Below are 70,342 nucleotides of genomic sequence, written 5' to 3' on the forward strand. Positions count from 1 at the left end.
CTGGGTGCTCTGAAAGCGGCTTTTCAAAGGCCTGTTTACAACAACCTCCTATGCAGTCAGCCTTTGTGACCCTCCCTTTGTGACTCTTGCAGTCACAAAGTCCCACTTGCACTGCATTGCTCTCCGTGAGTAATAACGTAAACCTCTATAATACTGCTAAGCTCTGTCTGCATCCCAGCTCACCTGGATTGACGATATTTGGAACTCATGTACCTTTCCCAAGCAGGACTTGGTGTTTAAAAATTAAACGAGAGAGCACCTGTAATTCGAGAAATTAGTAACCCAAATACAAGGCAACCTTACGTTCAGACATGTATAGGTCAGGGCAGGGTGGGGTATAGAGGAGGCTTCCCAGAGGTGGAGTCCCTGAGCTGACCTTGAAGGAGAACCCTCTAGGATGAGTCAGGCATCCCAGGCAGAAGACACCAGAAACACCAAGCAAGGGGGGCTCTCTCCTGGATCCCCCCCTTTCATTCACAAAGCTCCAGTCCAGCTTTGCCCCTTACCAGCTGGGAGATCTTGGGCACCTCCTTTCCACTCTCTGAGCCTCAATTTCCCTGTCTGTGAAGTGGGGTTGATAACACATATTTCATAAGGTCTTAAAGGATACAACAGCATGGAAAGTAGAGTTGGAAAAAAACTGGTTTAGAATTGGGTCTTCTTGGGGAAGTTATTGTACTTCTGAGCCTCAGTGTTCTGATCTGCAGAATGGAGCCCAGTGAGGGCAGGGACTAGCGGCTTTGCTCCCCCGAGTGTGGTCTGGGTTCCTGCACAAGAGGGGTGCTCCAAAAATACCTGTGGGGGTAATGAATGAATGAGGAATGCCTGTTACTCCCTCTGCCAGGGACACCTCCCCCCTTCCCACAGCTGATTCCTTGCGGTCCATCAGAAGGAGCTGCCGTGCCCCCCCAGGTTCTTCCTGAGCCCCTCAAAGTTACCCCATCACTCTTATCTTCTTTTCTTCTCGGCTTTGATCATTATGTGATCTTAATCACTTGTTATTTCTGTCCTCACCACTAGCAGCCTTGTCTATATCTACAGAGCCCAGCACAGCCACTGGCACATAGGATGTGCTTAATATTTTAATGGGTTCCCGCCTCCCAACCTTTGGACGCTGCCTAGATTTCTCCTACTTGTAGGTACGTGATCGCACTCCCACCACGGTCACCCCGGCTGGATTGTCCTCAGACTCTTTACACTGTCCAAGGTGACCTTCTGCCTGTGCGTACGTCCCCACCCCCACCCCCACCCCCACCCCAGCACCCCGCATACGTGCTCTGCGGGGGCAAGGGCTGTGGCCCAGCGCCTGGAAGCGAGCCTGGCACACAGTAGGCCTTCTCAAAGTGTGGGAATAAATGAAATGCCAGCAGGTTGACGAGTTTGGCACCCAACGGCACCCAGCTGCCCGGCGCGCCTTCCTGCCCCGGGCGCGGGAGCAGCGAGGGCGGGCGACTCGGCCGTTCCACTCCCGCCGCCCGGTGCAAACTTTCAAAAGATGCGGCGGCCGCGGCCCCGCCCCTCCCTGCGCGGTTGGAGGCGGCGGGAGCGGGGGCGGAGCCGGCGGCCGGCCGGTGGCTCCGCCTCCTCCTCCTCCTGCCGCCTCCTCGCTCCCGGCTCCCGCCCCAGCTGCCGCCCGCCGGCTCGCCTGTGCAGCCGCGATGCCCCGGAGCCCGACCCGGGCCCGGGTCCCCAGCCCACCGCGTAATTAGCTTCCGTGCGCCCCGAGCGCGCCGCCGCCAGCGTCGCGCCCCGACGCAGCGATGGGCAACACCGTGCACAGGACCCTGCCAGGTACGCCGCGGAGCCCTGTCCGGGAGGCGGGCGCTGGGGTTCTCCTCTCCTCGGGGGGCCCGCTGGGTGACTTCCGGAGAGCCACCCCACCCCCCTTGGAGCCCTCGGCTCGCAGCGGGCTGGAGTCTCCGATGCCTCCCGGAGCCCGGACCCCGGCTCCGCGCGCGCCCCGCGGCTGGGCTTTGCGCTCCGGGAGGGCGGGTACCGCGTCCTGGTTACCTTGGGGACCCCCGTCCTCGTTCTCCTGGCTGTGGCCAGATGCGCGAAGGGCCCGCTGGGGCGATGCCGCGCGCCCCTCGCCTTTGTTGCAGCCCGAGGGCGCTGAAGAGGGAGCCCGGGACGCCCCGGGGGGGTGACTGGAGCCGGGCTCCCCAGGGCTTCCGACGGCCAGAAGCCGCCCATTGTACGGAGACTGCAGCTGCTGAGAATGGGAGGGTCCTTGCAGGGGTACCCCAGCTCCCAGCCGCCCAGCGCCCCCGCGGCACATGCTGCCTTGGTTTGGCTATGTTCCCACAGGCACCCTGGCTGCGCCCCCCTCTGGTGTCCCCTCAACTGGGGGCTCTCTAGCCCCTCGGAGTCGCTGCTGCGCAGCGCATCGCCCCATAGTTAGCACCACCCCAGAATTTCTGGTGCCGGAGTAGGGATGAGGCGGGGAGGGCGGGAGTGGGGACACAGATGAGGCCTTACTAGAAAACACCTGGTAATTGTGGGAGCAGATCAGTGCGCCGCGGCTCTGTGCCTGGCACTTTGCATACCCCGGGGCCGTATGCAAAGGCTTTGTGGTCAAGAGGTGTGTACCAATTTTATAAATGAAGAAATTGAGGCTCGGAGGAGGGGAAATGACTCACCCAAGGTCACACTGCTGGTGGGGGGAGAGTCTGGATTGGCACCTATGTCTGCCTGCCCACCCTTCCCCACCCCCAAGTCTTTAGAATAAGTCTCTGTTTTGGCTTAAGGCTAGGCGTGGATAGCATCCTTTAGCCAGAAGGTGAGAGAGGTGCGTGTTTTTCAAGTTCAAAGGCTCAGCTCAGCAGGGAAGCAGGTCCACTGTGGGGCAAATTTCTGTGAGGTTTTAGGAGGAGAGGGACCTATCACGCGGTCTCTGCTCTAACACTCCCATAGAGCTCTCCCTTCTAGGCGTTATATCAAAAAAATAGTTGTTTCTTCCCCTGGAGGGGATTGAAATGGATGGTGCTGAGCCGGAGATTCCCAAGGCGGGCTTATGGAAGAGGAGCCAACGCCTTCCACTTTATAAGCCTCTGGGCAGCGTTAGGGCTGCAGCATTCAACCTCCAAATTCCCAGAGAGGTGAAGTCACCAGCAGAGGGTCACCAGCTAGTCAGTGGCAGAGGTGGGATTCGAACCCAAGACCACTTACCAGAGGGTGAGCTCCACCTGCTATAAATAGGGCTGTTTGCCAGGATGAAAGAGAACCCACCCACCCAGTCAGGAGGTGTCCAGGGATGTTGGCAAATATGGCACATGTTCTCTCAGCCACAAAGACACTGGGCTGAGGCACAGGCCCCTCTGTACGTTTTCTTAATTAAGAAATGTTTATGCTCTTTTAGTAAAAGCCATTGGCCTTGGGGTGGGTGAAGGGACAGACACACGCCAGGCAGGCTAAATATAGCTGGAGATTTATGTCGTCTCCATCCCACTGGGGTCTGGCTCTGAGGGCTGGGCCGCCCTGGGCTGGGAGCGGAGGGGGCTAAGGTCAGTTACCTGCTGCAGGAGCAGAGTGGAGAATTCACACTGTCTGCTGAGGCTGAGCTGGCATCGAGTTTGAGGAAGGGGACAGAGCTGGAATTCCTGAGCCACAGCAGGTTACAGGTGCCAAGAACATGAAGGGCCGTTTATTGTTTTCCGACCTGTTTGTAATTAGTTTTTCACATACACTGTGCCATTTTTTTCACCTCTGTGCTCAGTACGTGATGCTCCCCACTCTGGAATACCCTTTCTTGTCTAGTCCATCTTTCAAAACCCGGCTTAGTTGTCCCCTCCTTCAGGAAGCCTTCCCTGACCACCCACACCCAATCCCATCCTTTGCTATGTTACCTAAATGCCTCCTTAAGTCTCTGCTTGTTCTGACCACATTGCATTGTGGTCGTCCGTCTTCACGACTCGCCTTGGGGCTGCCTGAGGACAGAGCCCGTGTCTTGATCGTCTTGTATTCCTGGTTGCCCAGCCCAGAGCCTGGTGCCTGGCAGGGGCTCAGAAACTGGTGGTGGAGCTCACGTGTTGCCTGAATCTTAGGCTGAAAGAACTCTTGGCTGAGTCTTGCCCTGTAGAAATCCTTGTGCTTTCGTTCTCAGGAAAAGGACCCGTGCGTGGGGTTCCTTCTACGGGACTGGAAATAGAGAGCTGGCATTTGCTGAGCACCTGGATTCCGTGCCAGGCTTCCTGCATATGTGGCTTCATTTACTGCCAAGCACAGCTTCTCCTTAAGGCGCCTGCACTTGCTGATCCCTCTGCCTGGCGCGTTCTTCCCCGGACCCCCACGTGGCTTCCCCTTCACTTCCTTCAGGTCTCTGCTCCAATGCGGGTCGGCCGTCACCCCTGTCCTCCGCACTCTCCGCTCCCTTTACCCTGCTGTGTGGTCCTCCTTAGCATGGACCACCACGGGCCACGCTGGATGTGTAGTTAGCTGTTTATCATCTGTCTCCCTGGGGAGGATTTGTCTCTTTTCTTCACGGCTATATATTCAGCACCTGGGGCCATAGCTAGTACATAGTAGGGGTTCAGTAAATATTTATTGAATGAATGAATGAATGAATTTCATTCTTGCAACAGCCCTGCAAGGTAGGGATTATCATCTCCATGTTACAGATGAGGAAACTGAGGCTCAGAGAAGTAAAATGACTCACTCCAGCTCACACAGCTCATCCAGTTGGCAGAACCAGGGTTGAAATCCAGGCTTATTTAGCTCCAGAGTCCTGCCTTCTTTCTCCGATGTGCAGGATCCTCCCGGTCAATGTTCAGATAACACTGGGTGCCCCACAGTCCACCTGACATGCAATTGTGAACAGTAAGGAAATGCCAAAGAAGGGCATGTCCTTTTTGATCGATTGTGGGCAAGCCCCTTGGCAGCCGTCACAGAGGGCGTCAGCAAATTCAGACGAATGCCCTATGAACACAAGTGTGCAGGCATCAGCACGGGAACTCACAGTTACTAAGCTCCTACTGTGTGCGTGACCCATTCTCTTTCTAGTTGCAGTTCAATCCTGCTAAGTAAGGTGCCATTCTCCTCTATTGTACAGATGAGGAGACTGAGGCACAGAGAGGTTAGGACACTTGCCCCAACTCACGCAGTTAGGCAGTGGCCAAGCTGGACTTGGAAGACCCGGGTCTGTCTTATTCCTAACACCACATGGTCCTTTTCTCGGCACTCTATTAGGCTTAATATGGGTTTTGTGAGGGGAAAAAGTGTAAACAAGCGGGGATGGGGAGGGCAGAATTCCAGGGTGGGGAGGAGGGGGGAGAATGGGGAGGGGAAGTCTCCCACCAGCACGCTTCAGTCCCTTGCCTCAGCGCGCCTCTGGGGCTCCCCCGCAGTTCTGGTTGGAGAAGAGGCCAAATTCAAACTGAATTCAAACTGCCCGTTGGGTTTAATCATTAAGTCGGTCCATGCTTGACCAAGTCAACAGCCCTTTTCAGTGTTAGTTCAGTAAGCAGGCCTGGAGCTTCAGAGTGAGGGAGTGTGTTGACCCTGCTCTGTGCCAAACCCTGAGTCAAGGGCTTTACTCATATCATCTATTTTAAATCCTCATAACAACCCTCTTGAGGGGCTGTATTTATCCCCATTTTACAGGGAGGCAAATGGAGGCTCAGAGGTAAAGGACAAGGGCACACAGGGAGTAAGGGGAGAGCCAGTCTTCCTAGCCTAGATGGATGCTGCATCCAGAACGGGAAGCCCTGCTCTGAGCGGCCACTCAGCCGCCCTCCCTGCAGAGCCTTTCTTTCTTTGACCTGCATGAGGAGCGTGTGGGTGTGGGCCTGCCTGGGTCAGCTCTGTGCTCCCTGGCCATGGGTGGTGATGTGCCGAGGGCCGGACAGCCGCTCTCTCCCTGGATCTGGACTGTCTCAGCTCTTGGGAGGACAGCAGCCTTCGTCACTCTCCCTACAGCAATCGCAGTGGCTGCGTGCGTGACCCGACCAGTGAAGCTTCCTCTCTTCCTCCTTCACCTGGTCACAGTGTAAGTTAGGCTGGGCTTTATCTTGCCCTATCTGCCTCCCTCCCACCAAGTCATTAAGAATCACTTTCATAGCCTCCAGGTTGAGCAGGAGGCCTGAGCTGAGCCTCTCCAAGTGACACAGGTTCTCTTCTAACAGCCCTGAAACCTATGAGGCTGTCAACACGTGTTCGGGCCTGACTCATCAAGGCTCTTTGGTGATGGCCCGTGAGGATGCTGGCGGCTAGGGTGGGGGTGGAAGGGTGGAGTGGTCTTATCCATCAGTGGTTGTGAGGAAGGGGCAATGGGGTCTGTCCAGTGCATAGCGAAAGTGAAGTTGTGGAGAATCTGGAGCCAGAAGGAACGGGAGCCTTCCTCTGCTTCTAGCCTCTTTCTGCTACCCGCTCTGCTCCCTTCACTCTCTCTCTCCCCTGGCAGGGAAGGAGGGAGCTCTGGGGCTGTGGGGGTAGGGGAAGGCTTCCTGGAGGAGGCGACATCTGAAGGAAAGTCCAACCGAACGTCCGACTCCTCCCCTCGAATGTCATCTCTTTCTGCCTGCCTATAGAGTCTAATGTGACTCTGTCACCCCAAGGCCCCTGATCTCTAATTAAGTGCTGCACACCCAGGCTGGGGCGACTCTGGGGTCTGCCGTGCTCTGCATTTTCCTGAGTGTGCACTTTCATTGATCTGTCTGACATCTTTTGGGAACCTGTCCTGTGCCAGGCCCTGGGGGTTCAGCTGTGAATGTGACGGACAGCGGCTGGGGCCCGGTGGAGCTGGCCTCTAGTGGAAGAGGAGGAGAGTGCCCTGACAGACCAGGCCAGTAGTTGGTGTATCACTGGGAGCGCAAGGTGCTGCTCCCCTCTGCCTCAGAGAGGGCGGGGTCTGTGCCAACGCCCCAGACAAGGCCCTGCCACCAAGCCAAGTGGTCTCTCTACTGCGGGTCATGCTCGACCAGCTTTTAAATAAATCTTTAATAACAAAAAATAGAATAAAAAATAAAATGTCAAGGCATTCATGTAGTAAGAGTATTTTTGCTTCCTAAACTTTTGGTTGTGTGTGTGCACTCATGTGTGTTGGTGTCACAGTGTCAAGTGTCTTGGTCTGCGTGGGTCTCAGCGACTGAGCTGTGACGAGACCACTCATGGGTCTACAGCAGAGGGAGGGCTGGTGTCTGGTCTAGAACGTGGATCTTGAGTCCAGCTGCCTGGTTCCAACCTCAGCCTAGCCGTGTCTCAGTGGAGGGACTCGGGGCAGGTGCTTCCTCCCTATGAGACGGGGAGGACGGGAGGCTCTCGGGGCTGGTGGGGTGAGAAGTGGGTGGATCGGAGCAGGCAGTCCTGTGCACAATGCCCAGGGTGTTCGCTGTCATGGTTATTGTTGCAGCCTGGAAAGGAGAGGCCTGGGGCCTGCCCCTGGGGTCCCTGGATGGGGCTGGCTGACAGGTACCCTTCACTTCCTGCCTTGACACACTGCCCCAGGTGACCATGAGCCTTGAACCGAGGGCAGGAGCGGGAGGCGTCCCTTTCATGCGCACTGACAGCAGTTCCCAAGGGGTCCTGGAGCTCTTTCCGGGACACCTGATTTCTGATGAGAAGCATCTTCTTGGCAGGTTGCATTTTGTGGTTTTCACTTGTTCCCCAGACCTCCAAGCCGAGCTCTGTGCTGGGCCCCGGGGCACAGCCTGGGTTCAGGGACTCAAGGTTTAGTTGGAGAGACCAACAAAGACAACACGGCAGTTACAGTGAATGGGGTGGGGGAGCCCAGGGGGCCCTGAGAGCCCAGAGGAGGATGCAGGAAGGCTTCCTGGAGGAGGTGCTATCCAACTGAGACCGGAAAGCAGAGAAGTTAACCAAGAGAAGGGAACAAGAAAGGCTGTTCAAGGCAGAGGGGCTAGATGTGCAAAGGCCTGAGGGGAGGGAGAGCAAGGCATATGTGGGGAGCTGTGGCGTTCTGGGGGTCCCAGTGCAAGTGGGGCTGGTATGTGGGGTCAGAGTGGTGGGCAGAGGCCAGGCAGGGGAGGGGGGGTTCCTGCAGGCCAGCTGCAGTCAGCAGGCTCAGAGCCTCAGTCGCCACACTCCCCGCTGGGATGATGGCCATGTTTGCCAGCAGGGCTGTTGCATTTTTGCTGGGCTGGGCTGCAAAGACCGCTCAGAACAGGCTGTTTAATCTTCCCCATGGACAAGAAGAGTCAGCTCTGCCTTCTTTTGGACCAAAGGGCTTTCTGTACTTAGTGGTGCTCTATGAGGGCTTAAAATAGATGCCCAAAGCCAGGTGTGTGGTTAGAGCTCAGAGCAGAGAGAGAAGAGGGGAGAGCCTGGGTGCCGCCCATAGGCAGTGAGCGCTCACCTGGGTGGTGTGCTCGCCCCACGCCAGGCCCTTTGTCCATTTCATCCCATTTAAACCATGAGGAGGAGCCTTCCAGAAGTAGTCTCTTATTTCACAGATGAAGAAACGGACCTCAGAGGGGTAACTAGGCCCGCCTTGGGGCAGGCAGCTGGGAAGTCACAGGGAAGAATTTGACCCCAGCCTTGCCCAGCTCTAAAGCCCCTTCTCCTCCATCACCAAGGGGCGCTGCCTCTCGTCCTGGTCCTGAGCCCCGCCCCCTCAAGCTGTCCCTTCTGCAGGTGCACACTCTCACTTCTGTGTCCTGGGAAGGTGAGTGACTTCTGTTCACAGCAGCCAGAATGAAGCTGCCCATGGAACAGGTCCGTCCCCCCACCCCGCCCCACCTCACCCCAGGCTTGCAGACTCCATGACTCAAAAGGTGGCGGTGGCCTCTGGGAAGCCTGCCTGGGGAAGGGGTGAGCTGGAGCTCCACACCCCTTCCTCCTGCCCCTCTAGGGCTGGGGCTCGTGACGTGTCTGCCTGTAAAACTGGCCTGCGGTCGGCCACTCCCCCCCACTAGCAGATGTCCCCTTTCCCCTGAGCCCGGCTGCTTGCAGGCCCTTCCCCCCCAGAGCTCCAGGCAGCGCCCCCCCCAGTCAGCCAGCAGGGCACGGGGCCGGGCTGCGAGCCCTGTGTCGCCCTGCACCCAGGCTCTCCTGCAGGTGAGGAGCATCCTCTCCTCACTGTGCTGGCATTCTCAGCAGAGCTGGCAGAGCACAGCTGGGGTCCTTCACCCTGGGTCTGAGTCCTGGTCTGGCCCCTTATTAGCAGGACAAGCAACGTGACCTCTCTAAGCTTCCATCCCCTCTCCTGCAGAAAAAGGATAATGATGTTACCTCTCAGGCAGGCAAAGCGTCTGACAGATAGTACGTGCTCCGCGGGGCACCTGTTGTGGTTACACATGCACCGGGCACACAAGCCCCTGCCCCATGCTGAACCCTGCGCTCCCAAGGAAGACAGACACAAAAGAGTAATAATAACCACTGACTTGTGTCACGCAGCAGGTCTGTGCCAGACGCTGTTCTAGGCAGGTGCCTGCATTCAGCCTTCAGGTCGAGCTGTGAGATAGTACTATTGTTAGTCCCGAGTAACTAGGGAGAGCAGAGAGAGGCACAGAGAGGGACAGTGACTTACCCAAGGACACAGAGCTCGGGTAGTCCAACATATTGCAGATATGGTGGTGTGGGATGGACGGCTGCCGGGTCAGAGTGGGGGTCAGGTGGGAGGCATTCACATTTGCACTGGAAGGCTCCATAGTGCTAAGCAGAAATCTGTGAGCATTTAGAAATCCTGGCTGATTGGTTTTTAGTTTGCCAGCTTCTTGGGTTGTTTGTCTCACATCCGCCTCCAGGCGTGGCAGGGTGGGGAACTCTCCACACAGCCTGTGGGTTCACTGTGGGGACCCCAGATGATTTTCTCCAAGGTCTGATGTGTGGGTCTCCAACCCCCTGTAAGGCAGGTCAGGGGACAGCTGATGTCCTGAGAGCTTTCTGGACAGCAAAGCAAGAGCCATGTCACCCCCAGGGGAGCAAAGTATCCCCAGCAACGTAGGCTGGGGACCCCTGGAGCCTGAGAGCTGCCTGCAGATCCCCGAGGCCAAGGAGCAGACGAGATGGAGAAGGGCATGGTGGACCTGACGCAGATGTGACCAGGGTGTGGGCATCGCATGGAGGCAGATTTCAGCTCAGTCAAAGGGAGAACTTTCTACCCGTGGAAGCTGTTGGAGGTGGAACAGGGGTGGGGTGGGAAGCGCCCTTTGCTGGAGTGGCACAGGTGTTTAGCTGGGATTTGACATGGACATTGCAGAAGCAACGGGAGCGTCAGAGAGATCTGGGATGCATTGTGCATTAGGTGCCTCTTGACCCTGGGGTCTTAAGGGGAGTGCCGTCCAGTGCTCATTTGCTCAAGGCCTGTGGGGCCCTTCACAATCTTTCCCTTATGTAATCCCCCTGCCAGTTCTGCGTATTAGGAGATGTTAGCTCCATTTCATAGATCAGGAAACTGAGGCACGGAAAGATGAAGCCACCTGCCCCACCCCCGTCTGTTTCCTCCCGGCGACCTCCCAGCCTCAGCACTTTTCCAGACTGGGCCGAAGGGATTTCTGAGCGGAGTCTGGGACAGCCACCCTTGGGCGTCAGTCCCAGCTCACCCTCATCCCTTCTTCTCCTTCATCCTTATTACCGGGACTCAGGGCAGCACAGAGCTGGCCTCTTGCCCCACCTCTGGGCAGCGGGGGGAGGTTCTTTAATGAGTAAGCCATTGGAGAAATGGTGGGGCGGGGGGGCAGTACCCGCAGTCAGCAGAATGCCCACAGCTATTAACAGTGTGTTTTGTTTATATCCTCAACATTACACATTGTTATGTCACAGTTATATCCCTTGGGCATGTGTTTTCTTTCTTTCTCCCCCGAGGATGATGGATTTATGAGATGGGTGGGCACACGCATACCCATGTCTCCAGAGCCGACTCTGCTTGGTAACTTTCCACTGCACAGGAGCGGATCTGCACCCCTAGAAGAGCTTCCCTTCTCCTCCAGGTTCTGGGTGATTCAGGGGCAGGGGATGGGAGAGCAGAATTTCCCTGTCTCTGGGGATGGTGCAGACTGTCATCCCTGCAGACAGGTCCCTCAGGGGCTCTGTTCCCAGGACCAGAGAGTGCTCGGAGTCACCACGTCCCACCTCCCATTTGGTGGATTGGACACTGAGGACCAGAGCCTTGAGCAGGGTCACACAGAGATCACAGATGGGGTCTTTGGCTGGAATCCCAAGAGACGTGGTGGAAAGAGCACTGGTTTTGGAGGCAGTCTCAAGTTCAAATCTCAGTTCTGCTGACCCTGGGCAAGTCACCTCCCCTCTCTGAGCCTCCATTTCCTCATCTTTAGGATGGGGAGGATGGTGGTACCTCCGTCGTGGGATTGTAAGGAGGAATAAGTAGGAGACTCTGAGACATGAGAGGGGGACTTCGTAAGTGGGCGTGGCTCACCCTCTGCCGGATTGTGGCTTCAGATGCCTTGAAGGCAAGGAATCTGGGCTTCTGAAATTGATGGACAGGAGAGGAGCAATGGGGCCTGATAGTCCTGCCCTGTCGCACCTCTCATGTCCCTGTGATAGATTACTGAAGTGCCGCTGGCTGGCTAGGGAAGCACTTCCACATCATGGTCAAGAGACACATGGGCTTTGGATTCAGATTTGAGTTGAATCCTGACCCAGCTGTTTACCTGCTCCATGCCCTTGGGCCAGCCCCTCCCCCCCAGGCCTAATGTCCTCATCTGTGCAATGGGTTCACAGGGCCGCAGAGAGGCCCCAGTGAGCCAACGACTCTCGGGTCATCAGAGTTCAGGAAGGATGGGATGGAGATTCCTATCAGGGCCCCAGAGTGTGCACTTCTGACACTTATCCTTTATGTCTTGGGTGAGGGGCATCCTGGGTCCACACTCCCCTGCTCTCGTGAGCCCTCAGGCATTTGGAGGAAGGCCGGCATGATGGATGAGGGGAGAGAGAAGAGAAGCTGGATCTTCAGAGAAGGAAGCGGAGTGGGAGGCATCCTTCAGAGTCACTTCTCAGTCGGCCTCAGAGCGAAACATGGCAGGGAGGGAGTCGACATTAGTTGAGGACTACTGTGTGCCAGGCCCTGTGCTCTGTTCCTTCCCTGTAGAGGTGATTTCTACACTTTGCCCGAAGCAGCCATAGCATCTTCTTCCTAGCCTTGGGAGCCAGGCTGGTACTGGTTCAAATGCCAACTCCACCACTTCCTGGCTGTGTGGCCTTGGGCAGCTCTCTCAACCTCTCTGAGCCTCCCTTCCTCTCCGACAGTGTGTCTGGTAGCCGTCACCTCCTCCAGTGCTGTTGGGAGGATCACAGGTCTGGTGGGTGGAGGGCCAGTCGCAGGCTCTGCATGGCCTCCTGGGAGGTCTGCCTCTCCAATCATGCCCTGCCTCAGTTCCTTTTTCAGACCTTAGGGCCGTTAGGCACCGGGGCTCCATCCCCTGCTGTAATCTGTCACCCGCTTTCCTTTTTTAGATGCTTTGCTTATTGTTCATCCCAAGTTCTGCCAAACCGTGGCCTTTGAGCGGCTCAAAACACGCTGATTAATGGCATCCCCCCACCTGCCCCTCCCTCAGACCCAGGCAGGGCAGGGCTCACCCTCTTTGCCAGAAGGTGGCTGAAGCGACTTGTGCATAGTCTAGATGTTTTTCTTGCAGGTCAGGGGGAAAGCGAGAGACCTTGGGGAGGAGTGAGGCATAAAACAGGAAGGATGCAGCCTCTAGGGTCAGACGGGACCAGATCCGAAAGCAGGGACTGCCCTCACAGGCTGGGCGGCCTCTGGCAAGGACGTCTGCCTCTCTGGGCCTCGGTTTTCTCATCTGGAAGCAGGGTGTGGTGAGCACCGGGCACACACTGGGTCTCCCACAGAGGTGGGCTGCCCCCCCATGGGGGCCAGCAAACACTGCCCAGCAGCGGGGCTTGTGAAGAACATTTCCTCAGCCCCGGGAGTGAGAGCAGAGAGCTTCAAGGAGAGCTTCCTCCTTCTCCGGTGCTGCTTGTGACCCTGAAAAGCAGGACCAGTGGATCTCTTGTTCCCAAGAGTCGGGACGGGGCCCTGCAGGTGCCCACCTGGGGCTGAGGTTAGCGAGCCGCCAGCTTCTGGATACCACCCAGGCCCGGGGAATGGCTGCCCTCAAGGCAAAGAGAAGGAGAAAGTTGGCAGACTCAGCCAGCTTATCACCCAGCAGCTGCCAGGGGCTGCCTGGAGAAGAAGCGGGTGCCGAGGGTGGGACTGTGCCAGCCGTTGGAAGCGATGTTTGAAACCTGGACTGTTTTCTCACTCCTGCTGTGCTGGGTCATTTTGACAGGCAAGAGAGAGAGGAAGGGACAGTTTCTATGGGAAGACCCAGAGGCTGAGTCGCGTTCAGAGAAATGGATCCTCAGGGGTTCTTCCCTGTTCCAAACACTTCAGTGGCCCCCAGAGCCTTCTTGAGGACATTAACCTCCTCTGTGTGGCCTTTAAGACCCTTTGTGATGCAGCCCCTGACTCCTTCCCCACCTGCCCCTCTCCTCTCTGCACTATACTCCCTGCACTTCCCATCACATTCTCATCTCCAGGCCTTTGACTGTGCTGTTCCCTCTGCCTGAAACCCACTTTCCCATCCTTTATCATCCTCCCAGCCACTTTCTCCTAAGTCTGCAGAGTGGCTCCTCTGAGGAGCGTCCCCATGGCCTAGCCCTCTGTGCTGACCACCCTGTGCAGTCATGGTGTCTGTATGTGGCTGTCCCGCCTGTGGTCTCTCAGCTCGAGGGGGCAGGGACTGTGTGTTACTCGTCAGGCCCTGGCATGGAGCGGAAGCGCCATAAATGTCAGACGAAGGAGGAAGTGATATAGTGGAGAAGGAATGAGGGCATGTTCCCCTACCCCTCCACGGCAGTGGGGCCCTAACCCTGGGAGCCGGCGCCTCTGAGGGTGGAGGTTCCTGGGTCCGTTTATCAAGAAAAGACCTCAGTCGAAGGGCCCAGCAGAGGGTCGGAGCCAGCTGGGAATCCCGACTCCGCTGAGCACACTTCCAGGGGCATCGGGATGACCTCAGCCCCTGGGAACTCGGTGCATCTGAGCCCACTCGAGCAAAGAGGGCTGCCACTTCAGCCTGGAAGGAGTGGACTTTTCTCCCAACAAGCAGTGTCTCGTGACCCCCGGCCTCCCTCCCGGGCCTCCCTGCAGCTGTTGACAGGAGTGTCGGGCCTTCCCGGCTGCACCCACCAGGGTGACCGGGTTTTGTTTGCAAAGAAAAGGGGAGGGGAGGAGCAGGGTGGCTGTTTCCATTGTGGGCTGGCCCCTTTCCACCCGGGGTGCTGGCCGACCAGGCCTCTGAAACAGAACAAAGTCCCAATAAGCTGGCGTCTGTCTCCCAGGCGCATGTCACTGCCCCAATTGGCAGAGGTGAGGGAGGGTTGTTATTTTTTTTCCAGCCCACTTTCAAATCCACCAATGGCAAAGGAGACAAATCTGTGCCCTGCCTTGGGTGGTGGGAAGCCTTGCCAGATATCAGCCTTGCCTTTTCCTCTGTGAAGCACATCCCACCACACGCACGCACGCATGCACGCATACACACCATGCTGCTTCCTATCGCCGACAGTGTTGGTTTGAATTTTGGACTTGGGCAAATGTCGCTTGACCCAGATTTCTCACCTGTGGTCCACAGGAGGTTGGATGCTGTGTGGGTTGGGAAGGCCCCTGGAGTTGTCTGTCAGGTGTGCGTGGAGAGTGAGTATGCTTCGAGGGAGAGAGGCCTGTGCGGCTTTCATCACCCTTAACAAGGCACACACCCGTGCCCCCAAAGGTCACAGTCGGCTTCCTCGGAAAGAGGGTGGCAGGTGGATGAGGGCCCGAGCTTGCCCGGCTTTGCAGCCTTGGTTTCCTCCTCTGGAAAATGACGGTGATAAAACCTGCTCTGCAGGGTCGTCCCGAAGACTCAGCCCAGTGCACGGTGGCCCACGCCAACATGTAGCAGGGGCTCGTAAAAGGCTGGTCAAGTCCTCTGTGAAAGGAGGGGCAGAATGGACTTTGTCCCGGTTGGCAATTCCCTTTCCCAGCGGAGCGGAATCTGCTGAGAATTGCGGCCAGAACGCCATCTGCTGAATGCCAACTCTCTGGAAGCCGTCATCGGGCGGTCAGAGAAGCCAGGGCTGTTGCTTCCTGCCATCCTCCTGGTGGTAAATGCCATTTCCTCGGGCTCTTTTTAGATCAAAGGAAGGCTGGGTTAGGGTGGTGAGGGAAGATCATTGAGGGGGTGGCCCAGTGCACATGGGACACTGCTGGGATGGCTTAAAAATAGACCTCTGTCCTCGGACACCAAAGGAAAGTGACCCTAGGGTTTTCAAGAGGCCTTTCCTGAACAACGTCACCAGCCCTCCATGGGAGAAACGATTCAGGATGTCTTCCCCAGACCCCCAAGTAGACACTCTGACCCAGGAATAAACCTTTTCTCGTCAAAGGATCTGACTACGGTGGTTAAAGGGAGACACCAAGAGTTGAGTGAAGGCCCACCAAGTGCCACACCGCATGTGTCTGATGAGCGATCTTGCAGGGTGGAGATGACTCTTACTTGTTTCCAGATCTGGTCGGAGGGACCCAGAGAAGTTAAGCATATACCTCAAGATCACACAGCTAAGAAATGACAAAACCAGAATTTAAACCCAGGTCTGTCTGACTCCAAGCTCGTGCTCTTTTTAACTGCCTCTCAAACTGACATTTAGAAAATGAAGAACATGGGAGAGATGGAGGTGAGGGGCTCACCCAGGGCTTGGACCTGAGGTTCCCCACGGGGAAGGGAATGAATGTTTACAAACATTTCCTCTGTGCCAGGTCTTCTGCCTCATCTTTCTGTGCTCTCACCGCCCCTCCCTGCAGCCTGAGACGGGGTCTAATGTCATGCACCATTTGTAGATGAGAAACCTGCAGCGTTGGGTGGTGCCCTGACTTTCCCAAGGGCCCTCAGGCAAATTAGCAACGAAGCACAGGCTGGAACCCAGAGCCCGTGAAGGGCGTTCTAGAACACCGATGCAAGTAAACCATGGGCCGCTCCGGAGTGGCTCTTGTGTCCACCTGAGTTCCCGAAGGACTTGCCCAAGGCTGGGCAGTGGCAACATTTATTTAGTGAGAATGGAGTCCCCTCCTCCCTAATCGTTTGCAGCCACTCACCAGAATCTCTGAGTCCAGGCATTGCTTCCTTGACTAAACGCTGGAAAGACCCTCCTGTCTGGTCTTGGCGGGTCTGGAGCAGCCTTTGGTTAACCATGAGGTTTGGCCAAGACTGTCTCCTCTTCCTTCCTACGCACAGGACGGGCCACTGCAGAGGTCTCCACTGGGTGCCCCCTCACAGAAACCCCCTCCACCCTGCCTTGTTCTTAGGGCCCCGACTCCGGGCCAGAAGAGGAGGGGCTCACTGGCTGGAGGCGGCACCCTCACAAGGCTGGAGCGTCCTCAGCCTTGCGGGGAAGGAAATGGGCATGGGGTCTGGTCCCTGGTGTGGCGTGAGGGCCTCTTCCTGGCAGAAGGTTCCTCACTAGTGACAGGGTGTCTGTTTGAATCTGGTCCTGGTGCCAGCAACGGGGAACCTCAGTGCCCAGAGACTGAGCCATGTGGGGGAACAACTGAAGTGATTCCCAGGAGGGGAATGGTGGGGGACATTTGGGCCCTCGATGGAATATTCTGCAGCCGTGAAACACAAGCACAGTGACTGCTCGGGAGCCACGTGGAGAATGCTTTTCATGTAACATTGGGTTAGACAAGAAGAGGCAGGAAGCAAAATTTGCTGTGTGCTCTGATGGCAGTGAAGTTAGAAAAGGTACTTGGTACTCTTTAGTTCTTAGTACTTCTGTACTACTTCTGGGAGGAGTCAGAGGAGGTGGGAAGAGCACTGGTTTGGGGTCAGACAGAGCTGGGTGCTCCTTGCAGCTGCAGGAAGTGTCTCTGCTGCCTGGAGCCTTGTTTTTCTCCCAGAAAATGGAGACAGTAATCCTGTAGATGAAGATTCGTTTTGAGGATTAGCTACAGTCACTTGTGGAAAACATCTGACACGAGGCATGGCACACAGTGAGGACACGGCCAGCAGTCCTTCCCTGGATAAGGGCTGGCGCAGACAATGAAAAGTGTGATGCGGGTCAGGATGTGAAAGTGCGGAGATGGGGGGAGTCTGTCTCCTCCTTCCCAATCTTTCTATAATGTGGCTGTAGTTTTTATCTCAATGCTTTAAGTGATAAAGTTCAAGTTTTCCACTGGTATCTCCGAACTAGGATGTTCTGCCAGGCCGCTGGGGTCCACGTCCCCAGTTTTCCTTGTAGAAGCCACTTGCCCTGAGCCAAGCTAACAACAGACGTTGGCATACAATTTGGAGCCTGCTTCTGTGGTTCTTTTACTTGATGCATTTTCAGTTGGTGTAAATAACACATCCTCTTAGAAACTTTTTACTCTGGTTTTCTTTATCTCACATCAGGACGCTGGTCTCAGAGGCGGGGAAAAAGTGTTTATCCCTCATTCCCTGAAGGAAGTGGCATCATATAATCGAGATTAAAGAACTATGTAAACTTCGCTGGTTACTTGGCTGCATTCTGTCCTAACATATAGTGGGTTTTGCAGGCAGCTTCCCAGGATAGTAACAAAGCAAGATAGCTCCCCGCCCCAGCGCTCATTTCAATCACCAGGCTCTCCCATAGAACATCTGCTCAGGCTTCCCAAGCCGTTTGTAAAATAACTCTCTGATGGAGTGATAAGGTTGGAAAAACAACAGTGATGGGAGGGGAGATAAAAATAAAGTAAGGGTGGCTTGTGGTCTTTGGTGCTCAAAGGGCTTTTGATCTGTGGTCATATTTAATGTTTCCTGGAGAGTCTGCCAGCTATGGGGACCTTGGAGAGAATCCGGCCTGTTGGACTGGGAGGAAGCTGCAGCCCAGAAGTTGGATGGCTCGCAACAAGGCCACAGCGGCTGGAGAACGCAGGCTCTGCCGTCCCTGGGCTGCCTCTCCTGATGGTTTACACCCGGCTGCTGTCTCCCCTCCCTCGTTTGATTTTTGTCCTGCCGAAATAGCTCTCCAGTGGGCCCCTGCGCTTATCCTGTGGTTCCCGAGATGGCCTGCAGCCTGGCTCTGTGTCCACCCTCCTCGCTGCCTCGGGGGCGCCTTCTAGCTGGCCTGCTCTGCTGGAAGCATTTCGTGGCTCCCTCTCCCCTACGCTGTGTGGGCTGAGCCTCTCAAGCTGGCGGTCAGGGCCTTCCCGTCTGTTCCTGCGTCATAGATGGCACCCTCGCTGCTCGCCCCTAGGAGCAGTGGCTCTCCAACCTCATACACCTTCTGCCACACCTACCATATTACTTACCTTCCCCACCAAGTCCAGCTGCCCCCACCTCTGCCCCTGGTGTTCCCTCAGCAGGAATTCTCCCTCTCCCTCAAGACCTGGCTCTGTGGGCATCACCGCTTGCCCCCCAGCCCCTGGCTGACTCCGGGGTCTTCTTCAGGCCCTATAGTCCCCTGTGCTGACGCCTAAGGTGGTCTTTATCTTGCCCACTTGTCGTTGTCTGTGTGTGTCTTCCCCACCATGGTGAGACTCAGATGTCCATGAGGACAGGATTATGTGATCACCTGTGCACTCGCAGTGCCTGGCACCAGCAGATGCGTCTGCAGAAAAGATGGACGGGTGGATGGACGGACGGATGGATGGATGGACCGATGGACAGATGGGTAGATGGACGGATGGCTACAGAGATGGATGGATGGATGGATGGTTGAATAGTGGAGTGAACATTTCGCCTGTTGCCCTCCTCCACCAATCCAATGTCTAGCAGGCCTGCCCAGGGGTAAAAGGAGCCAACAGGTGGCCTCTTGCATCCCTCTCCGACATAAGAAGTCTACAACCCAACCCTTCTGTCTATCCTGTGTTGGTTCCTAAAAAGCAGAGAGAGTATGATAAAATGGCTAAAAAGGCGGGATGGGGATCACACAAATCTGGCTTCAGTCACAGCTGTGCCCTTAGCTAAGCCAGCTGTGTGACTTTGGGCAAGTAATTCAACTTCTCTGAAAGTCCATTTCTTCATCTACGTGATGTGGATCGGTAGTCCTTACCTCGTAGGGTTCTTATAAGGATTAAATGAGGAACCGCGTGGCAAGTGACCAGCCAGAGCTGGTGTCCCATACAGGGTCACTGGATGCATGGCGACTCTATCAATCAGGACAGTTTTGATCTCAAGAATCAGAAACCTCGTTCAACCTGGCTTATAAGCAAAGGTGGCTGGCTTCCCAAGTTGCAATGATCTAACTGGCCAGGCCTGGCTCACACCCCAATTTCTAGAGTTGGGGTGAGGTCAGTCCACTAGCTGGGGGAAGCTGGGTCTCCCAGGGAAACTGGGGCACAGTAACCAGGAGAGGAGGAGTGGATGCCCAGCAGACAGAGGCAGCGCGTGCCCATGTGACTAGCTGTTGTGGAGCGACAGAAAACTGGAGTCCTCTCGTGGGTGCCCAGGGCCTGTGGGAGGTGGGGCTTGGCTGGCCCCTCCAGGGCTCCCCCTACCCTCCTTGGGTGGGAGTGACCTCTGACATTCTCCCTGCATAAGAGGTGGCCTGGCCAGAAGAACCCAGGAAAGGGGTTCCTGCCCAGACCCCGACTGCCCTTGAGCTTGGCCGGCCCCTCTCCCTCTGTGGGCCCACTTCCCCATCTGTAAAATGGGCTCATTGGAGGAGATGATCTCTTGGGTCTGCTCTCGCTCTAACCACAAGAAAAACAGCAGCTGGCATTTATCAAGTGCCCGTGTGTGCCAGGCCTTGCTGGGCACGGAGGAATCAAGATAAAACGGACAAGCCCTGCCCCCAGGACCCACCCTGGTTCCTCCCTAGCCCTTCCCTACCACCTCTCTGCTTCTCCTTCGAGTATTCATTGTAGAACCAAAAGGTCTTTTTTACTTGTTTTATTTATTGACTATAGTTTAAACATCCAAAGCAAGTATGTTGAATGTTTTTTATTTCTCACATTAAAAACGAAAACCTCCACATCTCTCCTACCCTCACAACATATCAAGAATCTGACCCCTTCTCACCACCTGGACTGGTCCTCCTCACGAATCTGAGCCACCATCATCCCTGCCCTGGAATAATCCAGGAGCCTTGTCCTAGCCCCCAGCTTCCTTGCCCACCCCTCTCCCCAACAGTCCACTCTCCACACAGCAGCCTGAGCAGTCCTACCACCTCTCTGCTCTAAACCTCCAAGAATGTCTCATCCCACTCAGAGTAAATTGGCTAAAGAAAAAACAAACTACAACCGTAGGCTGTCCTCCCCACCCCCAGCCCCACCCCCCACTTCTGCTCTCATTTCCTGCCCCTCCGCCCCTTGCTCACACCATTCCAGCTACACTGGCTTCCTTCTTGTTTTTCAGCCACACCAGCACAGTCCCACCTCAGGGCCTTTGCACTTGCTGTTACCCCTGCTTGGACCGTTCTGCCCCACATACCCTCATGGCTCACTCCTTCACCTCCTTCAGGTCTCTGCGCAAAAGTCACCCATCAAAGAGGCCCTCCCTGAAAATCCTAAGATAAAACCTCTGCCCCCTCCCTTGGCTGCCTTTTTCTCTGTAACACATCCCATCAGGCAGAGTGTGCTTTATTTGTTGTCTGCCTTTGCCCACTGGAATCCCAGCTCCCTCAGAGTGGTAACTTGATCTGTCTGGATGACTGCTGTATTTCCAGTGCCTAGAGTGGTGCCCGGCACATGTGAGGTGCTCACTAAACATTTCTTAAATGGGTGAATGCTAAAGTCCCTTGCATTCCTTTTCTCATGTGGGTCCTTCGCTGTATTCCGTGTACTGACGGTCTGCAACTTCTAACTATTCGGCTTACGATTTTTCGACTTTATGACGGTGCAAAAGCAATATGCTTTCAGGAGAAACTGTACTTCAGATTTTGAATGTTGATCTTTTCCTGGGCTAGCGATATGTGGTGCGATCCCCTCTCGTGGTGCTGGGCAGCAGCAGCGAGCACAGCTCCCGGTCAGCCCCGTGATCTGGTAAACAACCGAAACACTTACACCCATCTGTACCCACACAACCATTCTGTCCCTGTCAGTACAGCATTTAAGAAATTACATGAGAGGTTCAACACTTTATTAAAAAATAGGCTTTATGTTAGACAACTTTGCCCAGCTGTAGGCTAATGTAAGTGTTCTGAGCATGTTTAAGGTAGGCGAGGCTAAGCTAGGGTGTTCTGTAGGTTAGGTGGACTAAATGCATTTTCGACTTATGATATTTTCATACTTTCAGCTTACAATGGGTAACATGGTAACGAGGAAGGTAACGAGGAAGATCTGTATTTTGTCTTCCGTGGGTCAATGGCTTCTGTTTGGAGAGGGGCCTCCCAGCTTCCCAACGCAGTTTCCTCCCTCCGTGACTGGGGCGTCCTTCCCCTGAAGCCTGGGGAGGGGCAGCCGTGGCCTCCCTGCCTCCTCATGGCCTCTCTTCATGTTCTGTCCTGGCTCCCATTAGCCTCAGTATTAACTGAACCCCCTGATGTGCCCAGAGCACAGTGAACCACTGGGCTGGGCGTGGGAGGAGTCGCCCCTGCAGTGGCCTCTCACTCTTCTCCCACGACTGCAGACCGCTGTGTCCCAGGGGTGGCCTGCGACTTATGACCATGAAAATTGTCTTCAGCCGCTGTTGTGAACGAGCAGCAGACACTTTTGCTAGCCTCCCAGGAACTGCCCCCAGGATGGAGCAGGGGAGGGGGGAAGATGAAACCCCCCTCAATACTGGGCCGCCTGGGTTTGTGGCCAGAGGCCAGATTCTCTAGGTCCTTCCGGGCAAAATTCCCCTAGAAATGAATCCTGAAAGGTGTATGTTCTAGAAAACCCAAGGCTGCTTAGAAAGAATGCCTTCATTTTCTGTGGGTAAAGGGGAGGGGAAGCCACAGAATCCTGGCTTGGGTTTCCTTCGGAACCTCAGTATTATGATCATGTTATTATTTGCCTATTAAGCACATACTTTGTGCCAGGCAGCATTCAGAGACCTTCATCCACATGATATTTTAGCAGCTGTGTGAGTTAAGTAATGTCCCCAATTTACAGGGAAGGAAACAGGCTAGAGAAGCGACAGGGTCTGCTGGATATCACACAGCCAGGAAGTGCCAAAGAGCTGGGATTTCAGGCCGCACTGTATATTGCCTTTTAGTCTAGTGTCAGGGAATCTCAAGACTGTATACTTTCTATTTCCTTTTATGCCTTGCTTTTGAACAAATTGCCCAGAGAAAAGGAGCCAAAGACCCTCACTACTCCCCAAGAATCCAAGGCCTCTGTTGCCTTTGCAGGGACTCTGCAGCCCACAAGTGGCCCTTGGAGGAAGCCTCTAGATGCGGAGGGATTTGATGGGGATGGGGCAGGCAATTGACCCCAGCCTGGCTGTTGTGACAAGCTCATTGGCATTGGCCGGTCTGCGAGTGAAACAGCTCTGAATAGTGCTTCACCAGACACACGCGGGCGTGCACACACTAAGCGTTGGTTTGCTCATCTGTGAAGTGGGTATAGTGACTTTGCTGTGGCAGCGCTGAGCAGATTGGGGGTGGCTGGAACTTTCTCAATGACCGGTCTGATTAGGATGGAATTTAAAATGGAAACGATGATTAAAGCCGAAACTGGGCGGCAGAGTTCCGAGGGGGCCTAACCCTCCTGCCTGTCTCTCCCGCAGACTCGGGCCCGCCCGCGCGCCTCCTGGCCACCCGGCCGTGCTGCGGTCCCGGCCCGGAGCGGCGCCCGGTGCTGGGCGAAGCGCCGCGCTTCCATGCGCAGGCCAAGGGCAAGAACGTGCGGCTGGACGGCCACTCGCGCCGGGCCACGCGGCGCAACAGCTTCTGCAACGGCGTCACCTTCACGCAGCGGCCCATCCGGCTGTACGAGCAGGTGCGGCTGCGCCTGGTGGCCGTGCGCCCCGGCTGGAGCGGCGCGCTGCGCTTCGGCTTCACGGCGCACGACCCGTCGCTCATGAGCGCCCAGGACATCCCCAAGTACGCCTGCCCCGACCTCGTCACGCGACCCGGCTACTGGGCCAAGGCGCTGCCCGAGAACCTGGCGCTGCGCGACACCGTGCTGGCCTACTGGGCGGACCGCCACGGCCGCGTCTTCTACAGCGTCAACGACGGCGAGCCCGTGCTCTTCCACTGCGGCGTGGCCGTGGGCGGCCCGCTCTGGGCGCTCATCGACGTCTACGGCATCACCGACGAGGTGCAGCTGCTCGGTAGGTGGCGCGCGCGCGCCGGCCGCAGGGGGACCCGCAGAGGCGCGCTGTGCGTGTGGATGCGTCCTTCTGTGCTAGGCACACACAGGGCCCACTGTGTCAGGCGCTGTTCCAAGCAACTTACACATTTTAACTCATTGGTTTCTCATGACAACCCGCCACCCCCGTTTGTTTTACAAGTGAGGAAACTGAGGCACGTACAGGTTAAATGACTCGCATTGCAAAGCCGGGATTGGAACCTCGCTGGGCGGGGTCCGGAGTCCGCGCTCTGGCCCAGGTTCATTCAGTCCCTCCTTCATTCAGGCGCTTGCTCATTCACGCGCCGTTCTTTCATCCATTCCTTTGCTCGTTCCTTTACTCCTTTGTTCGTTTGCTCACTCACTCACTCATTCATTCATGTATTCACTCATTCACACATGTATTTATTCATTTGCTGATTCATTCATTTACTCACACATCCACTTACTCAGCAGTCAGATTTATGCCTTAATTCTCGAGTATCTACACCACCCAGGCAGTGAGCAGTCATACCAGGTCCAGGCCCCCGTTAGGGGACTCAAGGTCCCCTGGGCAGGCAGGCGGGCAGACAAGTGTAGCCCTGGCTCTGACGGAGGAGGCAGCCACTGATGCTGAAGTCCTGGTGCTGAGAACTCATGGGGGTGGAAGTTTGCTGCCTTTATCTTGAGACCTTATTTCTTTCTCTCTCTTTCCTCTTGTTTTAATTGAGGTAAAATTCACATAAAAAAAAAGCCACCATTTTAAAGAATTTTTTAAAAATTGTACATGTAAACCGTGTACAATTCAGTGGCACTCAGTTAGCAACCGTCATGTCTATCTAGTTCCAAAATATTTTCATCACCCCAAAGGGACACCCATACCCGTTAAGCTGTCACTCCCCGTTCTCCCCTCCCCCAGCCCCTGGCAACCACTGACGTGCTTTCTGTTGGTGACCTTAGCTCTTCAAGTCACAGGCTGCATCTGAGCCAACCCAGCCTCGATTTCTGGAGTACAGGTTTCTCAGGTCTCTGGACACAGCCCTCTATGTCGTTTACCTGCAGTGAATGCACAGATCTAAAATCTGAGTTTTGACAGATTTATGCCCGTGTCCAGAACCCGAGAAGCTTCCCACCTGCCATTTCTGAGTCTGCCCTCCTCTTCCCTAGAGGTAGCCGCTGTCCTGATTTTCCACCATAGATTAGTGGCACCTGTTCTTGAACTTCATCTAAGTGGAATCATACAGTATATATGCATTTGTGTCTGCCTTCTTCCTCTCAACACAGTATATTTGAGATTCATCCACATTGTTGCTATATGTATCAGTAGTTTGTTCCTTTTTTTATTGCTGAGTAGTATTCCATGATGTGGGCGTACCACAGTTTGTATATCTGAATGTTTGGGCTGTTACCCAGCCCCGCTTCTTGAAGGAAAACCCTGGCCTGGGCTCCTTGCCCACCACCACCCCCGACTCCACCATTGGGCAAGGAGGGAAGATGCATGCATCTGGCTGTGCCCTCCCTCCCTCTGCCCTACTAGAAGGAAAGCAGCAGAACTTCTGAGTGGCTAAGACCAGAGGGTTGGGAGTCACACGGACCTCTGTTTCACAGCTGGCTCTCCACTTGCCAGCTCTGGGGCCTTGGCTAGGTGACTGAACCTCTCTGTGCCTCAGTTTCTTCCTCTGTGAAATGGGTTCATGAGCACCCACCTCATGGGACTATTGGCAGGGTGATGTGAGATGGTGTGGGAAAGTGATGCAGCACAGTGCCCACCACGTGGAAGGCACTCAAGAAATAACAGCTAAGAAATAAGAACCTCTGCCCATTTGCACGTGGGCTGGAGCACTTGCCTGAATTCCAGGCTTAGGCAGACTAGATTGTGAATAGCTACCCACCCTCTAAGCTGGGGCCTTAGTGGGGTATTTTAACCATGTCCCTCCACACTCTTTTCCGTGGAAGGTTTTGGTATTTCACCTCCAGGAAATGGGGGTTTCTAAAACCTCCTGGATCTCCGGTCACTTGTCTTCAGGGCTCTTTATTCCTCCAGAGCAGGGAAGCAATCACGCCTCATTCACCTGCCCCCTCAGACAGCCCATGTTTCGGGGTGACAGCCGAGAAATCACAGCCACTCCGTAATCAGTGCAAGTGGATTTGGATTTTTAAAAATTACAAATTGGAAGCAGTCTCTAATGACTTAATGAGACTGTGTAAACCTGTGAGGAATCGTGAGTTCTTACCCTCAGTCATTTGTACAGTTAACAAACCTTTATTGAGCCCCTCCGACGTCCCACCCCCTTGGAGGGAAGGGAGAGGGCCGGCTGGCACACCGTGTACTGTGGCAGACGTGAGCCGCAGGTTCCTTTTCTGCAGACAGTGCTGGGGCGTGCTAGCTGCCGGGCACACCTCGCACAGGTGCCACAGGGCGATGTTCACAAATACACGCAACAGGGGAAATGAGACAAGAAGGAATTCCATCTCCGGGTGATGGGATCCTAGGTGAATTTCACTTCCTTCTTTGTACCTCCGTGAGTTACCTTTTTTTTTTAATATATATGTTAAAGAGCTTATATTGCTTTTACAATCAAAAAGAGCAATAAAGTTATTTTCCTTTCTGAAGGTTATATAAGATAATAGGGAAGTTTCTGGCAGGTGATCAAGGCTCAATAAATGTTTCTTTCCTGGGGGAAGAGCAAATTGACATTGGTTACATCTGGGTAAAGACATTATGGGTGATTTTTTTTTCCTCTAAAGTTATCAACAATGATTTATAGTCAGAAAAAAAAAGTTATAATAAAAATAAGAAGAAAGCTAAGCAGTCATGTTTTCGTGTGGTTTGAGTCCAGGCAGCAGGTAATAATACAGTACAGGATGAGGCAACATGAGAACCGCAAAAGCCCACCGTAACTGGGACCCCCTCCCAGTTCCAGAGAACTGGGCTTCCTGAGGGTGGTGTCCAAGGCACCACATGATAAATAAAAGGCAGCCGGCGTTCGTGTTATCCAGAGCCCTCTGGCCGCCTTTTCCTGACAAGGAGCAAGGAGGTGACATAATTCCTTTAGAGATTGTCAGTTGTGAAACTTTGGAATAGAAAACTCCAGAATAGATAAAGAATCCAGGGCTCAGAGAAGGGAAGTGACTTGCCTAAAACTGCCAAGCTTGTGAGTGGCAGAGACAGGATGGGAACCCAGGTTCAGTGGTTCTCAGCCTCAGCTACACGTTGGGGTCACCAAGGGAGCTCTGAAGACCCCGCTTCCCAGGCTGCACCCAGGCCAATGAAATCTGAACCTCAGTGTGGCTCCCAGGCATCTGGATCTCTTAAGCCTCGTCAGGTGACCCCGGGGTGCAGGCAGGGTTGTGATCACAGCAGTCTTCTTTGCCTGGATGCCTGTCCCTCCTCCCGCTGGGTGCCAAGCTGAATGCTTCACACCTCTCAGTTCAGGGCATGGGATCATCACTGGAGCACGCAAGCCCCATCTCTTGCTCTGTTTGACTTTTCTGCTGCATCCCAAATCCCCACTCCCATTCATGCCTTCCCATGCTCAGCCGGGCACCACTCTGGTGTTTGGCATAAGCCCTTGAGTGTGTCATCTGTAAAAAATATGTAGAGTTGTTTTATATGCATATATGGATGGTATTGTGCTAAGGATCTTATTCTGGTTTTCTTTTTTCACTCGCCCCATTTTAAGTTTTGTCTGTCTGGTTCCTTGTTCACCAGCGGCCTCCTGTGTTGATGGGCACCTGCGTTGCCACTAGTACCCCCACACAGGCAAAGTGCACTGTGGGGCACGTTCTCCCACAGGGCTGCTCTGTGGCCGCTAGTTTACCGTTCTCTGAGGCACAGACCAGGATGGGCTTGCTGGGCCCCAGAGCGGTCGATCCTGAGAGCCTGTGATTACTCTGGATGTTCCTCTGGACCAAAGAGAAGAGGCTAAGCCCAGGCAAATTACTCTCTGCTGAATTTAGCAGTTTCTGGACCCAGGAGAGGAAAGTTCAGCCAGATCATGCACGCCTTTCCCCCTCCTCTCCCTGGCTTTTTCTTGTCTGAGGAAGCCGTCTCCTGGAGTCCTGGAGTTTGAGCCCCATGTTGTCCTGGGACAGCCCTGTCCCTCTTCCAGGCAGCTCAGGAGTGGTCAGTGTCATAGCCCCATTATCCTTCCGTCCAGTGGTGGACGGCTGGTCAGACCCAACAGGCAGTGCCAGCCCAAGGTCACGGCATTACAGGCTATATTGCCAGAAATCTTTGGTTGCAAGTGACAGAAACCAGTTCAATCTTGTTTAAGCAAAACTAATAATAATAAGGGGGGGGGCGGAATTAATGTCTCCTGTGACTGAAAATTCCAGGGAACGGCTGCCTGTAAGCCTGGCTTGATGCTGGGGCCTAAGGAACAGCACCTGGAGTATCGGCCTGCCTGTCTTTCTGGCTCGGCTGTCGTCTTTGTTGGTGTCATCCTCAGGCGGGCTCTCTCTTTGGGGTGGGGGTAAGGCCACCGGCAGCTCCGGTCCCATGTCCCACCAACTTAACCACTCCAGTAAGAGAGCTGCTTTCCCACAAGGTCCAGCTAGAGTCCCAGGATTTAGCCTCACTGACCTCCATGGCCAGGGGGTGGAGAGAGTGACCGGCCAGGTTAAGGCCCCCTCTTCAAGGTAATGAGTGGAAGTGGGAGGTAGGGGTGGGGAGTTCCCTCAAAGGAAAAGCTGGGAGCTGGGACCAGAAGAAGGGGGTGGACGCCAGGCAGCCAGGAACAGCAGCTCTGCATAGGCTTTGGAAGGGAGTCATTTACGCATCTCGAAAGCCTCGAGCCCCTCCATTAATTTAGTTACGGGGCATCTACTATGTGCCAGGCCCCATGCTGAGAGCTTTACCTAGGTGATGTCTTCTAGTCCACACAAGAACCCTGTGAGGCAGGAAATAGTATCATCCCCTTTTGCAGGCTCGGCATGCATGGATAACGTGGCCAAGGTCACCTGACAGTTGGCCGTTCTAGAGTCAGTGTTTGTTGGTTAGTGTCATGAACAAAGTGTGTGAAAACGACTTGAACTTTTGGATCTAAATGCAGGACCTAGAGGTCTGAGTGCACCACTCCATGCTGCAGCTAAGGATACTGAGGCCCAGAGAGGGGCAGGGACTTGCCCGAGGTCACCCAGCTGAGCATTGGACATGGTGGGGGAGGGGGGTTTGGCCCAGGGCCCAGAGAGGTGCCTCCATGTGGGGCCTGTGGGCGCCCACATCAGGCAGGGAGGAAGGGCTGCAGCTGGCTTCATCCAGAGCCCCAGTGGGGAGCTGCACCCTATAATTGGCTTTTGCAGTTAATGTTTTCTTTACAAACAGCCAGACCAGTGCCCACCTCCTCGCCCCCACAGTAAAGCATTTGCCTGGCAGGGCGGCCTGGAGGGTTGTGCTTTCCCAGTCTGGAGTGAGTCTCCACTCTGTGGCCACTGGCCTGTCCTTTAGGGGCTCCTGAGGGCCTAATATGTGCCAGGCACGGCACCAAGCACATTGTTATTCCACAGTTCTGCCATTAATCCTCCCCAGGGGCCTGTGAGACAGAGGTGACGGTCCCCACATTGCAGGAGGGAACTGAGGTCAAAGCCAGGACTGGCCAGGGTCCAACTGAGGTCTTTCTCCAGGTCCAGTCTTCTTTGGTTGACAGTAGAGAAGCATCTGGAAAAGCATGGGCTCAGTGGCCCACAGACCTGGGGTCCACTCCCAGCATGCCCAAGAAGACATCCACACCTTCTCTTCTCAAACCCCAGCATCCCTGCCTTGCTGCCTGCCCTCTGGGGCCATGGCTGAAGGAGCTCTGCTCCTGTCCCCTCTCACCTGTTCGGGGACATTGCTCCTATCATTTGTCCCTTTCTCCAGCCTCACTTTCTCCCTCTCCACAGAATCATTTGCATGAGCACACAAAAGAATTCTAGTAACTTCCATCTTTAAAAAAAAATGCCCTTGATAATTTCCTCTGCCAGCTGCTGTCCCTTCTCTGCCCTCCTTAATTTCCTCTGCCAGCTGCTGTCCCTTCTCTGCCCTCCTTCAGAGCAAAACTTTCTCAAAAATGTTGTCTCTCCCATCCTCTCCATTTCCCTCTTCAGCTCATCCCAGTGAGATTTTTTTTTTCAATTTTAAGTTTGAATTTTAAACATTTTAAACATGAAATTAAAAAGAAAATACAAACAGAAAGAAGTCCACTTTCTTTAATGTTGTACAAAAATGTATGAGTAGACCCAAAAGTAATAAACATTATCACATTTGTTTACACCACTGGTTCTTCATATTAATTTTACTGTTCAAACAATGGAAAGTAGGTGGCACTTTAAGGATTGGGGAAGAGATAAACTTTTCTACCATGTTTATTCTACACAGTGTATAGCTGTGCTCACAGAGACGGCTTCTTTTACGTCTCCACTGCACAGGAATCCAGTTGTATATAAAATTGAACCTGCGTAGAAGCTGAGGGAGATGAGAAATGGTGGGTCCACAGCCTGGTGCACGGGAACACGATTCAAACAATGGCACAGCTACCAGCTTGTCGTTCTTAGGGACTGCAGACAGGCTTTCTCTTGAAGTTGAACCAAAAGCAACTTCTTATACTCCTTAGGCTTTGTAATATGTGCAGGAATATATGCATACTGAGGAGGTTCAAAATTTGGTCTCTACTGGTCACCCGTGTGGTCATCAATGACCCAATCTGGCAGGACTCCACTTTGACAACGTAATATCTCTGTCAGTAAGTGTTGTGGTCCTTCAACTTCATCTTCTCCTGGGTTAAGTTCACCACCAGATCTTTTGAAGAAAGTTGTTCCCAGCTGCAGCAGTAACACACGGGGTACTCGGGTACCATCAGAACCCCTTCTGCAGTCCTCCTCATGCAGTGTTATCAGACTGCTCCCTCGTGTACTAAAACCTGGCTGCAGCAGAGCTGTCCTCACCGCTCCACCCGACTTGAGCCTGCACGCTCAGCCTTCAGCCCCACGCTCCAAATCCAGAGCTCACGTCTCCATCCTCTTACCTGGCCTCTGGCTTTCAGCACAGGTGACCTCTCCCACCTCTCTGACCTGCTCTCGGCTCCTGGCCTCACAGGCTCCTGGTTTTCCTCTCACCTCCCCACTGCTTCTCCTTGGCCTCCTTGCTGGCTCCTCGCCTGCCTGCTTCCACATGCTGAGAGCCCCAGGGTTCTATCCTGGGCTCTCTTCTCTCTCTCCTTCTTACTTTTAAATCATGTAATACAACATGCTTATAGAAAAGTGTATAAAACAAGTGTAGAGTTTAACAAACAGTCATAAAGCAAAGCCATTTCTCTGTCTACCCTCTTTCTTCAGATGATCCGAGCCTGTCGCTGGGCCTTGAGCCCCATCTCTAGGCTGTTGGCTCCCAAATCCATGTTCCCAGCCCTGACGCCTCCCCTGAACTCCAGACTTCCCTCTGCCCACTCACATCTCCTCCTGGCATCCGAAAGGCATCCCACACTGAACACGCTCAGACAGCTGTCCCCACTGTCAGCGACCCACTTGGTGGATAGGTCCCACACCTCAGGAGTCATCCTTGATTCCTCTTTTCCTTGCCCTGCATCCATTCTGTCAGCACATCCTGCCACTTCTGCCTCCAGTGCATGTCCCAATCAGTCCTTCAGAGACAATGAAGTGACTGATGGATGGTCCCCTCTGTCTCCAGTTCCTCCAGCCTTCATTTTCATCTTCACACAAAGATGGTTTCTCTTGGGATATAAATTCTGATTTACTTCCAGCCCCAGACATATTTGGCCTGAGAGAGCTACAGAAGGGAAGAACCCAGCTCCCTCCAAGTTCCAGAGCCAGGCCCTGGAGGTGACCCAGGGAGAGTGGGGGGTCAGGGAGCCCATCCCAGCCTCCCTGTGCCTGGCCTGGGACTGCTGCTGTGTGATAGTGCTCAGTGGATGTTCAGGGGGACCTGTCCTCTCGGGGGTCATATTAGGCCCCTGGGGACTGCAACTCCAAGAACCCCTTGGCCTGAGGCTGAGTACACATGCTGGGCAGCTCTAAGAGCTGAACAAGGACAGCTGCATTTAGGAGGCACTATTGCCACTGGTCAAGGGGCCTGGCTTTGGAGTCTCGTAGCCTGAGATGGAATCCCATTTCTGTCACCCCTGGCTGTGTGACCTTGAATAACTCACCCCACCTCTCAGAGCCTCAGTGGTCTCCCACTGTGAAATGTGCCCATTTTACAGAGCTGCATGGGATAGTGGGGAGGATTTATGGGCATAATGAATGCTTGGAGTTGCATCTGGTAGGTGCTCAAGAAGATGGCTGTGTATACTTTCATCAGGTCCAGAGGCTGGGTTTGGAGGCGAGTCACAGGTTAGAAGCTGGGAAGTCTTGATAAGCTCCCTTGGTGGCCTCTTGATGTGGGATTTCTGCCTGTAGCCAGCTGGTTCTCCACAAGAGTCTTTTGAGAGGTAGATTCTCAAATGTCAGGCCCAGGCCAAGCCCATCTTGGGCCTGTCTCACTCAGGGACAATGCCTGAGGGGCACAGAGCTCCTTGTATAGACATAAAGTGAGGACCCAGCCTTTTCTGAGGGGATGCTGTGTGCCAGGTACCAGGCTAAGTGCTGTCACACGCATTGTAACGTCAGCCTCACAAACACACCAAGCTTTCACCTGAGAAATGCTGTTCCTTCACACCATCTATTCCTTCTGCCTGGAGTGCTTACAGCCCACTTCCCAGCCGCCACTCCCTTGGCCTTCAGGTCTTAGCTCCCTGGTCACTCTCAGAGAGGCCTGGTCTGACCCATTCTCAGGCCACACTTCTGACCAAGTCCCCCTTTTACACACTCTCAGAGAGGCCCGGTTCTGTCACTCCCTGGCTGTGTGACTTGAAGTAACTCAGTTGGCCTCTCGGAATCTGAGTTCCCCCACTGAAATGTGCCCATTTCACAGACCCCTGTGGCTCTTGGTGGCACTCATCACAGTCTGTACTTACACAGTTTTCTGTCAGGTGCCTCATTAAAGTATCTCTCCCATTGGAATGGGAACTCGTAGACACAGGAGACATGCCTGCTCGTGCACCTCTCTTCACCCAGTGCCCAGCGTAGCACTTGGTACGTGGCGAGTGTCTATACATTTTGTTCAATAAATGAAGGAATGATGATAATAATTAGCACTTTGTGCCACGTTCTGTGCTACAGTCTTTATAAAGCATCTAATTTAATCTCCATAACAACATGGGGGGAGGGGGGTCCTAGCACTGTTCCATTTTAAGCTCAGGAAGCTGAGGTCTGGAGAGGTGAAATGATTTCAAGTAACACAGCCAGGAAGGGCTGACGCCAGGACTTGGACCTAAATCTACCCATCTCCATAGGCCATGCTCTTAATTAGGATGCTGCACTGAAGGATGGGCTCCTGTGTGCAGTTGTTAGGGGCAAGAAGGAGGCGCTTTGGGGGTGGGGAACAGAAGCAGTGTGTTGGCAAGACCAGAGGCCCAGGGCGAGCCACGGCCAATGCCTTTAAGCGTGGCCTAACAGGACGGTGGGGCAGAGAGGCCTGGGAAAGTGCATTACACCGAGGCTCCACCAGAAGTAGATGCTACACTGGAAACATCTCCTTGCCTAAAATGCCTTTTCAAAAAACTGTCTTGGGTCTACTTTTATACATGCTTTTTTTTTTCTGATTACAAAATCAGTACATGTTCATTAGACCAAAATGAGAAAATCCGAAAACTATAAAGAAGCAAATTTCCATTCAGAGAAACCATCCTCAAATTTTTATGTATTTCCTTGCTGTATTTTTCCTATGCATCCTATACATACATTTCCCACACAATTAGAATCTGATAAATCATGTATTCAGTTTTGTGTCCTCTTTTGTTCACTTAATGTTATATCATGGGAGTTTTCCCACAGTGTTAAAGATTAATTGAAAACTTGATTTTTTAAAATGTTGGGGTGTTTTCTGATGATAAAACTTTGTAGTAGCTATGTTTACTGTAGAAATGTTGGATAACACTGAAAAATCTGAAGAAAAGTCCCTCATAATTTCACCCACCTGAGAGATAATGACCATTAACATTTGTTACATTTCTTTCCAAAACTTGACTTTCTACGCACATAAACAAAGTACCTTAGACAGATATAGATACATGCGCACATACATACTTTTTAAAAGACCAAACTGAAATCGCACTTCTCCCCTCAGGTTATGGGGAAGCATCCTCTAAGGCAAGGCCTACACACTCAGATGCCCACAGATCCCAAGCAAGTAGCTGAGGTGGGTGCAGGGGGCCCGCCCAGGGCCATGGGGAAGGAGAGCAAACATCAACAAAGGGGCAGGCAGCCCTGTTGCCATGCCAGAATTCAGGCCTGTGTTATCAGACCTCCTGATGTTCTGAGAGGCTGTAATCTAGTTTCAGTGAAATCTCCTGATTCAGAAGTATTGGCTACTAATTCAAAAAAAAATTAAAAGACCAAGTTGTGATTTATTCAACAAACAAATGGAAAGGGAAAAAAAGAGATGAAGAGGCAAACTATAGCTTAAGAGAGACCAATGACAATGAGTGAACTTTATTTGGATCTTCATTTAAACAAACTGGGAAAAACGCATATTCTCAGACACAATATAAGTAGTCTTTAATTTTTAGACATACTCAAATTTTTCAGATGAAATACCATGTCTAGGATTTGCTTCAAAATAATATACAAGTGAGAGTTGGTGGGGGTGTCAGTCAAACAAGATTGGCCGTGAGTTGATAATTGTTGAATCTGGGTAATAAGCATTCCTTATACTATTTGTATATGTTTATATTTCAAAAAGTTAAAAAAAAAAGAAAAGAAAAGAAAAGAAAAAAGAAAAAACACCAGTAGGCCAACCAAACAGGTCTGTGAGCCAGGGCCAGAACCTGGATGGCCAGTCTACAAAATCTATATGGAGGGGGGTGGGGTGGGGGAGTACCATATCAGACTCTCACCAGGGGCTAGGGCATGCTTTTTGAAAATGCATGTTTATTATTATGACTTAATTTTATATTTGGAAAACTAAAGAGAAAAATATTTTTTTCCATGATAGAAATTACAGAATGGTAACATTTAACAAAATCTTAGCTAGAGGGCTCTGGTTTAAAAAAGTCTGAGAAACACTTTTTCTTACTTTGTTTACTTGTTATGGTTAACAAGAATATTTTTATCACTAAAAAAACTTCAAAATACTTTAATGACTGCTTCTTTCTTTCCCTGATTTGTTATTCAGAGTGGCAGTCAGCTTCTTCTAGAGACCTCATTCATTCATTTATTCATCCAATAAACTACATAATAATGAAGGCTATTTGCCAAGCACTCTGCTAAGCCCTGAGAACACGGTGGTGAATAGACTGCACAGACCCTGCCCTCCAGTGACTCATATTCTAGTTGGGGAGACGGTCAACAAGTAATCTAGCAAAAGATGAAGACCAGGATTACCTGAATGATAAACACTACTTTTATTTTGCTTTTTTACTTAACTATAATATATAGTATCAAGAACATTTTTCATATTACTAAAAATTATACCAAAATATTTTCATGACTGTGACTTTTTTAAAACTCCCTCTTAGTTTCCTGTTCTGTAAAGGGAGTCCATCGCTTATAGGAACCTCACACCTTCACTGTGAGTGCCACCCAGGCAGCGGGCTCCGTGCTGCCGACACAGCCGTGAGCGCGGGCCAGGCCGTGCCTCCTTTCAGAGTCAGCGCGTGTGGAACAGCCCGCGCTCGGGGGCCAGACAGCCGAGGTTCGAGCCGTGGCTTTGCCACTGAGCTGCTGTGTAACCCTGGTCATGTTCCCTAACCCCTTCGTGCCTCAGCTCCCTTCTTTGCTAAACGACGGGTAGAAACAGGACACACCTCCCAGGTTGTCTGAGGACTAAATGAGGTGACATGTGAAAGGAGCTTCCAACAATACCTGTCACATAATAAGGCCACATATACAGGGTCTGCGCTTTTCCTTGGCGCTTAGGTTCTAGTCGGGGAGGCAGACAATAAAGGATTTTCAAATGCCCTTTACATCTTCAAAGGATGAAAACCTCTGCGGGAGGGACGGGAGGAGGGAAGACGAAGGAAGGAGGGAGGGAGGGAGAGGAGGTGGCAGGGAAGGGTAGGGAGGGCCCTATCTGCCCACCCCGGAGATCAGAGTATGTCAGGTAGACTCAGGATGATGCTCATCCGATCCTGGGCAGCTGTGCTTCTTAACTAAGCTCCCACGTGAAGCAGGGACAGCAGGGGAAGGGGCGAGGCGGGGTACCGGGCGCGCGGCGGTCAAGGCCGGGGGGGGGGGGGGGGAAGCGGGGGGGGCCCGGGGCCGCGCTCACCGCCCCTCTGTCCCCGCGCAGAGAGCGCCTTCGCCGACACGCTGCCGCCCACGCGCCTCAGCCAGGCCCGCTTCAGCGCCTGCCTGCCGCCTAGCAGCCACGACGCGGCCAACTTCGACAACAACGAGCTCGAGAACAACCAGGTGGTGGCCAAGCTGGGCCACCTGGCGCTGGGCCGCGCGCCCGGCCCGCCGCCCGCCGACGCCGCGGCCGCCGCCGTCCCGTGCGGGCCCCGCGAGCGCCCGCGGCCCGCGTCGTCGCCGGCGCTGCTCGAGGCCGACCTGCGCTTCCACGCGACGCGCGGGCCCGACGTGAGCCTGTCGGCCGACCGCAAGGTGGCCTGCGCGCCGCGGCCCGACGGCGGCCGCACGCTCGTCTTCTCCGAGCGCCCGCTGCGGCCCGGCGAGAGCCTCTTCGTGGAGGTGGGCCGCCCGGGGCTGGCGGCGCCCGGCGCGCTGGCCTTCGGCATCACATCCTGCGACCCCGGCGGCCTCCGGCCCGCCGAGCTGCCGACCGACCCCGACGCGCTGCTCGACCGCAAGGAGTACTGGGTGGTGGCGCGCGCCGGACCCGTGCCGAGCGGCGGCGACGCGCTCAGCTTCACGCTGCAGCCCGGCGGCGACGTGCTCCTGGGCGTCAACGGGCGCCCGCGCGGCCGCCTCCTGTGCGTCGACACCACGCAGGCGCTCTGGGCCTTCTTCGCCGTGCGCGGCGGCGCCGCGGGCCAGCTGCGCCTCCTCGGTGAGTCCCCCGACCGCGCGTGCGCGGGGCGTAGCCCGGGGAACCGGGGGTGCCGCTTGGTAGCTGAGCCGTCGCTGAACCCCAGCCCCCCGCCCCTCCTGCCCCGCCCCATTCCCACACTTGAGCGCGCTTCAGAACATCAGAACCGCCCGGCCTCCACCTAGAGGTGCCGGTTCTGTAGGGGTGCCCCGGGACCACTTTGTCCGCAGCCGCCTAAGCACCCGCTGGGGTCAGGGCCCGGCAGGCTTGACGCAGTCGGTAAATGGTCGGTGCGATTTCTATTTCCGTTGTTAGGATTTTTTTTTACATATGTAATGCATATTAAGTGCAGGAGAAAAAGTAAATACAACTACCCTTAAAAGAGGACATAAGAAGAACAGCGTCCACAGAACATGGAATGGAGGCTTGAACCATTCTATTTTGAGATGATTCTTGCCTCCTTCATGCCACAAATAGACACGGAGCACCACCAGCTGTGGGCCAGGCCCTGGGCTCCAGGACGGGCATGGCAGAGGACGGGATACAGACCATGCATTTGAGGAGCTCAGAGACACCCAGACGGAGCGCTGCACGGCGTGATGTTTGCCTCTGCCGGGGGCTTCTCTCCCGCTTGGCGGGATGGGGGTGGGGGTCAGGGAAGGTTCCCAGAGAGCACAGCTCCGTTTTCTGCTTCAGGAAGTAAAGTCCAAATGATAACAGAAACAAGGAACATTTCATCTGTAACCTCATTCAATTTTATCCTCCTGATGGTCGCATGAAACCAATGTCGTTATCCCGGCTACGGATAAGGAAATTGAAGCACCGAGAGGTTGAATGACTGTCCCAGTCACTTGGGGGTCAGCCATGAAGATGTTGGGCAAATCACAGACCCTCTCTGAGCCTCAGTTTCCTTCTGTGTAGAAAGGGAGTAACTGCCTGCGTCCTGGGGTTGTCCGGAGGGTGAAATGATGAGGTGCACGTAATGCTTTCAGCAGGTGCCTGCCACCTACAGTATTTTAATGAGTAGTGATAACAGTGACTGCTGTTGTTTGATTGAGGGCAGAGGAGGGGCAAGGGGGTGGTGGTTGTCGTCTGGTGGGTTTTTGGGGGTTTTTTAAGGAGATCAGACATAGTCATTTCACTCTGAGGTGAGTTGCCCAAGTTCCCACTGGGGTTTGCAAGAACTAAGCCTAGAGTCTTTCTCACCCCCCTCCCCAGCACCTCCAGAGGAACCAGGAGGAGCCCTTGAGTGGTCAGGAAGAGAAGGCAGGAGAAGGTAGAAAGGAGACAACTGCTTCTGGAGGCCAGGGACTTGCCCTCCTGATCCCTACCTTACAGCAGTGCCTGCACTGCATTATCTGTCCATCCATCCTGAAGTAGGGTAAGGGAAGAGGCATCTCTCTTCACCTAAGAAATAACCCGTTATTATCTGAACTAGCAGTGAGTTCGGGGAAGGAGAGTCATCCATGTGGAACACTACTAGTCAGGCATCTTGTAGTTGGCAAGTGACAAAACCCCACTCCAAGTGCCCTGAACAAAAAGGGAATTTTATGGGTACACATACCTCAAAAGTCTAGGAGTATATTGGATGGATTCAGCAACAGCTGGATCTAGGTGTTAAAGGGATGTCATCAGGATCTCGTCTCTCCATCTCAGAGCTCTGCTTTCCTCTGTGTTAGTTTTACTCTCAGGCAGGCCCCACAGCACCAGGCTTACCTCCCAATGGAATGAGCCCTTCTTTCCCAGCAGTTCTAGTGGAAGTCACAGAATTAGGTCTCAATGGCATTTGTTGGGTTACATGCCTTTCCCTGAACCGCCACTGAGACCAAGGGGTGGAAGTTCTTATTGGCCTGGCCTGGATCATGTGAGTGAGGGTGAAGTAGTGCCCCCAGAAAACATCCTGGTGCTGTTTCTGAAATAAATGGGAATGGAGGCTGGGTAGGCAAAGAACAGATGTCCACCACACATGTCCAATCCCATCAGTCCTTAGCAGAACCCTGGGAGGTGGCTCTTGTCCTCCTGTTAGACAGATGGGAAGCTAAGCTGCAAAGCAGTGAGGAGCCAAGGACGAGCACAGCAGGGCCCACCTCCTGCTGCCCCTGATGAAGTCTCTTTGGTCTCAGGCACCCTGCAGTCTAGCCCTGCAACCACGTCTCCATCAGGGTCCCTCAGTGGCTCCCAGGATGACAGTGATTCTGACATGGCCTTCAGTGTCAACCAGTCCTCCTCGGCGTCTGAGTCATCCCTGGGTAAGGAAGTGCAAACCCTGGAGGGGTGGGGGTTGGCGGCTGGCCCAGCTCCTTCGGCTCTGCTGGCGCCTTGCCCCTCTGCTTCCTCACCTTCCTCAGCCATACACTCAGCTGGAGGGAGGAGAACTGTCGAGATAAGCCATCCCAAAGGGTGATATTGGTGCTTGATGCCTGGGGGTGGGAGGTGGGGAATGGGGCAAAACCTGAAAGAAAAAACAAAATTGATATCTCCCAAAATTGTTCCCCCACTGGTGCTGCTCTAGAAGCTCTGCCTTCTTGGGGTTTCCCCAGCAGAGCCCACCTGAGAACCACATTATTAAGGTCTGTCCTGTTCTCCCTTCCTGCAGTGACGGCCCCCAGCTCCCCGCTGAGTCCCCCGGTGTCCCCTGTGTTCTCCCCGCCGGAGCCGGCGGGCAGCAAGAACGGCGAGTGCACGGTGTGCTTCGATGGTGAAGTGGACACAGTCATCTACACGTGTGGACATATGTGCCTGTGCCACAGCTGTGGCCTGCGGCTCAAGAGGCAGGCCCGGGCCTGCTGCCCCATCTGCCGGCGGCCCATCAAGGACGTCATTAAGATCTACAGGCCGTAGCCTGGCCCACCGACGGGCCTTGGCCAGAGCAAGGTCACCTTTCTGAAGCCCCCTTGGCCGGGCAACCACCGTGGCCACCAGGGAGTCCAAGGGCAGCGGCCATCTCGTCTGCCACTCTCCAATGGTGGGCAAGGCGTGACACTCGTGGAGATGAGGCCCCAGGGGTCTGAGCCCAGGCGAGGGCTGCTTCTGGCTCGAAAGTGCTTTGCCCCCAAAAAGGCCGCCCCAGAGCAAGCTCAGGAACTGCCCGGCAGACCATCCCCCGGGCCCTCAGCCGAAGCAGTGTCCTCCACGGAATGCAATGCCGGGGCCCTCAGCCGAAGCAGTGTCCTCCACGGAACGCAATGCCGCAGTGCTTTCGCTGGGGCTGGGTGGAGTGTGTGAGAGAAGGGGAGGGAGGGAGGGCGGGAGCCAGGGAGAGAGGGAATGTGTGAGAGGATGTGTGAGAGAGATGGCACAGGTACTTATGCAGGGATCCTGGCTCTGGGAGGCTGTTTAACACTAAGGAGTGTTCAGTCAGGAGCCCAGACGTGAGCCCGACTAGAAAGTGTTCCCTTTCAGGGGCTGTGACGTCAGCTGGTTTTGAATGTATGAAGCCTGCACCTAAACAGACCTCCCTAGGATGGTATAGATAGAAAAGGACTCAGATTTTCTAAGGGGAGGAAAGAATAGCTCTTTGTTTACAGCTCCAAAGCAGCAGCTCCTTGGGGGGAAGGTGGGCAGAGAACATAAAAGAACAGTTTGCTTGTTTAGTTGCTAACTTGGTCTTGGAGAGGAATTTTGATGGGTGCTGCAGCCGAGAGCTCTGGGCAGTGTCCTCTCCAGAATCCTTTTCACCCCTTCTCCCCAGACAGTCTAATCATGAGCACACTGCACCTTGACTCCGTCCTAGATGCTTTCAGTCTGTAGCACCTCTCCCGTCCCCCAGGAGAAGACACACGGCAGGTTCTCTTTTCCTGGGGGAGGGAAGGAATCCCAGAGGCAAGGGACGCACCTGGAGCTGGAAAGGCACAGCTCCATGGCACAGACAACTCTGCACATTTTCTGTTGTGACTGGGCCTGCCGTCCACCATGGCTGTGGGCATCCCTGGGCAGCCTTGGGGCAGAGCAGGAGCGGGGAGCAGGCCTTTGCCACTGGTCTGTGTTCTGATTCTCAGCTTATCTTTCCCTGCTGATTCCTGAGAGGTTAATTTATCATTAAGATGTAGCTAATAACTGAGACATTAACTGAAAATTTTGACATTGGGACTCTCCCCCTTCCCAGGGCTATTTACTAGGTATTTCCTGGGACCCGGCCCCTGCCCCACCCCCTCACCCCTGCCTGGGCCCACCTCTGCAGACTCCCAGACCACTCCTGGGCTGATGGGCTGGCAGGCCTGCCCCTCCCTTCTGGGCCCCACCTCTGCCCTGTCTTGTCTGTACCTGTGGAGAAGTCCCTGGGCCTCTCTGTTTCCCGGTTCCCAGTTTGTCCAAGAAGAAGCCTAGGACCTGCCCACTCCAGAGCCTTTGGGAGGACCAGCAAAACATTCTGAAAAGCCCGAGACACCTTGCAAAGAGCAGGGATCGTTTTCATTACAAGTCCTAACCTGTTCACCTGCTGAGGAGGCAGGGAAAGGAGAACTTGTGGAGAGTTGATGCATTCACGTAGCAAGCGTTAGCTGGGTGTCAGGACCCAGGGCCCAGGGCCCAGCCGGGCCGGGCTCTCGTCAGATCAGGTCCCACAAGACCAGGCAGTCCTCGTGATGCTCCAGGTCTTGGACCAACTGCTTCTTCTCTGGCTGGAAGTCGTCACAGTTTTCTGATCTCAACTTCAGAAACCTCACTCTTGCCCTTGCAAGAACCCCTGATTGCTTATTTTTCCCTAGTGAATTTGAGAAACATGCCCATGTTTTAATTTTGTAGCAGAATTTTGGGGAGCTTCTGGAACCCTGGCGTTTGCCGAGATAAGAGCTTGAGAATCAAGGCAGCGCTCGGTGCCCCGCTGATTTTGGGCAGTGGGAGCCTTCCGTTTCCCCCATGCACTCCACGTAGGCAAAGCCCTCATGTGAGACGACTCGTCAGCCCCCGGCGTGTGGTTCTCCAGGCAGCAGTGCCCTTTACTGGATTGAGCCACTGTCACAAGGTCCAGTGGACTCAGCATCCTGGGGGAGCCAGCTCCTCTCTCCTACCCCTTGTGCTCCCTGACTGCCCCCTTGGATTCCAGCTGGGGTCATGTACAGCCACCACCAGGAAACCAATGACCAAGGGCCTGGGCCCTGGTGGACCAGGCCATGCTCCTGGTAACCTCTTACCTGAGAAGAAAGGAGCTGGTGGCCTGTTTAACTTGCTCTGCAGCTGCTATAAATAGCCTCCCTGTTTTCAGGAGGAGTTAAGGGGGTGTTTATCTTCTAAAAACCAGACATTTCCTGATGCTCTAAACTGATTTATTCAACGCTACAGAGGAGCTGCTCACGTTGCCCTCTGTGTTCTGTCTGGAGAAAGGGGCAGGAGAGGGAGCCGCTCCTTTTTATTTCACATCACCATGTGCCTGGGCACTGGGCCAGAGGGGGGCCTCCACGCACTCCCCCCAGGGGGCAGGTCTTACTACCATATCGAGGCGTGTCTAAGACACCACCGATGATAAAACACACCACTTTACGTACCACCAAGGCAAAAAACGCTGCCAACTTGCACAGTCAGATGCCGCAGCTTACAATTCATCCCAATCAGAGATGATGAAATGTGAAAAAACTGCTACTTTAGAATCGGTGAAATATGGTATTAGCCCCATGTGGCAGGTGAGAGAACTGAGGTCCTGGGAGTGAAGTGACTTAGGGTCACTCAGCAGGACGTGGCAGGGCTGGGATTCAAACCCAGGAGTGTCTAGTGACCCGCTCTCCACTGCGTGGCCCCAAGTCCCAGGAAGCTTGAGACTGCCTGAGTTTCTTCCCCAGAGTCCTCTGCACAGCCCCTGGCGAGACCTGGGCGCTGGCGCCTGTGCAGGGGGTCCAGCCCCAGGCCGCGGGCCCTCTGCCGCCAGCACCCTGCATGGACAAGTGTCTTTCCTTTCAGGCTCACCCGCCCCCTGCCCACCTTTTCCCAGCGGGGCTGAGCTGTGTGACACCTTGGGTCCAACACAAGAGTGTCCCCTTTTTACACATGGGCGCGCACGGGGGGCAACTTGGAGGAGGGGCCGAGGCCTTGTCCCTCCACCTTCCTGGGCCCCGTGACTACCACCCCCCCAAGCAGGACCCTCAGGGGTGGGACAGGGGAGACCAGAGGACGCCCCTCTGTTGTGGCCTTGTGCCTCTTCATCTTGAACTGCCAGGGAAATTGGGCAGTTTCCAAGTCAAGACAAGCTCCTTTTTCCAGTCCATTCCCAGAACTGGGAGTCTTCCAGGATTCAGCTCCCGGGGCAGCTGCTCCCTCACTGTAGCAACACTTGTTCAGTCCTGCAACACCCACTGGGCAGCAGAGCCTGTGTCCTAGACACAGGATTGGGAACCGGGACTGAAGACAAAGCCCACAGGGAGCTCGTGGTCCACAGCAGGAGATGGACAGATGTGTAGACTGTTACTTGATCCCTGCAGTGTCGGGTCCTGTACTAGCACGCAGTAGGTACTTATTAAAGGTTTACTGAATGGATCAGCAATCAGGTTATGAGTGTTCAGGGCTTTGATAAAACACCACATAAACGTGCACACACAGTCATTCAATGAACTTGCTGAGTGCGTCCTCAGGGGTGCTGGGAGGACGAAGATGAGAGGACAGTGCCCCAGCTCTGATATCAGAGGTAGAGACAGTAAGAGGGTATTGAGATGTTTGGGGCAGAATCCATTGGGTCTTCTTGGCTACTCTGTTGCCTCGGGAGTCTGTCTTGGTGAGTGCACAAGGACTGCTCTCCTGACCCAGAGTCTCCCATGTGCTCTGAAAAGCCGCCCCTGCGTGAGAAATGCCAGGCCCCTTGCCCTCAGTGCTCTGCTGCCACAACGGCCTTGGGCAGAACCCCCAAACGCCCCACCAATTGAGGGTCACCCTCAGGTCCTGTCAGGGAGATGTGGGGCGATGGCTGCCTGCTACTCTCAGGCCTTGGTTACCAGAAATCAATCCCCAAGTTCCAGAGAACCCCCAGTCAGTTCCCGTGGAGAACAGGCTTGCGTGAAGTCGTGGAAAATGAGAGGCAGTAAGCCCCCACTGCTTGGTCCCAGCTCTGCCCCGGCTCCGGCAGAGGGACCCCGGTTCAGGAACAGTGGCCTCCTGGCTTTCTTGGTATTTGTCTCACTGTCTTGTCCAAGTCCCTAATGAAATGACTTGTACAACAATCTGTCTGTGCCTTATGAAAGTGTCTGTGCACTTTTTATCCTTTTTAAAAGCAACTTTAAAAAGTGGGCAGGGGACTAGCAGACATGGTAGTGTTCTAGAAATCTGATAATCACTGAAACCCTTCTGCATTATGTTTTTGATGTTGGAGTGATGACGTGTACGTCCCCCACCCCACCCCCACTACCTGTGTACAGACCTTTTTAAAAATGTCTCTTATTATTTTTCTGGTTCAATACTGTGACCTCCCCAGTACAGTCTAATCTTTGGGGATCTGTAATAAAGGTTTTAAAACTTGGGGGGAGTGGGTTGGGAAGGGATGGCACTGGTCCTATGTGTTGTGCTTTTGTGTGTCGTGTGTTTTGATTTTTGTCTGTTTTTATCTGTTTTATATTAACATAATTTTCCTGTTTAAAAAACAAATACAACGTTGGCTTGTTAAAAAAGAAAGTCTCTTCAGAACTCAATTTTAAAAATCACAGTTGCATACACTGTTGGGGAGTGGAAGTGGGGAGTGCAAATCTCTGCCAACTTGAAACCATTTGCAAAATGTCCATAGAGCCCTGACAGGTTGATCCTTTTGCCAAGTAATTCCCGCAAAATTATCGCAAGGAAATAATTCTAATCAAGGATAAGGTCCTTATGTGAAAGTGTTCTCTGCAGCATTATTTATAACGGTGAAAAACTAGAAGCAACCCTAACATCCAACAACCAGGGGTACTTGCCAGAACTCTTGGTTACAAATGACAGAAACCCAACTTGAACTGGCTTAAGGGGATTAAAAGGCCCAGGTAGTGGTAGTGGTTAAGTTCGAGCACTCTGCTTCAGCGGCCCAGGGTTCACAGATTCGGATCCTGGGCGAGGACCTACACACCGCTTATCAAGCCACATGGTGGCACCGTCCCATATAAAGTAGAGGAAGATGGACACAGATGTTAGCCCAGGGCCGATCTTCCTCAGCAAAAAGAGGAGGATTGGCAACAGATGTTAGCTCAGGGCTACTCTTCCTCACACACAAAAATAAATAAATAATAAAATTTAAAAAATAAATAAATAAAAGGCCCAGGTAATTGAAAAGTCCAGGATCAGAACCTAAGAACCCACTTCAGGCGCAGTTGGATCCAGAATCAGAAATGCTGCAACAGCACATGAGCTGTCGCTGCGGGCCTCTGCCCTCCTTTTTCCCGACTCCCAGGTAGGCCCTCAAGACAGCTGGCAGAAGGTCCAGCTACATCCTGCCTTCCAGCGTTTTTTGCGTGGGCCCACCTGGGTCACGTGCTCTTTCCTGAGCCAATCACGGAGGCCAGAGAGCTTCTGGCTCTGATTGGTCAGATCCAGGACATACTCTCACCCACACCCAATAGCTGCCCCGGTGGAACCGAACATAGGGAATCACAGTCCCGCGGAGACATGGGAGCAACGAGGGGGCGCCCGTGGAGCGGAAGTGACAGACGGCTGTCTAAGGAGGGTTGAATAAACCGTGATACAGATACAGACCTGGTTAATAGCATGGGCTGTGAAAGCAGCCAGCCAGGGCCTCACCATGATTTGGGGGAGACACTTAACCTCCCTGTGCCTCAGTTTCCTTGTCTGACAAGCAAGGATAACAAGAGCTCCCGGTTTTGGGGGGGTGTGAGCATCGTTGAGATCATGCTGGTGATGTGCTAGGCACAGCGTCTGGCACTCAGCAAAGAGTTTATAACACGGGAACATGTTTAAAATACGGTGGGAAGATCAAGATATAAAATTGCGCATACTCTGGTCTCCTAGGTGTAAAAAAACAGCCCCCAAACCTGACATGCATTGGAATGATTGACGGAGAAGAAGTGAAATGTCCGTGGAAGCTGCGTCGGGTGATGGCATTGTTGGTGCCTTTTTTCCCTGTGTTTTCCAAATTTTCTGTAGTGACCAATCATTACTTCTGATTTAAATTTGTTACTTGTCAAAATTATCTCCCTACTCTGCAAAAACCGCTGGGAACAGCCGGCCCTTGCTGGACTTCATCAGGAATTCCCAGGCTGATTGAGTCTGAAATCCAAGTTTAGTCAGGGGGCAGATAAGGGCCTGTCCGTTTCTAATGGAAGCCCGGCCAGGCTGACCAGTCTGGTTGGGCTTGCACCAGGTGGGGCTTTAGGGGTGGAGCCTTGCAGTGGAATCAGGAGCAGGGGGAGGGGAGAAGGTGAAGGAGCTGCCCAGGCCAGCTCCTCCTGGTTCCTTAGAACAGCCCCGCTTGGTGACACTGAATTTTAGGAGCAGTGGGGTTAGAGAAATGAACCAGAATTTGTCAAGCAGAAGAAACCATGATTTTCACACATTCTCTCAATGAATCTTCCCAACAATGTTTGTCTCATCATTTTACAGGCGAGGGAACCAGGGTCCCTCCAAGGTAGAAGTAGGATTGGACCCCAGGTGTGCCTGCCCCCGAGTAAAGGCAAAATCTTTCAGAGGTACACTTTGCACGCTTCCCCCTAGGTCTCAGTTAGGGGCAGAGTCTGCCTAGAACTTAGGCTCCTTTCTCCCCTCCTAGATGTTCTTCCTGGGATATCACCCACTTCTACTGGGCCACAGGATATTTTCATAGGTGCCATCTGAGAATCAAGACTTTTTTTAAATAAAGAGGGGAAAAGACCATATTTATCTAGGCTTCTTTGATTATAAGAGGCTGAAACCCAACTCAAGAAAAACCTAACTTAAGAAACAACTCACATGACTAAACAGGTCAGTTCTGGCTTCAGGAATGGCTGGATCCAGGTGTTCATATGATGTCATCAGCATTTGCCTCTGTCTCTCAGTTCTGCTTTCCTCTGGGTTGACATCATTCTCAGGCAGGCTCTCCTGTTGTGGTGACCAAGATGGCTTCCAGTGGCTCCTAACTCATATCATGCCAGCTTAGTAACTGTTTTAAAAAGCTTTAGGAAAAGTCCCAGAGCTGTCTTTCCTTTTACCCCCTTAGATCAAAAGCTCAATCCCTGAACCAATCTGTTGCATGCCCATAGTTGGTACAAAACTAGGTATGACATGGCCCTTGCCCTCAAGAACCAACCAGTCTGGAGGGGAAGGCAGACCCAAGAACAGATGTGTTCAGACCAGTGCAGTTCTGAGGCTGCTGGGACAGACTGAAGTCAAAGGCTCTGGATCATTCAGTGACGTAATTTAGGCATCCTTCTTTCTCCTGGGTGTTCAGGCTCTAACTAACGCCTGGGCCATGCTTGCTGGCCCATCATATTTCTCGTTTCATGCTTCAGTATATGAAGCCTTTGCCCTGACCCTCACCACCCCTGATGCCTGAAGCCCAGCTAGCCTCAGAGGAGTTTTGCCATAATATATCTCTATATATACATGGAGACCTTTTTCCCTCGTTCCCTGGGTTCCTGCAGGGCAATTCTCCCCGAAAATAATAACAACAGATCATTAAATGAGCACTTGCTGTGTGCTAAGGACATCCGTTGAGTCCTCGTGACTGTTCTTTGAGGCAGGTCCTAAAAAACTTCCATTTTACAGGAGACAAAACCAAGACTCAGAGAGATTAAGTAACTTTATCCCGCTTGGTATGGCCTCTCAAAGACAAGAGGATTTCTTCTCTTGCTTTTTGTAATTATTTCCCAGAATCTGGACCCAGCGATTTTCAAGGGCAGAGGGGCCTGGATATGCACTTGTGATTTCATTGACCCTGCAAACAGCCATTCAGGTAGGTATCATCATCCCATTTTACAGATAGGGGAAGAGAGGCTCAGAGAGGGCAATGACCTGCCCTGAATCACACAGCTTATTAGCTGTGGAACCAGGATTTGAACCAGGCCTGACTCTTTCTACAGCAGCAAAGCTTGTCTGTGGGTAAATTGTCAGAAAGAGGAGGAGGAGGAGAAAAGAGAAGGAAGGGAGGAAGAGAGGAGCAAGGGGGGAACCAGACTCAGCTCCTAGAAGGGCAAGGAGAGAAAGACCGTCCAGCTGGGTCCTTGACTTACACAACGTCTGTTAGTCCAACTCCAGGGCCAGGGAGTCGGCCTCTCCCTTCAGGATCGCTCTCCTGGCTCTTGGAAACTGGTTTTGGCTTCCACACAGGGATGTGGAGAACATGAATACTCCAGGCATCCAGCTAGGGGAACAGAGCCCCGACTTTGGCTGTTAAATGCACCCAAGGGGAAGCTTCCAGAAGCCGGAGGGGCAGCTGCACCAACACAGAGAGCCTCGGGCAGTCTAGTCCCCTTTGCTCAGCCCCCTCCCCTCTCTGCTATGGCCGCCTGCCCAGGTCTAACCCTTCTGTCTGACTCGAGAGCCTCAGACTTGCCTCTCCTGCCTCTCCCCAGCCGCCCAGGAAGGGCTTTGGCCATCCTGCCAGGAGTCCGAAGGGCCTGCTTAGGAGTTGTCCGGATAGGCCTGAGTTCACGGCCACTCTGACCCCAACAGGCAGGGGCACTTGGCCACCCCAAGGTGCCTCCCAGGGATGCCGTTCATCCTGAAGTTTCCGTGCACGTGCCCCTGAAGCTGGGCAATGGGAAGGCCCCACTCTTGGCGCCTCGCTTCCCTGCCTCCAGGTGGGGCCTGTAGGACCGCTCCCTCGGGCCCTTGAGAGGCTGCATCCTGGCGTCTCAGCTCTGAGCAGGCGTTTCCAGTGTTCTGGGGTCTAGCGAGGGGGGTGAGGGGATGAGGCCTGGAGTCCAGGCCTGCCTCTGCTGTGCGATCTCGGGCAAGTTACTTACCCTCTCTGAGCCTCAGTTTCTGGATCTCGAGGTGAGAGGGGCGTGAGCCCCCTCGTGGATTGTGTCAGGATGAACCCTGTCAAGATGTGGCTGGCTCTCGGAGGTGCTCAGCGATGAGGGCTATTGTTTTCACTAGTGTTATGGGTCCTGCTACACCCCTTCCTCCACCCATCCAAGCTGGGCCAGGAGCTGCCTCTACCCCACAGCCCCCTGGGCCTCCTTTCAGGCCCTGTCCTGCCTCAGTGAGCCGGTCCGTGACACTGTAAGCACATCTACAGGTGACCAGCACGGGGTCTACCACTTAGCAGAGCCTTGGTATTTCCAGCCCCCTCCCCCACTGTGGGATTCCTGCATTAGCACACCTCTTCCTGCCAGGAATGAAAGCGAGGGGCGAGCGGCGGGCGGGGCGCACCAGGCCTCTGAGCCTGCCCCGGCCCGTGTCCCTTGCTTGTTTTGGCTCCCCGTCAGGAATGCTGGCCCAGGCTTGGAGGCTGACTGACCTCCGACTCCAGAGGGAAAGTCACACTTTTGCTCAACTCCCAGGAGCAGCCCTGCATTCCAGGAGGGGCGTGGGAAGGACCAGGCCTTCCCCCCGGAGTGGAGCTGAGCAGGGAGCTGCCTGCAGCCTGGCCAGCCCCCCAGCCTCGGCCCTGGCCGTGCTGACCTCCCGTCCCCAGGGAGATCCGCCCCAGCACGGAGGATGGAGATGAGGTCTGGGAGAAGACTCCCACTGCCACCACAGGACAGAAGTGTCAGAGAGTTCCCAGTGACGTGTCCCTGCCTTCCCGTCCACCCGCAGTTTCCAGAGCTAGCTGATTCGCTCTCCCTTTTCCGGTGCCATCCCCACCTCCACAGAAAAAGAATCCTCTCCATTATTATGAGCAATCCGTCTCCCTTCAGCCTCTGACTCCCAGACAGGTGGTCCAAGGCTGTCTAGATCCCACTCCAGGGCCACCCCTCCCAGCCTGGCCTTGCTGTCTTTCCACCCCCGGGGTTGTTTCAGCTGGAGTTGTCCTTCACAGAGGCCCTGGGACCGGGGGAGGCTTCCCCGAGGTCGTCACACAAGAGCCAGGCCATGGAGGGTGGACCGCAGCTGGCCGGCAGAGATCGGCCGAGCATGCTCTGCAGAAGGAGCTGCCGGGTGCAGGGACTGCAGGCGGCGTGTCGGAGGAGGGGCCCCTCTTCCTTCTGCTACAACAGCCTCTCTTCCTCCGAGGTTCCCACGGCCCCGCTGGCTGGCGGCTCCTGGGCAGGCTTCCTCCCTCAGCGCAGGCTCCGGACAGGACAGACAGACGGCAAGGGTAATGGAGTAGCTTGGGCAGGGGGTCAGGAGGCAGGATGGCCGTGCCACGCTGGGTGAGGGCCCCACCCCCTCAGGACCGCCTGTCCCCCATTCTCACGGTAAGGCAGTGAACCTGCAAGTCCTGAGATCCAGAGAAGGGGCTTTCTGGGCTCCTCCTTGGGCCGGCTAGGGCAGTTTCTTTCTAGAAGATGGAGCACTGTCGCCCTCTAGTGGCCGTGGTGAGAGGCAGCAAGACCTGAGCAGAAAGAAACTGCTGGACAGGTAGTCAAGGTCCAGGTGCTGGGCGGATCTACTGCCAGAGCAGATAGATCCTTGACCAGATCGTCAGATAACCGGGGAAGCCAGGCTCCTGCGAATGGCCTCGAGGGTCTGGGTAAGCTTGAGGAGGGCATGTTAGGGTGACTTTGGGGCTGGGCTGAGGTCACATCTGAGTCTGGGGTTGGGCTGGAGCTGAGGTGGGGGAGGAGGGGGACTGGGCCCAGGACAGGGTCCTTCCCCAGACCCTGCACTGCTGGGGGGATGGTACATGTCCCACCTCGGGCCACTGATCTGACCACTCGGTTTAACCCACACATGCAACCCTGTGTTAGGCACATTAAAATGAAACAAGTAGGGGGATGCAATAAAAAGAAACCCTCAAGATGTGATGCTAAGTGAAATAAGCGAGTCAGAAACAAATACCGTGTGATTCCACTTACGTGAGGTCCCTAGAATTGTCAAATTCATAGATTCAGAAATTAGAATAGAGGTTGGGGGAGGAGAATGGACCATTAGTGTTTAATGGGCAGAGTTTCTGTTTGGGAAGACGAAAAATGTTCTGGAGATGGATCGTGGTGATGATTGCACAACAATATGAATGTACTTAATGCCACTGAACTATACACTTAAAAATAGTTAAGATGGTAAATTTTATGTCATGTATATTTTACCACAATTTTAGAAATTGGAAAGAAAAGACCCCTCAAATATAGACAAGGAATGGTAATGCTGCTAAAATTGCATCTCTGGCCATCGGGAGCCACTCCCCCATGCTTGTGTCTTAGTCTACTGGGGCTGCCATAACAGAATGTCACAGACGGGGTGGCTTAAACAGCAGAAATTTATTTCCTCACAGTTCTGGAGGCTGGAAGTCCGAGATCAGGGTGCCATCAGGGATGGTGTCTGGCGACCTCTCTTTCTATCTTCTTGCTGTGTCGCGGCACGGCCTCTCCTCTGTGTACGTGCAGAGTGGGAGATCTCTGGTGTTTCGTCGTCTTCCCATAAGGACACCCGTCCTACTCGATGAGGCCCATGAGTATGACCTCATTTAACCATAATTACCGAAGGCCCCATCTCCAAATACAGGCACACGGCGGGTTAGGACTTCACCATGTGAATTGAGGGGTGGGGGACACGATTCCGTGCATAACAACCTGAGATCATTTGTCACCCAGCTGCTGCAGGAAGTCTGGTCTAGTTTGGTGCCAAGCTCTGTAGATGGTCAATCCAGCCGTCTTTGAGGTGGAGGTGGCAGAATCCCAGCGCGACCAGCCTGCGTCATGGTGGCCGTGGACGGTGTTTACGGGCTGCTATGGAGTAGAAAGCCATGGGCAGAGCTGGACGGGGTGTGCACAGTGCCAGCGCCATTGCTCTCCCGCAGCCTCTGCACACGCAGCCCCGACTGCCTGGTCGTCTCCTCCCTTAGGTCAGGCTTCTCCTGCCGTCAGGCAGCACAGTGCCTGGGACTCAGTCTCACCTGCTCACAAACTGAGCAGGAGAAGAATCGTGATGAGTTATTAAGTTTAAACAAAGAGTTACAGACCATATATACAATCTGATAACATTAAAATATACATGAATAATTGCCAGAAAAAAAGCTGTAGGAACACACCAAAATGTTAACAGTGATTATCTTGATGGAGAGATGGTGGCAGTGAATTAGGAGTGGTTTTATTTTCTTCCTTTGCTTCTCTGTATGTAAAAAAAAAATTCCATAAGGATGCTCTTATAATAAGAAAAATATTATTATAGTTGTTTGAGGCAAGAAGGATCTGGACAGTGGGCATGAAAACAGGACTGATGAGACGAGACGACCTCCTAAAGGGAGGGGACAAAGTGCAGCCCAGTGAATGAGCAAACTAACCAAACACAGCGAAGTCTCTGCCCGCGCCAACCTCCCCGTCAGGGAGTGGGGACAGGAACAGGAGCAGATGTCACAAGAGTGGCCAGCGCTATGGCCGGGGTAAGCCCAGGAGAACTGAGGAGGTCCGGGAGGCTTCCAGGAGGAGGAACCCTTGAGGAGAATCTTGAAGAGGGAACAGATGGTCTCCAAGTGGAAGAAGGGTTTGCCAGGCAGATAGAACAGTATGTGCAAAGGCCCCAAGGCAGCCTCATTCCAGCCTGAGTGCCTCATCAGGCCAATAAAAAATTCAAAAAAAGCCCACAAAGGTATAAGAAGCCGGTTTGGAGAGGATGGTACACTCCACCTTGAGGATAGCTTCTGAATAGTTCCTTTTAAATACTCACTTGTGTTTTTCCTTCCTCCTTCACATAAAATAGAAAACACTTAAGGTCTGATTCACATTTTAAGCCTCTCCCCAGAGCTGCGGTTTTCCTGATAAATTGCAAAATTGCCCTGCTGATGCTAAGCAGTTAAGTCGGATTAAATCAGAAGACGCGTCTCCAAGGGCGCTTTATCATTCCCTCCTTGTCTGCAAGGGAAGGAGCCTGGGGCGGGGTGAGATGCAGGCTCTGTTAGCTCCCTGATCCCAGCAAAGTCACTGGCACTTGTCACCCTCAGTTTCTCTAGTAACAGAACAGGTAGGTAATAGCCCCCAACCCCCTAGAAGACCTCTCACTGCGTGCTCTGGATGGAGTGAAATTGTGAGACCCCCTAGGTGGCCTAAAAGAGCCCACCCACCTCTGCTGGAGACAGAAGTGCACCTGTCAGGCTCAGGCCGCCCCTTCTTTATGGATGAAGGAGAGAGGATGTGCAGGGTCCACCCCAACTCTGCTCCCCTCTTGCCCCTCCTCCCACCACCATCATCACCACCGCCACCACCACCCTGCACCTTGCTGTGTGCTAGCCCGAGTAAATCACCTTTACAGACGTGGAAGTCTCATACTTTTAAAGTATTAACTGAGTTTCCTTGAACCCAGCACTTTCCTCTCTTACCTGGGGTCTCTCTCTCCCTCCCTACTCAAAGGAAAGATGCCGCAGGGCAGAAAGCAAATAGGATGCAAGGACTCAGTGCATAACTGATGCTCCAGGACCAGTCTGGGTTTCCATGCGGACAGGTGGAATTGAGGATCAGCTCCTGGGTTCTATGCCTACTCCCCATCAACACCTTGGCACCATACAAGCCCCTGGAACTTTGCAGTGACCTTGGGGGAAAAGGAAGGAACCCCGGTGGAATGGAACCTCAAAACAGAAATGAAGTTGTGGGGAAAATAAGCTCATTTCATGCATGCCTGGGTTTATGGATCGAGATTCATACCCATGTTACACTTGCTTCTCTCTCCATCTGGAATGTTCCCCCGTCCGCACTCCAAGTGCACACATTTACACACACACTCACACGCATTTTGCCTGGATCACACCTACTCACCTGCTCTCTGTTCAATCTTCACAGTTTCCATATGACCTCCTCCAGAAAGTCTTCCTTGGCAGACCCCACGCCTTACCCGTCACCACCAGGCTGGGTTACTCTAATAATTTGCTTACTCCTCGGTCTCCCTCAGTAAACCATTAGCTCCTCAAGGGCAGAGACAAGATCTAGTTCATTCTTGTATCTCTGATGCTCAGAACGGTGCCTGGCTCTTAATAGGCACCCCATAGATATTTCTTCCCTTAAACAAATGACTGTATGGTGGGGGAGGGAGGGAGAGCTGGGGAAGGTGTCCGAGAGGGAGTTACTTCTGAGAGCTGCAGAACTGGTGTCAGGCCACACCCATGGGACCGTTACTCCTGAATGAGTATGCTCTGAGCCTTTCCTGCCTCCGGCCTGCTGACTTTGTTCCACTTCTCCCCTCTCCACTTCTGGGAAGGACTCGCAGAAGAGAGGCAGAGGAGGAGAAGCACAGAGACAGGCAGGCTGGGGCCGGGGGAAGGATTGTGTGGCATTTGGAAGTGAGACGGGAGCACCTACAGGTGGGAGAGGAGGGGGGGACGCCAGACATCTTCACGGGGACTGAGGATGGCAAGTGGAGGAATGTGCTCTGTTGACGCTGCTTTTTTTGTTTGCTGGACTGTGGCCTTGATCCCACAGGGCTTTTCTCAGCACGGACCACGTGGACCACAGCTTTATATGCGTTACGTCCCCAAGAAACCACGGTAAGTAGTTCCTGCCTCTTCTTCCACACACCTCCGGGATCAGCAGAAGGGAAGACAGAGCTCCCTTTCCTGGCATGCACATTCCTCCATATTTAGACCAATGCTAGCTCTTCATTCAGTAAACTTTTACTGAGCCCCACGTGTCCAGGTGTAGAAGGCCCTTTACTTTCTTACACTCTTCATCTGTATAATATTCTCTTTGATACATTCCACCTTGGTCCCTGACGTGGACAGCTATTACTTTTTCCTGCCCAGCCTTCATTCTCCTTCTTTTGGCAACAGCACCTCGCTTTTCCTCCAGGGAGCCATCCAGCCGTCCACCCCACCCCACCCCACCCTTGTGGATCTTGCCAGCTGATCTCACTCCCTTGGCTGAGAGCTGTGCACACAGCCTGGCAGATCCGCGCTTTCCACCTCCTCTGACCTCACCCTATCTTAATCCATTGTCCACAGCAGCTGGAGGGATTTTCTTAAAACATAAACCAGATTATATAATTCTTCTGCTTAAAATCCTTCAAGATTCTCCTATCAGGTGCAAAGCTTTTTAGGGGGCCCACAAGGTCTTGCTATCTCAAAGTTTCAGCTTGAATTTCACATTCTCAGATATACCCTTCATGGCCATGCTATGCAGACTTTTGTCTATTTCAGCACCCTGTTCATTTTCTTCACAGCATTGATCACATTTTGTCAGGTTACTTACTCTCTCATCCTATTAGAAGGTGAGTGGAAGCAGAGAGAGGTCTTCCCGTCTTTTCCTGTCTTATTCACTTTTTATCCCCAGCACCTGGCTCATGGTAGGTTCTCAGTCAATCTTTGAAGAAAGCTATGGGCAGTAACCTGGGGTGGGAGAGACGCCATGCAGAGAGACGTGCCGGGCTACTGCAGTGGTCCAGGGCAGAGACGGAGGTGGTCTGCACTCAGGGAGTGTGAGGTCGACAGACACAAGTGGACAGAGGGAGGATGTGCTTTGGGGGCGGACATAACACAATGTACTGATGGGTTGGATTGAAGGGGAGGGAAAGAGAGGAATCACGGATAACCCCATAAGTCTCCAACTGGAGCAACTGTGTGGGTGATGGTGCCAGTAGACTTGGGACAACGGGGCAGGTTTCGGGGAAAGCCTACACTTGTTGTTCGGGATATATTCATGTTGAGATGTCTGTGAAACACTCAAGAGGAGGAGTTGCATAGGCAGCTGGATGTATGAATCTGGAGCCAGGGAGATGGTCTAGATTTGAAATATAAATATGGGGTCAACAGCATACAGAAGGTATTTAAAACCATGAGGTTGGATGAGCTCATTTGGGGAGAGAGTATAAGCAGAGAGCAGAAGGGAGCTCGGGACCAATATAAGACAATTTTATACATTGAGGTATATGGGGAACTTTTCCTTTCGCACTGAGCTCCTGGGAGATGAAGACCTCAAGGATCATGGACTACAACATGGGGTCTTTGTTTACTGGAAAAAGCATCAAATAAAACACTCTTTGCAACCCTGTTGGAAAGGACCTTATCAGGCATTATTGACTAATCCATGTGCTGCGAAATTAAAAGAAGTAAACGCATGGATTCACATTTCTCATTTTAAAAAGGTTCATCTCCTTTTTCTGATACCCGGCTCCAACTGACTAAAACAAACACCACCCAACCAGGATGAGAAGGGGATGACAACTGATGTAGACTGTGAATCCCAAGACACAGGACCAGGCCTGTGTTTCTAACCTTACATCTTCCCCATTTGAACCCTTATAATGCACAAATCATATGCCTACTTTGTAATTGCTACAATAATCCTAGTCCTGAGTATGTTAGCAATTTTAATACTCTTACATGACGCAGGTGGCCTTCCTTGTGTTTTAGATTGCCTTTTTAATATCATTTAACTATTGTCCTTACCCACCTCAGTACTTCACTCCTTATTTTTCACTTCCTCTACATTTCATGTAAAATAGCCTAAAACCTAATCACAAAACTCAGTTCTAATAATCCTTTCATAATAACCATCTAATATCGTTTAGCTAAATCGCCAATTAATTAACAACAAAATGTCTGGGACCTGGATGAGAGCTGCCTTCATGGTGCTTCTTACAATAGGCTGCAGTCCACTCTGCTCCCCCTTATCTCACCCTTTCGTCCCGACTCTACAGAAACTCACTGAGAGCGCCAACCTTACCACTCCCTGGATATGCGCAAGGGCAAACCACACTCACAATATTCCTGAACTGGTAGCGTGGCCTCTGTCCTTAGCAGGTTGGAGGAACCTAACCAGAAAAGACATAGGATTTTCCTTTGGCATTTTTGAAACCACCTTTCGTTTGCCCTTCAGAAAACAAGCCCCAGATATTACCTCATTTCATTGGGCACCTCCAGCTCACCATGGTGTCTCTCTCACCCGAATTTGGGTGCTCACCCATAATCTTTCCTTGTATATTGAAAGTGTTAATGGCACTGGAAAAACTCTGGGTCATTTACCGCTTAATATATGTAACTTCACCCTTCTCTATGATTCTTGATCATGAATTCACACTCCGTTAGGGTTCAGAGAACTATTACGATGTTGCATCCTTGATATTTCTTTATAGTGAGGAGACTCCCAATAATGGAACCGGCAGTTGGGAAGCTGACATATTCCCCTTAACGGGCCCACTGGGGTATAGACCAAAAATCAGGAGAATGGTGGAAATTAAGTAAAAACTATTATAGCCTTAATGACCCAACTGACCCTCAACAAAATTCTACTGGCCAAAATCAATCTCATCTTTTGCTCCAAATTTACAGAAACCTTCATTGTTCCTATAACTGTTCTCACAACCCCACTAGTCCTGACTGCCATGTCCTCTGTGAGAATGATTACATTTCTGACCATAAGATCCCTCTTTTGAACCTAACAAGAGAGTCTGAGCATGCGGGCCCACTTATGTGGTATCTCTTGGAAACACTGGATACTTTTTTCCCGTGTGGCTCCAATATTCTGCCCACTCTCCTGTTTCCTGAAAGGACGATATGGAAATAGCAGCACTCGCCCCTGACGCTACCACTGGGAACACATCTCCCCTCCACTGCTCATCTCCCACATCTGGGCTCCTTCTCACGTCAACTCAGGAGAGCCCAAAGAAACTATGACTTTCAGGGGCTTCCCACATACAGCCCAACCGTAGCTAAAACGGGAATGTGAGGTGCCTTTGCTAGAGCATTATTTCCCGCTTCTGGGGTAACTGACCTTGAAAAGGCCATTTGTAACCTCTCCCTCGTGATGGCTTCAACCTTCAATGCCACCCAATAAGCTACTGAATATCAACAGAGTCAGCTAGACAATATGGCAGAAGTCGTCCTTCAGAGTCAAAAAGCGCTTGACATCCTAGCTGCTCAACAAGGGTGCACTTGCGCACTCATGGGAGAAGAAGGCTGCATTTATATAAATGAGTCTGGTCACATAAAACAGGAGCTAAAGGTCACAAAAGATGCTATCAATCTCCTCAGTGACACAGGTCATACTGCTGGCCTCCTAGACCCCTTTACCTGTTTGGTTGGCTGCCCTCTGGGCTCGGAGCTATTTTGAGATCAGGGTTCCAGGCCTTACTAACGATTATCGTTCTGATTTGTTCAGTCTTTGCCACCTTTAAACTGCTAATGGTTTGCATTTCACGAAGCTGTACGCCTGTCTCTGCTGCTAGAGAGATGATTGCTCAAGGCCTTCAGATGATTGACCCATCTTGCAACTCCAAGGAAACAAAAGACTTGATTCTTTTCTAGACAAAGACTATGCCTAAGACTCATCTCCTGATGGCCTCCGCATTGTTCATATGTGGCCACTTCAAATATTATTGATTGGCTTCTTATTATTGTTACTATATCTGTTTTATAAATGTTATAAACCATGTAATCATAAAAGGTCATACAAAAGCACATGTACAATGTTTGCACGACAATTCGGCTTAATTGAAAATATACACATCCTGTAAAAATACTTCCCCATCGGTCCGTACCTCTATGATTATCAATTATATTTGACTGGTTCCCCCCAACATGAATAACCGGGTAGGTCAATTAAAGTGAAGCCCAGCTCCGAGGGACCTGATGGACCCAGGGCAGGAAGAACCACTTTGGCATAGAGGGATAATATTTTGATCATCAATGCTTTCTATCAAAAGATTATTTATCAAAAGGGGGAAATGATATAAGAAAATTTTATGTATTGAGGTGTATGGGGAAACCATTCTGGTTTAAACTTGATTTGGCCTAAATTTTATGTAAACCAAAGAAGCCTGACTTACAGCCTGTGAAACATACACTGTACGTCTGCTTTAACCATTACCCTAAAGAATGTACTCTGAAGATAAGAACTGATGCCTCCCTTCTTGTGACGCCAGTACTCTTTGAAGATAAGTCTCCCTTCCCGTGACTGCAGGGTCTTGTTGACCCACTGTGTACGTGCTAATCGGTAACAAACATCTCCTTAACCCTTGAAAGGATGTGGCCCTGTCATGCTTGAGGTATGTCTTTTGTTTGGAAATGGTATATAACTGTGCTGAAAATCACTCTTCTCTGGAGTGCTTTCTCCCCTTGCAAAGGCTGTGACTCCCAGGCTATAGTCTTCAGTTTGGCTCAAATAAAACTCTCTTCTTTTCTTTTGCAATCGGATGATTATTGATTATTTGCATCCACAGGCCCACATCTGAGGGTCCCTGAGATCTGAGATCAGATAGAGGAAGAGCAGCCAGAGAGAGCCAGGCCGGCGTGGTATCCTGAGCTGAGAAGAGTTTCTCCAGGAGAGAGCAGTCAACTGTGAAGATGCTGGCGGAAGAGGCAGTATGATGAGAACAGAGAAGCGGCCGTTAGATTAGCAACAGGGAGGTCCCTGCGTTGATTGAAAAGAGCAACTTCAATGGAATAGTGGACACAGACGTCCGATTAAAGTGTCCTGGAGAGTGACTGGGGAAGGGAAGATGAAAATGTCTCGACAAGCTTTCTGCAAGTCTGGCGGTAAAGGTGAGTAGAGAAGTGGGATGGTAGCTGGAGGCCCGTGGTGTCATGAGGGTTTTTTTGCTTGTTTGACTGAACGAGCGATTGATTGATGATTGATTTGTTTGAATGGGGGAGATATTGGCATTTGGGGAAAGAGAGTTCTTTGTGGCGCAGCACTATTCTGTGCATTGCAGACGCTTAACATCCCTGGGTCCTCCTAGTACAGGCCAGTAGAGACCCCCAAATAGAGTGACAACCAAAAACCACCCTCCCATTTCCAGAAGCCCCCTCATGTGCAATCCCAAAATGCGGCTATGAACCACAGCTGTAGCACAGAGGCCAGCAAACTTCTTCTGTAAAGGGCCAGATGGTAAGAGTTCTCAGCTTTGAGGTCCGTAAGGTCTCTGTCACAACTACTCAACTCTGCCGTTGTGCAAGAGCAGCCATAGACGTGGCTGAACAAACGGGTGTGGCTTGGTGCCAATAAAACTTTATTTCCAAACACAGTTGGCAGGCCACACTTGGCCTGTGGGCTGTAGTTTGTTGCCCCCCCCCCCCCGCCATGGTACACTTGCACGCTGGTAGGGATCAGCTGAAGAAGGTATTGATGATGCTGACGGGAGAGAAAACCAAACAAACAAGGCTCCTGAGAAAGCCAAGGGGATCCAGAGCCCAGAAGGCGTGGTGGCCGTGGCGGGGAGAAGGACACTTTCCGCCGAGGAGCAGGGGGAGGGAGAAGGAGGTGTCTGAGACGCAGGAAGGCGGTAGGTTGGGGGGTGGGAATGTGAGATTTGCCCTGGGACTTCTCTTACTCCATGACGAGTGAGTTGGGGTCAGCAGCTGAGAGTGAAGGAGCAGTTGGGGGCTTGAGAAAAGAGACCCAGAGGTGAGCTGTGCTCTCGGGAATGGGACAGGAAACCTTCTAGAAAACCCCAGTAGGACTGCAGGGCAGCGAGGGACCGTTTGTCCGTACAGATCACAAAACTGAACTGCAAGTGAGCTCAGTCAGCTGGGCGGTGGCATTTTCTCCGGCAGCGCTCAGCTGCTCAGGGTCAGGCCCGAGGACGGCAAAGGGCTGGGTCCCTCAGGGTCAGGGTTTTGCCAGGCAAGCAAGATGGAGAAGAGAGGGGCAGAGCAGTGAGGGCGTGTACAAGGGGGTGAAGGGTGGGCCCTGAGATCTAAGCGGGGAAAGGAGGGAATGAGGCAGCAGGAGGAGGATGGAGAGCAAGGAAAAGATGAGGCCAAGAGACTAACAGAGGGGGAAGGGTGACAGTGAGGTTCCTGAGCACGCGAGCTGGCAGGACGAGAAGTGGTGGGTGGGGGCTGAGCTTTTGAGCCTGAGGTGTCCTCAGTGATGACAGAGTCCACGGAGTGCAGTGGGGCGGGTGGCTGAGCTGGAGGGATGGGAAGGTCACTGGAGATGGGGAGGGGTGAAGCTTCGAGGCCTGGGATCTGGGTGGGTCACTTACCCCCACGAGCATCAAAGTCCCCCCAGGTGAGCTCAGGTCTTCTGTGAACTAGGGGGCGTCCAGGGGGCTGGCAGATGGCAGCCATGAGGCGGGAGAGAGGGTGGCACGGCCAGATGCAGAGTCTCAAAGGAGGAGAGGGAGCCAGGAACCTGCAAATTCATCTCTAGGCTCCCAGCACCCCCGAGGGTGGAAACATCTTCTGCCTCAGATACCTGGAGGGCGCCATGTCCTCAGGGGACAGCCCACTGCCAGTCCAGGCAGAGAGGAAGGGACTGCAAGTGAATGTGAGTGAATGATTGTGGAGGGGTGGGTGTGAGTGTGAATGTGTAAGTGTGAATGCAGGAGTGTAGGTGAAAGTGTGTTAGTGTGTTTGCAAATATACAGGTGGGTGAGTATTAGTGTGAGTGTTAGTGTGTGTGAGTGAATGTGAGTGTGTAGAAGTGAGTGTGAGTGTGGGGGTGAGTATGTGGAAGTGTATATGAGAGTGTTTGTGTGAAAGTGTGGGTGGGTGAGTGTGTGGGGTGTGAGGGTATGAAGATGTGTGTAAATGTGTCAAATGTAAATGTGTAGGGTATAGTGAAAGTGTGTGCACGTTAGTGTTGAGTGCATATGAATATAGGGGTGGGTGAGTGTTAGTGTGTGAGTGTGAGTGTGTGTGGGTGTGTAAGTGTGGTGTGAGAGTGAGTGTAGGTGTGTGTATGTGTGGGTGGGTGTGTGAGTGAATGTGAGAGTGGGTTGGTGGGTGTATTGTGTGTGTGAGAGAGAAGGGAGGGAGGGAAGAAGAGAGAGAAGAGGGAAGATGGATAGGGTGGGTCAGCTGAGGGGCTGTACAGGGCAGGACAGAGGTGAGTGAAAGTCTGGAAGATGACAGAGGGCTGGGAGGGCTGGGAGGGCTGGGAGGCATGACGGGATCCTGAGGGTCTCTCAGGGAGGGTAGGCTCTCACCTCGCTCTACTTATGTGGCCCTTAGCTGAGGGTGGCTTCTAGAGCAACTCCTCCCCAGGGAGCAGTATTGGCATCTTCTGAATTGCTACTGTGTATTTTTATCATTAGATTTAAGAACTGCACAGTATTCCCTTGACTGGATGCTCCATGATTTATTCATCCTTCCCCTATTCATAAGCATTTTGATTGCATGCAAAAATTTTTACTTATTAACATCACTATCATGCAGGTCCTTGAAGCTGTCTTTTTGCTCATCTCACAATTGCTTCCATAGGATAAATTCCTTGAAGAGGAATTGTTAGGTCAAAAAATACACAATGATCCAAAACGTCAGACTTAAGCTGCCAAAATGCTCTCCAAAAAGATTGAAACAATTTAAACTTCACAGCGATATGGGAATATCCACTTCCCAGTAACCTCAACAACTGTGGGTATTATTTATTTTGCATCTTTGATCAGTTAGATACTTTAAATATACGGCATCTCTTTGCTGTTGCAATATACTGTTATTTCATTATTGGCAAGCAAGACATTATATTATTTGCATATTGACTATCTTATTGTGAATTGCTTTTCCTTATCCTTTGTGGGTTTTTTGGCAAAGTATTATCAGTTAGTAAGAGTGTTAGTAAAAACAATAATCCTTTGTTGGTCATATATGGTGAAAAGATTTCTCCCAGTTTGTTATGGGCTTTCAATTTTGTTTAGATGTTTTTTTATAAAAGAAAAAATTTTAATTTACGTAGTCAAGGCTATCAATCTTCTCCTTTATGTATTTTGCCTTTGGTGTGAAACTTCAAAATAACTGCTCAACCTCAAGATTATATAAATATTTACCAATATTATCTTCTAATACATTGATATGGTTCTAACAAACATTTAGATAATTGAGTCATCTAGAATATATTTTCCTCTAACGCTTGGCGTGCAGACCTAACTTCACCTTCAAGGTGATTTCTCACATGTCCCCCTCCGTGCCCTTTGCTGCCTCCTGTCACTTGTCCCATCACCATTCGCGGAGCATCTGCTGGCTGCCATCCTCATTCCGGCCCCTGCACGGGATTTATGTGGACCCACCCGGGGCTCCCAGAGGGCAGAACCTCCATATGTTGACCTCATCTTACCTCCATTACCTCCCGAAAGGCCCCATCTCCAAATACAGTCACATTCCAAGGCACTTGCGATTGGGGCTTCAAGATATGAATTTTGGGGACACATTCAGCTCACAAGACATGCACGAACTCTAGTCTCCGAAGAGAGAGAATAAAGAGAAAAGAGTGGATATTTCAAGAGATAGTGGCTGAAATTTTACAGAAGTTATGACAGGCCTCAAGCCACAGTTTCAAGAAATGCTAAGAACCTCAAGCAAAACAAATAACAACAAAAACCCACCTAGGCACATTGCAGAAGAACGACTGGAAACCAAAGGCAGAGAGAAGCTCGCAAGCAGCCAGAGGGAGAGAAGACAGTGAGTTCCAAGGGACCATTTGATTGGCAGCTAACTTCTCAACAGTAACGATGGAAACAGAAGACAACGGAATAATATCTTCAAAGAGGTGAAGTGTTTTAAAAACCTGCAATGTGGAATTTGATATGCTGTGGATATAGCCTTCCAAAACGAAGACAAAACATTTTTTTGGAGACAAAAACATAAAATTCGTCACCAGTAGGTCCCAACTAAAGGATATTCCTTTAATAAAGGAATTATTAAAGGAATTTCTTCAGGCTGAAAGAAAATAAGTTCAGATGGAAGCATCAAAAGAAGAAAGATACACATGGAGAAAGTAATTATATGGGTTTACATAAATGAAGATTGACTATATAAAACAAGAATAATAATGTTTCATGGAATTTTAAATATAGGTAGAATTAAAATACATATGGCAATAATAGCACAAAAAGTATGACAGAAAATGCAGTTAAGGTGCACCAAAGTCCTTGCATTGTCCAAGAGATGGTAAAAACACAAATTATATTAGACTTGAATAAGTAAATGATGCATATTTCAATCTTTATGATAATCACCAAAAGCATAGTAAAAGAATGTGTAACTAAGAAATTAATAGGAGGAGAATAGAATGATAAAAAGCATTTAATTCAAAAGAATGGGCTGAATTATGTCCTCCAAAGATGATATGTTGAAGTCCTAACCTCCAGTACCCCAGAATCTGACCTCATCAGGAAAAAGGGTCATTGCTGATGTGATTGGTTAAGACCTACTAGAGTAGGGTAGGCTCTTCATCCTGTACAGCTGGTGTTCTAATACGAAGACGACCAAGTAAAGACACAGAGACCCAAGAAAACACCACGTGAAGACGAATACAGAGATCGGAGTGACGCATCTGCAAGCCAGGGAACACGAAGGATTGCGGGCTGCCACCTCGAGCTCGGAGAGAGGCCTGGCGGTGGTTTCTCCTTTAGAGCCTCCGGAAGGAAACAGCGCTGCTGACACCTTGCTTTTGGACTTCTGGCCTCCTGAACCGTGAGAATAAACTTCTGTTGTTTTAAGCCATCCAGTTTGTGGCACTTTGTTACGCAGGCTTAGGAAACTAATACAAATGCGGAAAAAAAAGGATAAGAAAAGAACGTAGAATAGGTAGGAGACATAGAAAACACATAGTAATATGGTAGATATAAACTCAAAATATATATGTAATTTGAAGAACTAAAAATAGAATAAATATTACAATTAATACAAAGAATATCAGATTAGAATTTTTTAAAGCCCCAGAATTTAAATATAAGGATAAAAAAGGTAGAGAGTAAAAAGATGGATGGAAAGAGATATATCATGCAAACATTAATCAAAAGTGTAGCTCCACAATATCTACAATATCCAAAGAAGGAGACTTTACGCAAAACATTACTAGAGATAGAGAGACTTCATAATGATGAAAGGTTTAGCCCGGTAGGAAGCAATAACAATTCCAAGTTTTTATGTACTTAGGGACATAGCCCCAAAATAGATGAAGTCAAAGTTGACAGAACTGAAACAAGAAATATCAAATCCACAGTCACAGGGAGGAGGAGAGGCCACGGCAGTGGACGGGCCTTTGCGTGGCCAGCAAAGTCACCCAAGATGACAACAGAGCTCAGGGTGAACAGGAAGACTGGGTCTCAAAGCTCTCCGTGAAGGAGCAGAGAACGGCTGGGAATTTGGTCAAGGAAACCAATGCCAAGGAGGTTGAAGGGCAAAGGGCGGGAGAGCTGAAGGCCATGGGCCTCAAAGAAGTGGGGTGTTTTGCAAGAAGGTGGAGGGTCTTGAAGAGGCTCAGGGGATCAAGGAAGATACCCACCCATCTACTTACACCAGGATCCATGAATTTTGCAAACTCAAACCACCCCACTTGAGAGACCTCAGGGAAGAGGCCCCTCAGGGCACGGAGGTAACGGAAAGCGTGGGGAGTAGGTGGGGTGGGGCACTGGTGATACCTTCCCTATGTCGGCTGAGCAGGGCACACAGAGCAAGGGTACAGAGATGGAGGGGGAGGCAAGGACGTAGGAAGTGTTACAGGAATGACCACCCAGTAGAGGACAGGTGGCAGGGGAGGGGCATTTAAAAGAATTAGAGAGCATGCACATGGTGCCTTGAGGCTGAGCAGGCCCTCTCAGGAAGGAGGGCCCGGGCCCTGCAGACAGAGATGTGCCTTCCTGGGCCGGGCAGTGGTGGATCCAAAACTCCAGCCCTGAGGGTCCCTTCTGGCCCGTCCTTCCCTAACCAGCCATGCAGGTGGGCTCTCCTTGGCACTCAGAGCCAGGCCTTGACTCCCCCACCTCTACATCCTCCCCCTCATGGTGGCCTCCTTGCCCACGGCTTTAATGACCGCCCCTGCGCAGGTGAGCCAGAATCCCTTTCTCCCCTGGGCCACTCTCTGAGCACTGTGCCCTGCAGCCCCGTCTCCTGGACAGCTCCTCCAGGCCACCGCCAGGAACTGCAAACTCACTCTGGACCTCCCGCATACCCCAGCACCGCCCCCCCCGGGCAGTCATTACTCAAGCTATCAATCAATCAAATAACAACACCCGGTCCTCATCTCGCGTTCTATCCAGGTATGAAGTCCTGGTCTTGGGAGTCGTGTTGGATCCTCTCTCTCCCTTGCCTCCCACATCCAATCCGTCAACCACGCCCCAGTGATTTTACCTCCTAATTATATCTGGAACATGTTCTCCTCCCTGCCAGCGTCCTAGGCCACGTGGTCGTCATCTCCCCTCAGGAGGGCTGCAGCAGCCCCTCCCTAGTCTCCCTGCTTCCACGCGCCTTCAAGCCGCCCTGCTCAGAGGCTGGGGTCCTCCTGCCACTGGGATTCTGATCCTGTCACCCCACCTCAGAACCCTCCAATAACAATGACGACGACAATAATAATAGCCGCCAGCACTCACTGGGCACTGCCAAGGGCCCGGCACTGTTCCAGGCAGACTCATTTACTCCTCACGGGAGCCCTATGAAGGGAACCCTGTTACCATCCCAATTACCCAGGCACAGAGAGCTTAAGCAACTTGCCCAAGGTCACCCAGCTGGCCAAAGGCAGAGAAAGGATTCAAACCCAGGCAGCCTGGGGCCACAGCCCACACCCTTAACCACACCATCCTGATGCAGCAAGGAGACAAGAAACCTCAGTGCTGAGGCTCAGAGGCTCTTCGAGATCAGGCCTGCCCACCTCCCCCGTCTTTCTCTCACTGCTGTGCCCCCTCCTACCTGCCCCCCTTGGCTCCAGACTCCTCCAACCTGCACCCTCACCAGGCTTCCTCCCCACTCAGGGCCTTTGCACATGCTGTGTCCTCCGCCTAAAACTCCCCCACTGATGCCCACCCCCACCCCACCCCTTCTCCTGGTTAACTACTAGTCAAGCCTCTCATCTCAGGAACTGTGGCCGACTCGGCCACAAGCCAGTCCCTCAGGCAGGCACTCTCATGCACCCTGAACTTTTCCTCCATGCATTTTTAATACACGCTGTATTTATACATCTGCGTGGGTGTGTGAAGAACTGTTCTCCCAGATAGACTTAAGTGTGGCAAGAGCAGCCACGGTGTCTTTCTTGGTCCCAACGTGTCCCCGTGGCTGTCCCACTGGCAAGCACTCAGCAGGTACTCCAAAAATGTTTGTGAAATGGATGGATAAATAAACCAACGAATAAATCCCCGGCAGAGGGAGGCAAACAGGGCCGGGGCCAGGCTTCGTGCCGTCCTCGCCTTCGCGCACTGACCACCAGAGGGCGCCGTAACCTGAGAAATGGCCCACCTCTGGTCGCCCCGTAGCCTGGGGTCGCCTCCTGCAGGGGTGAGCGCGGTGGCCTCCCTGAGAAGCGCTGCGAGCGGCTAGAGACTAAGACCTGGGTTGACTCCTTCCCGGCAGCGTCCCAGCTGTGTGAGCAGTGGGCGCTCAGCCTCAGTGCCCCCATCTGTCAGGTGGGCGTGGAAAACCAGCAGCGCCTGCCCCCCAGAGCTGGGGCTTCCCGTCCCACTGAACTCAGGGTGGTGGCAAAAATCCTTGCTGCCCCTGTGGGAACCGGAGCCCAAGAGCCGCAGCGGGGAAACAGATGTATTTACTCGGAAACATTTGTGGAAGGAAGCAGCGTGAAAAAGGACTTCTGAGTGGGAAAGAAAAACAAATTCTGGTCCCTTACTCGCACGTGCCATTCAAACGTCACAACTCTGAGAGGTAGGTATTGTTGTCCCCCTGTTTGACAGAAAAGGAAACTGAGGCATAGCTGTAGCTGGCAGGCAGCAGTGACCCCCTGCCCACCCTCTGCCACCCCTTGCCTGCTGGCGGGCCACCCCTGCGTCTGGCCTCCTCCACACCAGTGGTTCTCTGAGTGTGGTCCCTGACCATGGCCTGGGCACTTAGAAACGCATGCTCGCCAACTACAGGCATATCATACACGGTGATTGCTAGGGACTGTGTAGGCCCTGGAGATACTGCGTGACACCAAATGAGATTTTTAACTAACCCAAAGAGTCCTATAGTGAAGTGAACCTTGAATGACCCAGACATGACGGTGCATTTTGTGCCATCAGCGATCCCATCAGGGATATATCCTTCCATCGGCACGGTAGCGTGGTCCCTTCGCATCCCTATGAGAGAGGCTGAAAGTGTGGAGCATCAAGGTTTGGAGAAAGAAGCTACGCTGAAAATTCTAGAAAAGACCCAGAGATAAATCCTCAAAGTTGGCGATCAGTTATTGCTAAAGGTATACTACAGACCTAAAGGTCCTCGTCTGGGAATTTGGAGAATTTGTGCTTTTAGTTGAAGGATTAATAGGGATATGAGATGGCTTCACAAAAAAACGAAAAAGAAAAAAAAAAATGAAACGCATGCTCTGGGGCCCCACCCAGACCTCCAAATCAGAGGTTCCAGGGATGGGCCGGGCCACCTGTGTCTAAAAGGCCTCCAGAGCATTCTGAAGCACCACCCGGTGTGGACCCCAGGCTCCAGCAGCCCTTCCCCAGGTGTGGGAAACGCACCCGCCCCAGGAGGGTGAGGACGGCGAGGAGGGAAGCGTGGAGTGGCCGCTGTGGGACCCTGAGGGAGAGGAACGAGAAGTCGGGGCTGATCCACGGGAGAGGTGGCCCCTGGCTGGCCTGAGTCCTGGGAGGGCAGGGCCGCTCTGCTGGAAAACCCCACAGCATGTCTCGCAGCCTCTGTGACAACTGGGTCCCCTCAGACAGCCCTGGACGCTGCAGAGGGTTGGGGAGCTGAGGTGCACAGACTCATGGGGGAGACCACTAACAATGCAGGCTCCCAGGCCCCTCCCCTGCTCCCAGGTCGGGCCGGGAAGCTGCCCTCTGGACAGGCCCCCAGCCGTTCCTCTGCACCGTAACATTTGGGAATCGCAGGACTGGAAGGTGTTGGCCCAGCCAGACCCAGCATGAGTTCTGACTCTGCCCTCACTGGTTCTGTGACCTGACACCAATTCCGCGCCCTCTTTGACCCTTGGATTCCTCCTGTGTAGACAGTGGTCACAGTGAAACCTCAAGAGCGGTGGCGGGAGTCAGAAGTGGTTGGGTATTTAGAGCAGGAGAGCTGCCTGGGGAGGTTGGGCAGCAGGAGACAAAGGGCCAGAACGCCATCCTCAGATGAGTCTTTGTCCCCAGGGTAACGGGGAGCCGTGATCAGACTTGCGGGCGGCAGGGGCTGGGAAGGTGAGGAGGCGGGGCCCGGTGGGCCCAACAGCTGGCTCTGGGCCAGACCCTCCTGGTGCAAATCCCCGCCCCCTCCCCACAGCTGCAGGTCATTGGCAGCTGATTGAACCTGCCAGTGCCTCAGCTGCCTCATCTGTTAAAGGAAGAGAAGAGGATTGTTTATAAAAGGGAGAGACCTGTGTGAAGCGCCTGGCTGGAGTAAGTGCTGAACCCATGAGAGCCGTCATTCTTCATCAGCGAGGTCAATCGTGATCACAGAGCGCATCATTTGTGAAGACCAAAAGGATGAAGCCACTGAAGGCCCTTTGTAAGGGCTCAGGAACATTGTGACCCTGGGGGCATCAGAACACAACCCTGGCCCTCCCCTGTGCCCTGGGCCAAGTAGGCGCCGGCTGGGACCGATGCCAGGACTGGACTCCCATCCCCTCCTCCCGGCGCCCTGGCTGGACCCGCCCCCGTGACCCAGCTTCCTGTTTGTGATGCCCACACTGGAGGGAGGAAGTCGGTGCCCCCACCCTGGGGCTGGAGGGCAGGAATGTGGACCTGCTGACGTCAAAGCGTGTCCCAGTTCTGGGGAAGTCGGGATGGGAAGGGCTTCCTGCACACCGCCTTTGATCCCAAGCCTGAGCTGGGGGCATAAATCAGCCCTGAGGGAGTCCAGCCACCGGAGCTTTCTCTGATGGACGCCCTGGGGACAAGTCAGGGTCCTCCCGCAAGGCAGCTGTGTGACCTTGGACAAATCACCTCCCCTCCCAAGCCTCAGTTCCCCCATCTGTGGAGTGGGGATGACTGTGCGTCTCAGGGCATCGTTCACCCATCAGATACATGTTGTGGGACCGAGCCTGCCCTGGCTGCAGTGGGCTCCTTAGGATAACATCCCCTGGCTGGTGAGGCAGGGACGGGGAGGAGGCTGTGAAGCCAGCAGACAGAGGCACGAAGCATTTCTGGAGGGGGCTGCAAGGAGCGTTAGGCCTGTGACCCAGGCTGAAGCCTAGGCCCAGGCACTTCTTGGCCTAGTGACTCAGTTTCCCCTGCAGAGGTGTCACAAACACCTGCTTCTCAGCCTTGAAGAGGCATTGAGGCCTGGCCGGTGTGTCTGTGGGGATCCTCATAACACCATTTATCAAGTACTTACAGAGCACTCAGGGCTTTACGCGTGGGTTTCACTCGGTTCCCAATGGAGCCCTAAGAGGTGGGGACTGTGATTAGTCCCATTTTACAGAAGGGTAAACCGAGGCTCAGAAAGCTGAAAGAAGTCGCGCAAGATCACAGAGCTAGAAAGTGGCAGAGCCAGGAAAAGAGCGCTCCATCGGAGAGACCTCCTAACGGTGACAGACAGGGCACTTGACTGTGGTGAGGCCGTCATTTCAGAGCCCACACCTGGAATATGTCCCACAGCTGGTGTCCCAGCCCGCCTGCCCGCCTGACATTCAGGCCCACAGAACGTGAGGAGTCGGCATAGACAGAAACCTTCCCTTCTCCGGGTCAGTCACCTGTGTACCCCGAGCACAGGCTCAGGGCCTAGAGTGGGTCTCTGCTCAGCCCCACGCTCCCTGGAAGACTGTGATCTGGTTCTCCACCCCTGGAGCCTCGGTTTCCCCCGCCATGATATTGGCTCCGCCGGGGGTGGATGGAAGGATGTCCTGACGAACGCTCAGAGCAAGGCCTTGGGCGCCCAGAGAGGGAGTAACTGAGGGTGAACCTTCCCGGGAAGGGCACCAGGAGTAGTTTCCGGAGTCTTCTACGGCCCTGCACTGAGTTCTCCTGCCTTTCCTGCCCACCCTCTCATTCCCTCTCTGCTTTTCCCCAGGACACTGCTCAGCCCCACTTTGGGGCCAGAGAGACCTGGGTTAGAATCCCCTGGCCATTCACTGGCTGTGTGACCTTGACCATTCTTCCTCTCTCTGAGTCTGTTTCCTCCTCTCTGTATAAATACATGAGGATAACGCCAGCCACATTTCAAGGTTGTGGGAGACTAAGACATCGTTTCTTGAAGGTACTTAGTACAATGTCTGAGACAGAGTAATCACTTAATAAATCATAGATATTGTTATTGGTATTGTTGGCATTTATTTATGAACGTCCAGACGACGGGTAGGGCTCCTTGGGGGACTGTAAGAGCCCTTTCCCCAGATGCCCAGCAGGTGGCGGCAGAGGCCCCTTGTTCAACGAAATCGTCACATCTCGGGTGAGAAACCAGACTTAGACGGTGAGTTTCAGGGCCTGTTAATCCCACCAGCAGATGCTTC

At 52.8% G+C, this 70,342-nt stretch overlaps 1 protein-coding gene and 1 pseudogene across 2 annotated transcripts; one reads left to right on the forward strand and one right to left on the reverse strand.

The window, feature by feature from the left end:
- Positions 1 to 1,634: 1,634 nt before the first annotated feature.
- Positions 1,635 to 39,215, forward strand: NEURL1B (neuralized E3 ubiquitin protein ligase 1B). 2 transcript variants are annotated; one of them, XM_058546056.1, is made up of 5 exons: positions 1,635 to 1,791; positions 22,554 to 23,099; positions 35,421 to 36,140; positions 38,243 to 38,368; positions 38,716 to 39,215. In XM_058546056.1, the coding sequence occupies exons 1-5, from the start codon at positions 1,761 to 1,763 to the stop codon at positions 38,958 to 38,960; spliced, it is 1,668 nt and encodes a 555-aa protein (XP_058402039.1). In that variant the 5' UTR covers positions 1,635 to 1,760; the 3' UTR covers positions 38,961 to 39,215. The 2 variants fall into 2 exon arrangements, with proteins under 2 accessions (XP_058402039.1, XP_058402050.1); XM_058546067.1 differs by lacking the exon at positions 35,421 to 36,140.
- Positions 26,801 to 34,870, reverse strand: LOC131392773 (cleavage and polyadenylation specificity factor subunit 5-like; annotated as a pseudogene).
- Positions 39,216 to 70,342: the final 31,127 nt, after the last annotated feature.

This window comes from Diceros bicornis, chromosome 1 (genome assembly GCF_020826845.1).
Source record: "Diceros bicornis minor isolate mBicDic1 chromosome 1, mDicBic1.mat.cur, whole genome shotgun sequence".
In the NCBI taxonomy this organism is placed as follows: Eukaryota; Metazoa; Chordata; class Mammalia; order Perissodactyla; family Rhinocerotidae; genus Diceros; species Diceros bicornis.

Coding starts and splice junctions, on each gene's coding strand:
- NEURL1B (XM_058546056.1), top strand. CDS start 1,761: ATGGGCAACACCGTGCACAGGACCCTGCCAG. Junction 36,141..38,242: donor GGGCCAGCTGCGCCTCCTCG/GTGAGTCCCCCG, acceptor CTTTGGTCTCAG/GCACCCTGCAGTCTAGCCCT. Junction 38,369..38,715: donor GGCGTCTGAGTCATCCCTGG/GTAAGGAAGTGC, acceptor CCCTTCCTGCAG/TGACGGCCCCCAGCTCCCCG.